The sequence below is a fragment of the Cetorhinus maximus genome, chromosome 4 (assembly GCF_964194155.1).
Source record: "Cetorhinus maximus chromosome 4, sCetMax3.hap1.1, whole genome shotgun sequence".
NCBI lineage: Eukaryota > Metazoa > Chordata > Chondrichthyes > Lamniformes > Cetorhinidae > Cetorhinus > Cetorhinus maximus.
Genome location: NC_135882.1, coordinates 171,485,054 through 171,557,142, shown reverse-complemented (window position 1 = coordinate 171,557,142; position 72,089 = coordinate 171,485,054). Strand labels below are relative to the sequence as shown.

The 72,089-nt window shown below is 44.2% G+C and overlaps 1 protein-coding gene across 2 annotated transcripts; it reads right to left on the bottom strand.

Moving 5' to 3' along the window:
• Positions 1-35,651: 35,651 nt before the first annotated feature.
• On the bottom strand, positions 35,652-69,657 carry LOC144680031 (desmocollin-3-like). Of its 2 annotated transcripts, XM_078541127.1 has the most exons (17): positions 69,531-69,657; positions 59,441-59,534; positions 55,947-56,149; positions 53,202-53,330; positions 52,938-53,093; positions 50,966-51,110; positions 46,609-46,781; positions 45,684-45,818; positions 44,531-44,716; positions 43,289-43,536; positions 42,178-42,320; positions 41,490-41,723; positions 40,389-40,613; positions 38,610-38,740; positions 37,917-37,974; positions 37,543-37,826; positions 35,652-36,763 (listed from the first exon to the last, which is right to left on the bottom strand). In XM_078541127.1, exons 1-17 carry the CDS (start codon positions 69,576-69,578, stop codon positions 36,569-36,571), a joined length of 2,787 nt encoding a protein of 928 aa, XP_078397253.1. In that variant the 5' UTR covers positions 69,579-69,657; the 3' UTR covers positions 35,652-36,568. The 2 variants fall into 2 exon arrangements, with proteins under 2 accessions (XP_078397253.1, XP_078397254.1); XM_078541128.1 differs by lacking the exon at positions 52,938-53,093.
• Positions 69,658-72,089: the final 2,432 nt, after the last annotated feature.

Below are 72,089 nucleotides of genomic sequence, written 5' to 3'. Positions count from 1 at the left end.
TTCAGCGCCTGCATCAGATGATGTCTTTTGAGAAATTCTATGCGCTGTAGTAATTATCATTTTGAAAATGGCTCTTAAAGGTTTCTTACTGTAACAGAACTGAAATAACAGGCCATTTACTCACCCCTAATTTATTTCAATATAAAATGTTTACTTTGATCCCAGAATTAATGTCCGATTATGTCATCAATCGACAATGTGCTATCACATTAGTAAGACGGAATTGACTTCTAATCGACTCTCTCAACATAAAACAGATGATTACCCTTCAGTGTCAGGAAACACTGCACTGGAGGCAGCAGACAGTCTAGATTGCTTTTACTCTCCTTGCAGCCTATCTGTGTCTTCATTAGAAATCCTCAATCTTTGGAAGTGCATCTTCTGTCTCGACTTTCAACTCCTAGAAACGCTGTTCTTATTTTTGGGATGTGATTTATGCCAGCAAGGCAGTATTACACCAAGCCTTCGAAGAGCACCTACTGTGGGCCGGAGTCATATGTCAGCAAGCTTGAGTAGTTCAAATTGTGGTAGCGTAGTGGTTATGTTAGTGGGCAAAGCTGCTTGCTTGATTGGCACCCCATCCACAAACATTCACTCCCTCCGACGCACAGTAGCAGCAGTGTGTACTATCTACAAGATGCACTGCAGGAACTCACCAAGCCTCTTTAAACAGCACCTTTCAAACCCACGACCACTACACTCTAGAAGGACAAGGGCAGTAGTTGCATGGGAACACCACCATCGCCGTTCCCTCACTGAGGCTGGGTCAAAACCCTGGAACTCCCTTCCTAACAGCACTGTGGGTGTACCTACACCACATGGACTGCAGCGGTTCAAGAAGGCGGCTCACCACCACCTTCTCAAGGGCAACTGGGGATGGGCATTAAATGCTGGCCCAGCCAGCGAAGCCCACATCCCTTGAATGAATTTTTAAAAATTAGGCCTGGACTAATAATCTGGTAATGTGAGTTCAAATCCTGTCATAGTAGTTGGGGAACTTGAATTCACTTAATTAGGTAATTCTGGACTTTTTAAACAAATTTGGTCTTGGTAATGGTGACCATATAACTAACCCATTATCATAAAAACCCATCACAGAAGGAAATCTGCCATGCCTTTCTGCCCTGGTCTACATATGACTTCAGACCCATAGCAACGTGATTGCCTTGTAAAGTAGCCAAGACGCTCGGTAGCATTCAGGGAGAAGGATCTCCACCAGCTTCTCAAGGACAATGAGGGATGGGTAACAATTGCTCGCCTTGCCAGCGACACCCACATCCTATGAATGTCTAAAACAAATGTGGCATATTTTCTTCTGTGAAGGGCATTGGTGCAACAGTTGGGTCTTCCTAGGAACTTGGTGACCTCCATTTGATCTGGTGATGGTATACATATCACCGAATCTATTGAATTCACTTGTCAAACTGGGATTTGAACTCTTGATCTCTGGGTTGCTTACTCTGTGTGCATAAGTATGTTGTCATTCACTGAAACTCCAAGACCATAATTTGAGTGCATTTCCGAAGGCTTTTTAACTTCTTACTAGTAGTGAGAACAGAATATACATACGAGCATACAAATTAGGAGCAGGAGTAGGCCACTCGGCCCCTCGAGCCTGCTCTGCCATTCAATAAGATCATGGCTGATCTGAATGTAACCTCACATTCCCGCCTCCCCCCAATAACCTTTCACCCCCTTGTTAATCAACAATCTATCTAGCTCTGCCTTAAAAATATTCAAAGACTCTGCTTCCACCTCCAGTTGTGGAAGAGAATTCCAAAGACTCACAACCCTCTGACTGAAAAAAAAAATTATCCTTGTCTCTGTCCTAAATGGATGGCCCCTTATTTTTAAACAGTGGCCCCTAGTTGTAGATTCTCCCACAAGAGGAAACATCCTCTCCACATCCACCCTGTCAAGTCACCTTTTACTCTTCTAAATTCCAGTGGATACAAGCCTAACCTGTCCAACCTTTCCTCATAAAACAACCCGCCCATTCCTGGTGTTAATCCAGTAAACCTTCTCTGAACTGGTTCTAACACATTTACACCTTTCTTTAAATAAGGAGACCAGCACTGTATGCTGCCGAGCGTCTTGGCTACTTTACAAGGCAATCACGTTGCTATGGGTCTGAAGTTATATGTAGACCAGAGCAGAAAGGCATGGCAGATTTCCTTCTGTGATGGGTTTTTATGATAATGGGTTAATTATATGGTCACCATTACCAAGACCAATTTTGTTTAAAAAGTCCAGAATTACCTAATTAAGTGAATTCAAGTTCCCCAACTACTATGACAGGATTTGAACTCACATTACCAGATTATTAGTCCAGGCCTAATTTTTAAAAATTCATTCAAGGGAGGTGGGATTCACCAGTGTCCTGTACAACTGAAGCATAACCTCCCTACTTTTGTAATCAATTCCCCTCACAATAAAGGATAACATTCTATTAGCTTTCCTAATTACCTGCTGTACCTGCACACTAACCTTCTGTGATTCATGCACTAGGACACCCAGATCCCTCTGAATCTCAGAGCTCTGCAACCTCTCACCATTTAGATAATAAGCTTCTTTTTTATTCTTCCTGCCAAAATGAACAATTTCACATTTGCCCACATGGTACTCCATTTGCCAAATCTTTGCCCACTCACTTAACCTATGTCAATTTGTAGCCTCCTTACGTCCTCTTCACAATTTACTTTCCTACCTACCTTTGTGTCATCAGCAAATTTAACCACCATTCCTTCTGTCCCTTCACCCATTCTTTCATTCATTCATCATTCATTCATATATAAATTATAAAAATTGAGGCCCCAGCACTGATCCCTATGGCACACCACCTCGTCACATCCTGCCAACCAGAAGAAGACCCATTTACACCAGCTCTCTGCTTCCTGTTAACCAGCCAATCTTCTATCCATGCCAATATGTTACGCGCTACACCATGAGCTTTTATTTTGTGAAATAACCTTTGATGTGGCACTTTATCAAATGGAAATCTAAGTACAGTACATCTACCAGTTCCCCTTTATCCACGGCATATGTGACTCCTTCAAAGAACTCCAATAAATTGGTTAAACATGATTTCCCTTTCACAAAACCATGTTGACTCTGCCTTGAATTTTTCTAAATGCCCTGCTATTACATCTTTAATAATAGTTTCTAACATCTTCCCTATGACAGAGGCTAACTATAATTTCCTGCTTTCCATCTCCCTCCTTTTTTGAATAAAGGAGTTGCATTTGCTATTTTCCAATCCAACGGAGCATTCCCCGAATCTAGGGAATTTTGGAAAATTATAACCAGTGCATCAGCTATCTCACATAGCCACTTCCTTCAAGACCGTAGGGTGAAGTCCATCTGGGCCTGAGGATTTGTCAGCCCACAGCCCCAACAATTTGTTCAATACCACTTCTCTAGTGATTGTAAATTTCCCAAGTTCCTCTCTCCCTTCCATTTTCTGATTTACAGCCATCTCCAGGATGTTACTTGTGTCCTCTATAGTGAAGACCCAAGCAAAATATCTGTTTAATTCATTCACCATCTCCTTACTTTCTATTATCAATTCCTCAGATGCACACTCAAAGGACCAACGCTCATTTTGATAACTTTTCTTATTTAAATATCTATAGAAACTCTTACTATCTGTCTTTATATTACTAGCTCGCTTTCTCTCATAGTCTAGTTTTTCCCTCCTTATTAATCTTTTAGTCATTCTTTGCTGTTCTTTGTATTTTTTCCAATCTTCTGACCTGCCACCTGTCTTTGCGTAATTATGTGCTTTTTCTTTAGGTTTGATACTGTCTTTAACTTTTTCAGTAAACCACGGATGGTGGGCCCTCACCTTGGGATTTTTCTTTCTCATTGGAATGTATATGTTCTGTATATTCTGAAATATCCCTTTCATTGTCTGCCACTGAACGTCTATTGACATATTCCTTAACCTCATTTGCCAATCCTCTGCTTTCATGCCCTCATAATTGCCCTTATTTAAGTTTAAAATACTAGCCTTTATTGCATTTGTTTCTCTCTCAAAATGAATGTAAAATTCAATCACGTTATGATCGCATTGGTAAATATATGTGTTAACTATCAGGAAGATTTGGAAGAAGAAGAGTCACACAGACTCGAAACATTAGCTCTGTTTCTCTCTCCACAGAATGCTGTTAGACCCGCTGAGCTTTTCCAGCACTTTCTGTTTTTGTTTGAGAAAGGTTTGGAAATTGGCCTTCGGGTCTGGCAATCTAAATATCCATTCCACTAAATCTGAAAACGTTTGGATCATTTCATCCGTGGTCAACATCTTTCCTGATTTTGTCTTGAGGCCGAGTGTAAAGACTGAACTTGCAATTAAAAACACCCTTCACGGCCTCCAGAGGCCACAGGCTTAACAGCCAATGAAGTACTTCTGAGGTTCCCTAGTACTGCAACACATTAATGTGGTGTTCACCACTGGAGGTCCTCCATGAGCTTTGGAAGCTCCTGTTCCAGAAAACTGAGGAATCGTGGTTCAAATGTAGGAAATGTAGCAGCTACATTGCGCACAGCAGGATCCCACAAAGCAGCAATGTGATAAATAACCAGATATTCTGTTTTTTTCAGTGATTTTGGTTTCGGGGTAAATCTTGGCCAGGAACACGGGGAGAACACCCCTTCTTTTCTTCAAAATCGCATCCACCTGAGGGGGTAGACAGATCCCCTGTTTAAAGACTAATCTGAAGGACGGCACCGCCAACAGTGCAGCACACCATCAGCACTGAACTGTCGGCATAAATTATGGCTTCAATTCTCCAGAGGGGGAATTGAACCCACAATCTTCTGACCTTCATATAGGAGAGAATGTAGTCCAGTCAGCTACAGCCAACAACATGCCCTCGTTAGACTCAGAAGGCTCCCTGAAACTGGAGACACATGATGCAGAAAAAGCACACGGTTACCATTGACCAGAAACTGTCCAACCATATAAACACTGTGGGCAGCATAAGCTAAGCAATCCTGATTGTGCTTAGAATCCCACTGACAACCAGTTTCAGATTATCAGTCAGACTCACAGTGTGGCTCACTTATATGTGCTAGAAGCTACATATATTCACATACAGGGCCCTGTTCCTTGCAGACAGAAGGAGCATGTCCACGCATTGTGCCTTTTTCAACTAAACAATAGCTTAGGAGACAGCCATTCCTTGGTTCTCTGGGCAATGCATTGTCCAATCAGAGTCGACCCACCTGGTTTGGATTTAAATAAAAGCTTGGCAGTTAACTTTTCCCTGGTGCATTCTCCATGGTAATGCTTCTACCAATCAGAGTCCACTTGCCAACAATCAGCACTCTCTTCTCGTGCAGTATAAATTGTTGTTCCCTTTAGATTTGGTATTCTTGTGAGTCTGTCCTGAGGGGTGTAAGATGAAAAGCTTTGACAGAATGTCTCTTTTCTCAGCAATACTCAAGTTCTGCACTACCAAACAACTGAATGTCTATTTCTTACATCCCCAATGTAATTGCAACATCACCCATGCAGACCCCAACACACATACTCACACACACGCACACACACACACACAGTCCAATAAGCTAATATTACTCTTGTCTGTCAGGATGAAAGCTGGAAACGTTGCAATCCTGAGGGTTTCCTTTTGGTTCACCGAAGAAAATGAAGGGGGAAAGTTTTTGGCGACGAATTTACACTTGCAACTGCAAGTTTCTGGCTTTTCTCCAGTTGAAGTTGTAATTGAGGCCCCATATGAAGATTTGACTTGGTTCTGAAAACCTGTAGGTGAAAGAGTAGCCCCACTGCTCTATCTGTTAGTGGATTCAAGGCAGGGTTCTTCCTTCGCTGGGTGTAATCTCTTCGCTCTATGGTCTCTTTGCCCCCCAGACTCACTGGCATCTGAGGCTGCACCCCAGATGTGTATTAATAAATGTTTCTTATCACAAGCTTGTTTCTGTCAGGTGACCACAGTATCATTGTTCCTATTGTCCATACAAATGGGTTGACAACCTTTGGTTGGGGTTAGCATCTCAGTCATTAGGATCTCTTTGTGTTAGAATGTCTTTTTCTTCCACAGCTATTGCACATCAGCTTCTCTAGGCATTTAGACAACAGTATCTGTTAAATCTACAGGAGAGATCTGTTGCATTTTAATGTCTTCTCAAAGAAATGTTCCAAAAGTTCATTTACATTTTAGTGTCCTGGCAGGACAAGCAAACGACTTCCAGCCTTGGGCAGCTACCTATATATTGGCAGGCAAGGAGGGAGGTCACCCGACCCCTTTGACTCCATCTTGTCCAGGCTGTCCAGAATGGAGAACCCGTGTTGTTTCGAAGAAACTATAGTGTTCATTTTTCCACGCATCTGCAGGTACAGCAGCACCGGCATGACAAGCGATAGGAAGAAACAAGGGACTGTGGAGGAATTTGAAAACAAGGATGAGAATTTTAAAATCAAGATGTTGCTTGACTAGGAGCCAATTTAGTTCAGCGAGCACAGGGGCAATAGTAAAAGTATAGATCTCACATGCAAGATTAATTTGAAAAAAATATTTCAGTTAATTTTCCCCTTTGTATAATTATTTCCCTTAAAATAAATTTGGACTATGCATGTTCTCGTTAACTGCCTATATTTTCTGGAGCTGCAAAAAAATTACAGTGATCTTATTGAAAAGTATAAAATTCTTCGAGGGTTTGACAGGTTAGATGCTGAGATGCTGACTGTCTGTCTCCCGTGGCTGGAGTGTTTAGAAATGGGGGTCACTGTCTCAGGGTAATGTAGTGGCCAAGTAGTCCTGCAATATGGTGACATTTCTTCACTCAAAGGGTTGTGAATATTTGAAATCCTAACCCCATAGAGCTGTGGGTGCTCAGTCATTAAGTATATACAAGACTGAGATCAATAAGCTTATGGGCATTAAGAGGTTAAATAATGTGGGGTGGAAATTGGAGTTGAGGTTAAGGTCAGTCATGATCTTCCTGAATCACGGAGCTACTCAAAGGGGCCGTGTGGTCTACTCCTGCTCCTATTCCTTATGTTCTTTTGTAACTGTTAGTTAGGCCGGACCAGACCATTCACAATTGCTGCCACACTTGACCCTGAGATATGCTTCCGACCACATATCTGCAAAAGCACTAAAACTGCCTGCTTTGCAACTCTGTTACATTACCCGGCTCCTCCCCAGCCTCATTGTATCTGCAGATGAAATCCTCCTTCATGTCTTTGTTACCTCTAGTCTTACTATTCTGATGCACTCCTGGCTGGCCTCCTTCATTCAGCTCTCCGTAAACGTGAGGTTACCTCAAACTCTGCTGCAGAAGTCCTGTTCACCTACCACCTCTGTGCCCACGGAGCTACATCGACTCCCAGTCATGAAATGCCTCGATTTTAAGATTATCGTCCCTATTTTCAAATCCGTCCATTGCCTCGCCCCTCCCTATCTCTGCAATCTCCTCCAGCCCCACAACCCTCCGAGATATCTACTAATTCTAGGCTTCGGGCATCACTGAATTTAACCGCTCCATCACTGGCGGCCGTGCATTCAACTGCCTGGGCCCCAAGCTCTGGAATTCCCTCCCTAAACCTCTCCACCTCGCTACCTCTCCTTCCTGCTTAAAACCTACTTCTTTGGCCAAGCGTTTGGTCTTCTGGCCTAATATCTCCTTGTGTGAATCGGTATCATGTTTTGCTCAATAGTGCTCCTGTGGAAGTCCATTGGGCATTTTATTATGTTAAAGGTGCTATATAAATGCAAGCTGTTGTTGTTTCACATAGCCACGTCTGGTGGCAACTGAAATTGACAATCCAAATGAGTCTGCAGGGAGGCCCATTGGAAAGACTGCAACACACAAGGTTTTTGGTTGGCAAGGGTGTTAAAGGTTACAGAACCAAGACGGGTAAATGGCGGCGAAGAGCAGTGGGAAACCAGGGGATTGGGAAGCCTACAAAGACCAACAGAGGACAACCAAAAAAGAAATAAAGAGGGAGAAGATTAAATATGAGGGTAAACTAGCCAGTAATATAAAAGAAGATTGCAAGAGTTTTTTGGATATATGAAGGGTAATAGAGAGGCAAAAGTGGACATTGGGCCGCTGGAAAATGACCTTGGAGAAGTAGTAGTGGGGAACAAAGAAATGGCGGAGGAACTGAATAGGTACTTTGCTTCAGTCTTCATAGTGGAAGACACGAGTAACATCCCCAAAGTTCAAGAGAGTCAGGGGGCAGAGGTGAGTATGGTGGCCATTACCTAGGAGAAGGTGCTAGAAAAACTGAAAGGTCTGAAGGTGGATAAATCACCTGGACCAGATGGATTACACCCCAGAGTTCTGGAGGAGATAGCTGAAGATATAGTGGAGGCGTTAGTGGCGATCTTTCAGGAATCACTGGAGTCAAGGAGGGTCCCAGAGGACTGGAAAATTGCTAATGAAACCCCCCTGTTTAAGAAGGGAGTGAGGCAAAAGACGGGAAATTACAGGCCGATTAACCTGACCTCGGTCGTTGGTGAGATTTTAGAGTCCATTATTAAGGATGAGATTTCAGAATACTTGGAAGTGCATGGTAAAATCGGGCAAAGTCAGCATGGTTTCATCAAGGGGAGATCATGCCTGACAAATCTGTTAGAATTCTTTGAGGAGGTAACAAGTAGGTTAGACAAAGGAGAGCCAATGGATGTTATCTACTTGGACTTCCAGAAGGTCTTTGACAAGGTGCCGCACAAGAGGCTGCTCAGTAAGATAAGAGCCCATGGTGTTAGAGGCAAGGTACTAGCATGGATAGAAGATTGGCTGTCTGGCAGGAGGCAGCGAGTGGGGATAAGGGGGTCCTTCTCAGGATGGCGGCCGGTGACTAGTGGAGTTCCACAGGGGTCAGTGTTGGGACCACAACTTTTCACTTTATATATTAATGATCTAGATGAAGGAACTGAGGGCATCCTGGCTAAGTTTGCAGATGATACAAAGATAGGTGGAGGGTGGGGAGGCTTCAGAAGGATTTGGACAGGTTAGGAGAATGGGCAAAGAAATGGCAGATGGAATACAACATGGGCAAGTGTGAGGTCATGCACTTTGGTAGGAAGAATAGAGGCATAGACTATTTCCTAAATGGGGAGAGAATTCAGAAATCTGGAGTGCAAAGGGACTTGGGAGTCCTAGTCCAGGATTCTCTTAAGGTTAACTTGCAGGTTGAGTGGGTAGTTAGGAAGGCAAATGCAATGTTGGCAGTTATTTCCAGAGGACTAGAATATAAAAGCAGGGATGTGCTGCTGAGGCTTTATAAGGCTGTGGTCAGACCACATTTAGAATATTGTGAGCAATTTTGGGCCCTGTATCTCAGGAAGTATGTGCTGGCCCTGGAGAGGGTCCAGAGGAGGTTCATGAGAACGATCCCAGGAATGAAAGGCTTAACATATGAGGAACATTTGAGGACTCTGGGTCTATACTCGATGGAGTTTAGAAGGATGAGAGGGGATCTGATCGAAACTTACAGAATACTGAAAGGCCTGGATAGAATGGACGTGGGAAAGATGTTTCCATTAGCAGGAGAGACCAGGACCCAAGGGCACAGCCTCAGAGTAAAGGGAAGACCTTTTAGAACAGAGATGAGGAGAAACTTCTTTAGCCAGAGAGTGGTGAATCTATGGAATTCATTGCCACAGAAGGCTGTGGAGGCCAGGTCATTGAGTGTATTTAAGACCGAGATAGATAGGCTCTTGATTGGTAAGGGGATCAATGGTTACGGGGAGAAGGCGGGAGAATGGGGTTGAGAAACTTATCAGCCATGATTGAATGGAGGAGCAGACTCGATGGGCCGAATGGCCTAATTTCTGCTCCCATGTCTTATGGTCTTATGGTCTTGAGATGGAGATCAGCCATGTTCTAATTGAATGGCTGTGCAGGCTTGATGGGCTGAATGGTCTCCTCCTGTCCCTATCTCCCCATCAGCTGCACTGCTGAAATAGAGTAGAATAATAAATTCTGGCAGGGAGTTTTGAAGAATTTGAGGCTTTGCATTGACTTTAGGCGTAATGAGGCTAGAATGGACTTTGCTGTGCGGCTTATAATTTGAGACTGGTATACATGGCGGCACTTTTGAGTTGGGGAATCAATTATAAGTTTGATCCTGTGAGTCTCATTGAAAACCATTTATTATAAAGAGAGAAGTTCCTATTTGAAAGAAAGAGTGTTGGTTAGCTCAGTCGGCTAGACGGCTAGCTCATCATTCAGAATAACGCCAACAGCAAGGTGGGCCTGGGACCTGCTATCCCCGGACTTCCCTGAGAGTGGGTGGAAATGGCAAACCACCATTAACAAAGCTGCCAAGAACAACAGCTCAGGGTGAAGCATCAACAGGCCAAGGACCTGCCTTCAGGCAGAGCGCACGTGAATGCGTTCCTATATTGGTCTTCTATTTTCCCTCACCGTTCCTCATCGGAAAACAGGGTTTGCCAATGTTAATAAAAACAGAAGGTGCTGGAAAAACTCAGCAGGTCTGGCAGCATCTGGGGAGCGAGAAACAGAGTTGACGTTTCGAGTCCATTATGACCCATCTTTGGAACTGAAGAGAGGTAGAAATGTGATGGGTTCTATGCATTGAAAAGGGGGGTAGGGGCAGGTGGAGCAAAGTTGGCGGGGTGGGGTGGGACAGTCAGGGGTATGTTACAGGATGCGGGGGAAGATTAAATGACAAAGATGTCATGAAACAAACGGTGAAGAGAGTGTGAATGGTCGTAACGAAAGAACAAAATATTGGTCCAGAGTAGGTGTTAATAGCCAAATAAAGGCCAATGTTATATTGTTTAAAGGATGGTTTCATTAATTCAAGGGTTGAGCTGAGGCCATATTTCCTGATGGCCTGGGTGCTGAGAAGGAATTGGTGGACATTAGCCTTGAACCAACGGTGGCATTTAATGTCACATGACAGTCTGATAGACCACTTCAGAGGGGAGTTAAGAGTCAACCACTTTGGCATGGGATTGGAGTCACATAGAGACTGGGTTTGCTTCTCTAAAGGACATTAGTGAACCTGTTAGGGTTTTTTTTTGACAAGGCTGACCAGCTCCCACATTTCCTTCAAACATAACTGAAATCCTCAAACTGCCATGCTGGGATTGGATCTCATCACTTTGTTTATTAATCAGATCTCTTGGTAACCTTTGCAGTAACATCACTCCCAGTTTTGATGAGAAATGGTTTCAGCCTCCAATGTCCCACGCCTTTATATGACTCACAGGTTTCACTCTCCATACTTTAACCTTTTGTTTATTTAGGTAGATCGGAAATGGATTCTTGCGCAATGTGTGACTGCCTCAGTGTCTCTTGCAGGAAAGGCCTTATCTGGCTGCAGCGTCTATAATGTGCTGAGAAAAAATGTTGCAAAAGCAGATTTTATGACCTAAGGACACTACAAAGCACTTCACAATCAATTGCTCTGCAAAGTGTTGCTGTGTAAGCAACTGTGCCATGCACCTTGCTCAAAACAAAGGCTCCTTTAAAGCATCCTCAGACCCACGAACTCTACCACCTAGAAGGACAAGGGCAGCAGATGCATGGGAACACCGCCAGCTGGAAGTTCCCCTCCAAAAGTAACAAAGGAAATACTATCCTGTCTTAGAAATCACCTGCTGTTTGTTCACTGTCGCTGGGTCAAAATCCTGGATGCCTCCCAAACACCCACACGGACTGCAGTAGTTCATGAACAATTTGGGATGTTCATCAAGTGCTGGCCCTGCCAGGGAAGCACACATCCTATGAACATGGCTCCTCAATGCCACACTCAGGGCAGCCACTCTGACCTCACCTCTGGAGTTCAGCTCTTTAGTCCATGATTGGGACCAAGCCTGTCATGAGGCTCTGGTACCGAGTAGTCCTTGCACAGCTAAAGCTGAGGCGGCGGGGTGGGGGTAAATGGTAAACAGCGGGAGGGTTCCTTACCAATGAGCACTCACTGGCTCTGGAGTCAATGTTGAAGAGTACGAGGGGCATTCCCTCCCTACTGGAAACCAGTGTGCCAACCACCACTTATCTTCAACGTAGGACAGGAGAGCTCTCCCTGGTTTTTTTTTGCCAATATTTATTCCTCAACCAATGCTGCATTGCTGTTTGTGGGAGCTTGCTGTGTACTATGTATCATGTCTCCTATATTACAACACTGGTACACTTCAAAAGTATTCCAATGGCACTTTAGAACATCCCAAGATTATGGAAAGTGCTATAAAATGCAAGTTCTGTCTTTCTATGATGCCACTGGAATTCTCTCCACTTCTCTGAAAAATACTATAGGATCTTTTATGTTCAACAGGGCTTCACATTAATGCCTGATCCAGAAGATGACACCTCTGCTGTGTCTCACTCACTCACTCACTCACTCACTCCGTGATATACTGGTATGTTAGTCCAGATTTATGTTTCAGCTCTATAGTGGGGCCTCAAAGCCCAGCTTATTGAGTCAGAAACGAATGCCACCAGTTGAGCCACGCTGAGACTCTCTGGGTTTACAGGTAGCTGCCACGTTTAAGAGCCATTCTACTTCTGAGCTGTGAGCCGATGGGTCGGAACACGCAGTGGTTCTGTATGAGCAGTGCATTGTGAGCAAAAACAGGCTCTGGCTTGAACAAAAGACAAAGGAGCAAAATGACTAGACAACATTATAGATCAAGCCTGTAACTAGTAGAGTTGATGAGGGGGAGCCAGTGGATGTGGTTTATTTGGACTTTCAGAAGGCTTTTGACAAAGTCCCACATAAGAGATTAGTGTATTGAGATGGATAGAAAACTGGTTGGCAGACAGGAAACAAAGGGTAGGAATAAATGGGTCTTTTTCTGAATGGCAGGCAGTGACTAGTGGGGTACCGCAGGGATCGGTGCTGGTCCGAAGGAACTGAGAGAATGGGATGGAATCCTTACAGGAAGCGGGGTATGAGGAGCTGTAGTCGAGATAGCTGTGGGAGTCGGTAGGCTTGAAATGAATATTGGTGGATAGTCTATCACCAGAAATTGAGACAGAGAGGTCAAGGAAGGGAAGGGAAGTGTCAGTGATGGACCATGTGAAAATGATGGAGGGGTGGAAATTGGAAGCAAAATTAATAAATTTTCCAGGTCCAGACGAGAGCATGAAGCAGCACCGAAGCAGTTATCATTGTATCAGAGAAAGTGTTGTGGGAGGGGGCCTGAGTAGGACTGGAACAAGGAATGTTCCACATACCCCATAAAGAGACAGGTATAACTGGGGCCCATGCGGGTACCCATAGCCACATCTTTTATTTGGAGGAATTGAGACGAGTTTAAGGAGAAATTGTTCAGTGAGAGAACAAGTTCAGCCAGACGGAGGAGAGTGGTGGTGGATGGGGATTGTTCGGGCCTCTGTCCAAAGAAGAAGCGGAGAGCCATCAGACCATCCCGGTGGGGGATGGAGATGTAGAGGGATTGGGCGTCCGTGGTGAAGAGAAGGCGGTTGGGGCCAGGGAACTGGAAATTGTTGATATGATGTAGGGCGTGAGAGGAATCACAGATATAGGTGGGAAGAGACTGGCCAAGGGGAGAGAGAATGGAGTCAAGACAGCAAGAAATGAGTTCCATGGGGCAGGAACAGGCTGACACGATCGGTCTGCCGGGACAGTCCTGTTTGTGGATTTTGGGTAGGAGGAAGAAGCGGGCCGTCCGAGGTTGGGAGACGATCAGGTTGGAAGCTGTGGAGGGAAGATCTCCAGAGGAGATGAGGTCAGTGACAGTCCTGGAAACAATGGCTTGATGTTCAGCAGTGGGGCCATGGTCCAGGGGGAGGTAGGAGGAAGTGTCTGAGAGTTGGCGCTCAGCCACTGCGAGGTAGAGGTCAGTGCGCCAGACAACAACAGCAGCACCCTTGTCGGCTGGTTTGATGACAAAGTCAGGGTTGGATCTGAGAGAACGGAGTGTGGCAAGTTCAGAACGAGACAGGCTAGAGTGGGTGGGAGGAGCAGAGAAATTGAGATGACTGATGTCACACCGACAGTTCTCATTGAAAAGATCAGAGAGCAGGTAAGAATCCAGAGGGAGGAGTCCAGGTGGAGGGAGAATATTGGCGGTGGGTGAAAGTATCCATTGAACGGGGAGAGGACTCCTGCCCAAAGAAGTGAGCACAGAGATAAAGGCGGCGGAAGAAGAGTTCAGCATCATGCCGAGCCCGGAATTCATTGAGGTGAGGGCGTAAGGGTATGAAACTGAGTCCTTTGCTGAGTACTGAACGTTCAGCATCAGAGAGGGGAAGGTCAGGGGGTGTGGTGAATACACGTCAGGGCTGAGATTAGAAGACAGGATGGGGTCAGGGGGAGGGGCAGGGGTGGAGGTTCCTGGATGGGCGTTGGTGTCGATGAGTTGTTGGAACTTGCGTTCCTTTGTACCTGGAAGAAAGAGATAAAGTTTCTTGTTAAGGCATCGGATGAGACGAAGAATAAAATGAAACTGGGGGCAAGGACAGCTTAGAGATAGGGTGAGTCGGTGCTGCTGGAGGGAGAGAATCTCATCTTCCGACTAGGCACTTTACAGCCTTCCGGACTTAACATTGAGTTCAACAACTTCAGATCATGAACTCTCTCCTCCATCCTCACTCCCTTTTTGATCCCCTTTTTTCTAATAATTATTATATATTTTTTTATATACATAGTTTTCTTTTCCCACCTATTTCTATTATTATTTTTAAAATTTATTTCCATCCATTGTTTTATCTCCACCTTTTAACCTATTTCAATCCCTTTCCCCCACCCCATCCCCACTAGGGCTATCTGTCACTTGCTCGTCCTGTATTTTACCCTTAATGTCACCATTAGCACATCCTTTGGCTAATATCGCCACCATCAACACCCCTTTGTCCTTTTGTTTATGACATCTTTGGCAATCTCTCCTTTGCCCCCACCTATCACTGGCCCTCCATCCAGCTCCACCTGGCCCACCCCCCTTAAACAGCTTATATTTCATCACATTTCTATTTCTCTTTAGTTCTGATGAAGAGTCATACGGACTCGAAACGTTAACTCTGTCTTCCTCTCCAGATACTTTTGTGTATTTTTCAGATTTCCAGCATCCGCAGTATTTTGCTTTTATCTGAGGGAGATTTTAAGGACCATCTCAAAGGGAGAGAGGGAAAAGTGGAGAGTATGGAGAGGGGGATTTCCAGAGTTTGGGATTCGGTAGATTAAGGCAGGGCTATCAGTGGCACAGTGATAATCTCAGGTGCTTATGAAATTCAGAAGTGAATTACTGAGATTTTGGAAGGTTGAGGGGCTAGGGGGGATTACAGTGAGAGGGAGGGGAAACCCATGGAGGGATTTGAAAACAAAGATGGGAATTTTAAAGTCCAGGCCTTGCAAGACTGGGACCCAATGCAGATCAGTGAGCACATGGGTAGTGGGTGAAGGGAACGTAGTGAGAGTCAGGAAGCAGACAGCAGAGTTTAGTTAACACTGTAAAAAAATACTCCAATATATTTCATGGGAGCATTATTCTCAGACAAAATTTGACACTGTGTGACAAAAGAGGGCATTAGTACAGGCAATCAATAACTTGGTCAAAAAGGAGGAAAGAGAGGTAGCAAGGCAATGAGGTTTAGGGAGGGAATTCCAAAGCTAAGGGCCCAGGCAGCTGAAGGCACGGCCGCCAATGGTGGAGCGATTAAAACCAGGAATGAGCCAATGAATTAATTTTTTTAAGTGTTTTTGTTGCTGTATGCAGGAGCCAATGATTATAAAAAGGCATTGAGATGAACACTTTCGGTCTGTCCGCAAGAATGACCCAGACCTCCCTGTCGCTTGCCATTTTAACACTCCACCCTGCTCTCTTGCCCACATGTCTGTCCTTGGCTTGCTGCATTGTTCCAGTGAAGTTCAACGCAAACTGGAGGAACAGCACCTCATCTTCCGACCAGGCACTTTACAGCCTTCCGGACTGAATATTGAGTTCAACAACTTTAGATCTTGAACTCCCTCCTCCATCCCCACCCCCTTTCCATTTCTTCCCCCTCCCTTTTGTTTTTTCCAATAATTTATATAGATTTTTCTTTTCCCACCTATTTCCATTATTTTTAAATCTATACCTTTTATGCCCTTTTAGTCTTATTTCACCCCACCCCCACTACAGCTATCTGTGCCTTGCGTGTCCTGCCATCCATTCTTAATTAGCACATTCTTATAGATAATATCACCACCTTCAACACCTCTTTGTTCTTTTGTCTGTGACATCTTTTGATTATTTGCTCCTATCACTGCTTGCTTGTCCCTACAACCTCCCCCATCACTTCTCTCCCCCCACCTCCCACCTTAAACCAGTTTATATTTCACCCCTCTCCTATTTTTACTTAGTTCTGTTGAAGGGTCATGAGGACTCGAAACGTCAACTTTGTTCTTCTCCGCTGATGCTGCCCGACCTGCTGAGTTTTTCCAGGTATTTCTGTTTTTGATTGTGATGTCAGGCACTGGAGAAAGTCTTTTTTTCTGTAAACCACAGATACAGATAGTGATGTCCTTATAAAATTCTGTGGTGGTGCTGTGTTACAGTTCACGCAAGGAGTCTGGGTTACTGTGGCAACATGCACTTTTACATGCGCGTTGTAGTCTGGAGCTATGGACAGTGATGGTAGGGGCTCCAATGGTTTTTTCCATCACGTGGCTGACCAGGAATCTCTCCCGCTCTTACTGCCTGCTATTGGCGGATTTACAAGTGTATAATCAACCTGTTTTGCCACATTATGAACACACCTTCCTTGGTCATGAAGTCCTGGAGTGGGACTTGAACACAGAGAGGCAGGGACGTTACCCATTGTGCCACAAGACCTCAATAGAATTCCATATATTTACTTAAATATTTATATATTTACTAGATATTTAAGACTTGATAACAGAACTAGAGAACATGAAGGCAGTATTAACACCTAGACCAGAAATGCATTTCAGGGGAAGCTAGACAAGCCCGTGAGGGAGAAAGGAATAGAAGGATATATTGATGGGGTGAGAGGAAGAGGTGTTGGGAAGTGACTCCTGTGGAGCATAAACACCAAGGTGGACAAAGTGGGCTGAATGGCATGTGTCAGAGCTATGGATTTGCAGGTAATTCAATGTAATTAGGCCTGTCTCTGCAGCTCCACAGTTTTTCAGCAGCATTATACATATGTAATTGGATGTAGGCATGGTTGCCCAACTGTCTTTCATGCTATATCCTCACTCAGATTAGTTAGGTTCCTGCTTCAGCAAACACACGTGCAAAAAGGAACCCGGATCTCGCACAATTTGGATTCAATGTCACACAAGAACATAAGAAATAAGAACAGGAGTAGACCATTCGGCCCCTCGAGCCTGTGCTGCCATTCAATAAGATCATGGCTGATCCTGTTTATCGAGTTCCACATTCCCGTCTAACCCCGGTAACCTTTTACTCCCTTGCCTAACAAGAATCTATCTACCTCCGCCTTAAAAATATTCAGTGATCCCGCCTCCACCACCTTCTGAGGCAGAGAGTTCCAAAGTCGCACAACCCTCTGAGAGAAAAAAATTCTCCTCATCTCTGTCCTAAAAGGGCGACCCCTAATTTCAAAACAGGGTCCCCCTAGTTCTGGACTCACCCACAAGAGGAAACATCCTTTCCACGTCCACCTTGTCAAGGCCTTTCAGGATCTCATACACTTCAATCAAATCACCCCTCACTCTTCTAAACTCCAGTGGAAACAAGCCCAGTTTGTCCAACCTTTCCTCATAAGACAACCCACTCATTCCAGGTATCAATCTAGTAAACCTCCTTTGAACTGCCTCCAATGCATTTACATCCTCCCTTAAATAAGGAGACCAAAACTGCACACATCATTCGAGGTGCGGTCTCACCAATGCCTTGTATAACTCAAGCATAACATCCTTCCTTTTATGTTCAATCCCTCTCATAATAAAGGATAGCATTCCATTTGCCTTATTAATTACTCGCTGTACCTGCAGACTAACTTTTTGTGACTCATGCACTAGAACACCTGGGGCAGAATTTTCCCCACACGGACGGGCGCTCACCCCGACCTGAACGGGAGGAAAATAGTGCGCGATGACATTGGCTGAGTGTCCTGACACGGTCATGCACACACGCCATATTTCTCCCGACTCCCGCGCGCGCCCACCGACAATTAAGAGGGCCGTTAAGCCCATTAATTGATTCACTAAATTGATTTTTTTTTACCTGCCCATCCAACTTTCCGGTTGGTGGGCGGGTGATTAGGCCAAAGCGACCTTCGCATTTCTTGCGAAACCTCACCCACGGGCGGGATGAGGTTTCGACCCGTGATTAAAAATAGAAAAACAGTTTTAAAACTCATTTTTAACATGTCCCTGCTCATGTGACAGAGTTGCATGAGGGGGACGTGTTTTTTTCTTATTTTTCAATCGTTTATTTTTAATGTTAAAAACCTTCGGCTCCCTGAGGCAGATCTGTGCCTTCAGGGAGCTTTCGGTGTATGTGCTGACTTCCACGCTGGCCCTTCTCCCCCACCCCCCGCCCCCCCAGGCAGCGCTGAGTGTTTCAGCGCGCGATTCACTGCCATCAATTGACCGGCCAGCATGAAATCGCGGGCGGCAGTCGGTTTCGGGATTGCACCTGAGCCCGCCCACCCAGTGAGGTAAGAAACCTGGCCCTAGATCCCTCTGCACCTCGGAATTATGCAGCCGTTCTCCATTTAAGTAACACTCAGCCTTTTTGTTCTTCCTGCCAAAGTGAACAACTTCACATTTTCCCACATTAAACTCCATTTGCCAGATCTTTGCCCACTCACTCAGCCTATCTATATCCATCTTCAACCTCCTCATGTCCTCTTCACAACATACTTTCCTGCCTATCTTTGTGTCATCTGCAAATTTAGCTGCCATGTCTTCGCTCCCCTCATCTAAGTCATTGATGTAAATCATAAAAAGTTGAGGCCCCAGCACAGACCCCTGCGGGACTCCACTCGTCACATCCTGCCAGTCAGAAAAAGACCCATTTATGCGTACTCTCTGTTTTCTGCCATCCAGCCGATCTTCTACCCATGTTAATATGTTACCCGCTACACCTTGCGCTTTGATGTGGCGCCTTATCAAATGCCTTCTGGAAATCCAAGTGCAGTACGTCTACAGGCTCCCCTTTATCCATTTCGCATGTTACTCCTTCAAAAAATCCCAATAAATTGGTGAAACATGATTTTCCTTTCATAAAACCATGCTGACTTTTCCCGATTGCCTTGAGCTCTTCTAAGTGCCCAGCTATAACCTCCTTAATGATCAATTCTAATAACTTCCCCACGATAGACATCAGGCTAACTGGCCTATAGTTTCCTGTTTTCTGCCTCCCTCCCTTCTTGAATAGAGGGGTTATATTTACTACTTTCCAGTCTGATGGAACCTTTCCAGAATCTAGCGAATTGTGGAAAATTAACACCAGCGCATTGACTACCTCATTAACCACCTCTTTTAAGACCCTAGGATGTAGTCCACTGGGGCCTGGAGGAGATTTGCCAGCCCGCAGCTCCATCAATTTGCTCAGTATCGTTTCTCCGGTGATAGTAATTTCACCAAGTTCCTTGTTCCTTTTCACCTCCTGATTTGCAGCTATTACTGGAATGTTTTTTGCATCCACTGTAGCGAACACAGAAGCAAAATATTTGTTCATTTCTTCCACGGTTTCCTTATTCTCACGTGATGAACCACTCCCACTGTCATATCCAGAATAGCTATGCATCAGCGCACAAAATGGGCCCTTAACTGACTTGTTGGTCTCATGGTCTTGTTTCAAACTAAGCTCCAATCATAATTTTTTATTTATTCATTCACAGGATGTGAGCTTCACTGGCTGGGTCAGCATTTATTGCCCTAATTTCCCTTGAGAAGGTGGTGGTGAGCTGCCTTCTTGAGCCACTGCAGTCCATGTGGTGTAGGTACACCCACAGTGCTGTTAGGGAGGGAGTTCCAGGATTTTGATCCAGCGACAATGAAGGAACGGCCGATATATTTCCAAGTCAGGAAGGTGAGTGACTTGGAGGGGAACTTGCAGGTGGTGGTGTTCCCATCTATCTGCTGCCCTTGTCCTTCTAGAAGGTAGCGGTCGTGGGTTTGGAAGGTGCTGGTTAAGGAGCCTTGGTGAATTCCTGCAGTGTAGCTTGTAGGTGGTACACACTGCTGCTACTGTGCATCATCGGTGGTGGAGGGATTGAATGTTTGTGGATGGGATGCCAATCAAGTGGGCTGCTTTGTCCGGGATGGTGTCAAATGTCAAGTGGAGAGTATTCCACCACACACCTGGCTTGTCCCTTGTAGATGGTGGACAGGTTTGTGGAGTCAGGAGGTGCAGGATTCCCAGTCTCTGACCTTCTCATGAGGCCACATTATCTATGTGGCTAGTCCAGTTCAGTTTCTGGTCAATGGTAATTCCCAAAATGTTGATAGCAGAGGATTTAGTGATGGTAATGCCATTGAATGTCAAAGTCCAATAGCTAGATTCTCTTGTTGGAGATGGTCATTGTCTGACACTTGTGTGGCGCGAATGTTACTTGCCACTTGTCAGCCCAAGCCTGGATATTGTCCAGGTCTTGCTGCATTTGGACATGGATTGCTTCAGTATCTGAGGAGTTGCGAATGGTGCTGAACATTGTGCAATCATCAGCAAATATCCCCACTTCTGACCTCATGATGGAAGGAAGGTCATTGATTAAGCAGCTGAAGATGGTTGGGCTGAGGACACTACCCTGAGGAACTCCTGCAGAGATGTTCTGGAGCTGAGATGATTGACCTCCGACAACCACAACAATCTTCCTTAATGCTAGGTATGACCCCAACCAGTGGAGAGTTTTGCCCCTGATTCCCATTGACTCCAGTTTTGCTAAGGCTCCTTGATGCCACACTCAGTCAAATGCTGCCTTGATGTCAATGCCAGTTGCTCTCACCTCACCTCTTGTTTGAGGTGAGGTGAGTCTATGTTTGAACCAAGGCTGTAATGATGTCAGGAGCTGAGTGGCCCTGGTGGAACCCAAACTGGGCATCAGTGAGCAGGTTATTGCTAAGCAAGTGCCACATGATAGCACTGTTGGTGATCCCTTCCATTACTTTACTGATGATGGAGAGTAGACTGATGGGGCGGTAATTGGCTGCATTGGATTTGTCCTGCTTTTTGTGTACAGGACATACCTGGGCAATTTTCCACATAGCCGGGTAGATGCCAGTGTTGTAGCTGTACTGGAACAGCTTGGCTAGGGGCGCAGCACATTCTGGAGCACAAGTCTTCAGTCCAATTGCTGGAATATTGTCAGGGCCCATAGCCTTTGCAGTATCCAGTGCCTTCAGCCGTTTCTTAATATCACGTGGAGTGAATCAAATTGGCTGAAGACTGACATCTGTGATATTGGGGACCTCTGGAGGAGGCCGAAATGGATCATCGACTCGGCACTTCTGGCTGAAGATTGTCGCAAATGCTTCAGCCTTATCTTTTGTACTGCTGTGCTGGGTTCCCCCATCATTGAGGATGGGGATATTTGTGGAGCCTCCTCCTCCATTGAGTTGTTTAATTGTCCACCACCATTCACAACTGGATGTGGCAGGATTGCAGAGCTTAGATCTGACCCGATGGTTGTGGGATTGCTTAGCTCTGTCTATCACTTGCTGCTTAAGCTGTTTGGTGCACAAGTAGTCCTGTGTTATAGCTTCACCAGGTTGACACCTCATTTGTAGGTATGCCTGGTGCTGCTCCTGGCATGCCCTCCTGCACTCTTCATTGAGCCAGGATTGATCCCCTGGCTTGATGGTAATGGTAGAGTCAGGGATATGCCGGGCCATGAGGTTACAGATTGTGTTTGAGTACAATTCTGCTGCTGCTGATGGCCCACAGCGCCTCATGGATGCCCAGTCTTGAGTTGCTAGATCCGTTCGAAATCTGTCCCATTTAGCACGGTGGTAGTGCCACACAACACGATGGAGGGTATCCTCAATGTGAAGGCGGGACTCTGGATTGCTAGTCTGGTGACAATACTCCTAAACCACCACCTCCCCTATGGGAGGAGCTATGTCTTTCACCAGTGCGATCAGTTTGTTGCTGTGCCCTCTTCCAGACCCACAACTTTCCGTGAACTCTGAACTCCTCTGATTCTGGCCTTTTGTGCATCTCCAAAAGACAGCCAGGCCTTTAGCTGCTCAGGCCCTAAGCTCTGGACATCCCTCCCTAAACACCTCCACCTCTCTCTCACTCTTGCTCTCTATCTCTCTCCTTTCATTCCTGAAATATAAAAGGTTCAGGGTGTGTGGCAATCTGAGGTGTAATACACCTTTAAGAGACTGTGAGCAGATTGACCACGTGACTGTAAGACCCAATAGCTGGGTAGGGCGGGCAACAATGTTCATGTTAGTCTAGAATAGGGTCTAGCCTGGAGAAGCACACATCACGTTAGTGCTCTGTTATTAGTGTAAATAAATGGCATGTGCTTCATTGCATATTGATCTCTGCGTCTGCCGTAAGTTGCAATCAACTCACACGCTGACAGATAAGCATGCAACTCGTTCACGAGCAAAGTGACCCTGTAGCAAAACATAACAGGGGGTTATTTGGTTGAGGGTTGTAAGATCTTTAAAAGGATTGATAGAGTGGATAGGATGTTTTTCTCCTGGTCGGCCAGCCTAGGACAACAGGGGTCATAAACTTAAACTCAGAGCCAGGCCTTTCAGGAGAAGCAGCTGGGAAACATTTCTTCACCCAGAGGGTATGCAGAGCTCTCTCCCGCACAAAGCAACAGATGCTAGCTCAATTAATAACGTAAAACCTGAGACTGATCTACGGTGGCCAAGGGTTACCGAACTAAGGCCAGGGTTGGCGGAGTCGGGGTGCGGATCAGCCGTGATCTCATTGAATCACCGAATCACAAGAGCGTTAACGGTGCAGAAGAAGGGCCATTCAGCCCATCGCGCCTGCACCGGCTCTCAAAATGAGCACCGCGGGGCAGAATCTTTCGCCCCACGGGCGGCCGTGTGTGCCCGACCCGAACGGGAATGAAACAGTGCGCGGTGGGGGGGGGGTGTGGGCGAGCGTCCCCGAGGTCATGGCGCACTCTGGCGATCTTTGGGTCGGCGGGCGCAGCAGCGAGAGGCAGCAGCGCGCCCGCCGACCGTTAAAGAGGCACGCTACGGCCCTTAAACAAGCGATCCATTTGTATTGTTCACTGCCCGCTCAGCCATTCAGTTGGCGGGCGGGCGAATGGGCCAGGCGACCTTTGCACTTTTTAACGAAACCCCATCCACGGGCGGGATCAGGTTTCCAACGGGGTTTACTACAAAAATAAATTTTTTTTTAATTTTAACATCATTCTTAACATGTCCCTCTTCATGTGACTGAGTCACACGTGGGGATACGTTTATATTATTTGTTAAATATTTATTTTTCCTTTTAAAATTCTTCGGCTCCCTGAGGCGGCTCTGTGCCTTCCGGGAGCTGTCAGTGCACGTTCCCCCCTCGCACACGCGCAGACTTCAGCGCTCGCGCTCCTCCCGCCCCCTACACACCAGCAGCGCCAAGGCTGTTCGCGCGCATTTCCCGCCAGCCGGCCGGCCTTTAATTGGTCAGCCAACCGTGAAATCTCGGTCGGAGCCCGATCGCGGGCAGCTGTCCCTCTCTCGTGGCTGTTGCCGGGCAGACGTGCCCGGCTAGGGGAAGATCCTGCCCTATGGCTGAGTGCCATTCTCCTGCCTTTTCCTTTTCCCCGTACTGTTATGACTGGGATAGATAGGTTCTTGATTGGTAAGGGGATCAAAGGTTACGGGGAGAAGGTGGGAGAATGGGGTTGAGAAACTTATCAGCCATGATTGACTGGCGGGGCAGACCCAATGGGCCGAATGGCCTAATTTCTGCTCCTATGTCTTATGGTCTTATGGGATGGGAGGAGTGCATGAATTATCAAGCCCCACTACTCCACAGGCCATTTAACCTTTAACTTAAATGTTTAATTTGCTCAGCGCAATGGCCAATTGTTTACCTATACCCCTAGCACCCAGAGGGAAAGAGACTCTAACCAGGCTTCTTTCAAAAACTCAGAACGATTAATTTATTATACAACAAAACTCCTTCTCAAGTACCCTGTAGGTCAGGTGATGGCTTGGAAGCGGCCTGCTTGTTGACAGTTCCAAGGTCAACTCATGACCTTCTTTAAAACAAAATCCCAGGTTAGCATCCAGATCATGCCAGGTCTTTCCATTTTGTAAAAGGAAACTTCAGCCTTGAGAGATATGATTCTGATGGCACCCCTGCACATTGTTTCCATTTAAATAATCATCCAATGCCCTCTTGAATGCCCCGATTGAACCTGCCTCCACCACACTTCCAGGCAGTGCATCCCAGACCCGAACCACTCGCTGTGTGAAAAAGTTCTTTCTCACGTCACACTTCCTTCTTTTGCAAATCACTTTAAATCTGTGCCCTCTCGTTACTGATCCTTTCACGAGTGGGAACAGTTTCTCCCTATCTACTCTGTCCAGCCCCCTTATGATTTTGAACATCTCTATTAAATCTATTAGCCTTCTCCTCTCCAAAGAGAACAGTCCCAACCTGGTCAATCTATCTTCAACTGAAGTTTCTCATCCCTGGAGCCATACTTGTAAACCTCTTCTGCACTCTCTCCAATGTGTTCACATCCTTCCTATCGTGAGGCACCCAGAACTGTACACAATACTCCAGCTGAGATCTAACAAGTGTCTTAATTAAATTCAGCATAACTTCCTTGCTCTTGTACTCTAGGCCCCTATTAATAAAGCCCAGGATACTGTATGTTTTATTAATTGTTCTCTCCACTTGTCCTGCCACCTTCAATGGTCTATGCACATACACACCCAGGTCCCGCTGCTCCTGCACACCCTTAAGAATTGTACCCCTTACTTCATATTGTCTCTCCATGTTCATCTACCAAAATGCATCACCTCACATTTCACATTGAACTTCATCTGTCACCCATCTGTCCACTCCACCAACTTGTCTATGTCCTTTTGAAGTTCTACACTGTCCTCCTCACAGTTTATAATGCTTCCAAGTTTCGTATCATCTGCATGGTGGAATGGTGGAATAGGCTAGAGGGCCTGAATGGCCTCTTCCTACTCCTATGTTCCTCCTTATAAGGCACTCCTTAAGACCTGTCTTTGACAAAGCTTTCGTCCACCTGCGCAGAGCTCTGGTTAGATCCCTTCTGGGGTACTGCAGTCAGTTCTGGGAACCACACCTCAGCCAAGATATACTGGCCATGGAGAGGGTGCAGGGCAGATTCACTAGAATGACAGCAGGGATAAGATAGAAAGTGTGTGCAGGCAAGGAAATCAAGTTTCATAGGCTAGCCTCGCATATAGAAGGTTGAGCGCTGATTTGAGGTGTTTAAGATAATGAAAGGATTTAGTAAGGTAGATAAACTATTTAGTCTGGTGTGAGGATTCCAGAGCAAGGGGCAAAGCCTTAAAATGAGAGTCAGGCCACTCAGCGGCGTTGTCAGGAAGAACCTCTTCATCAAAGGGTCGTGGAAACCTGGAAATCTCTCCTCAAAAAAGTTGTTGAAGGTGGAAGTCAACCGAAATTTTCAAAACTGAGATTGATAAGTTTTGTTCAGTCAGTGTTCAAGGTTTGCAGAATCGGGGCAGATAAATGGACCGATGGTGCAGATCAGCCATGATCTAACCTACAGGCTGAGGGACAGAGGCCATGTTCCTAATTACTTTTCCATTTGCAGAGTTTATCAAGTGGGAATGTTTTCTGGTGCTTTTACACATTTCTATTTTTGGAATGTTGAACGCAAAGTAAATAATACAGCTCCATTTGATTGTCAGACACTTCATTCTAGGGCATGGGCTCAACATCACCAACAACAATGAAGTCTTTCATGCATGGTATCAGATGGTAGGATCTAATTATTGTTGACAATGTAAAGCAAAAGGAGCCACACCCTAGTATGTGTTATTTGTGGTTTTGAGGAATGTATCAGTGTGCCCTCAGCGGAATAACAAGCAGTGACTCATGCCTGTGACTCCACCGTGTGCCTATCAGAGAGAGGGCAGAACTTTACCAGCCTCGGAGAAACAGTTTGGAAATTTAGAGGACAAAAGCATTGGGCTGGCTCCCTCACGTGTTCCCCACTTCCTCGTGCTTTTCCCACAGGTGGCTTCAGGGAGAGGGCGGCTCTACCCCTCTCTCCCCCCCCCACACACCACCCCACCGACGCCCGAGGCACGTTAGCAGCCATTTTTAGAAGGGGTTTGAATATAGCCAGTAGCGTTCCCCCCCCCACCCCGCTTTATGTGCAGCTCGTCGCTTCACAGAAGGCGAGAGCACAGCAGGAGGTCAGAGCACCATAAGATTCATGTTCCCACGTTCACTCCGGAGGACCACTTTGGCAATCTGCAGCCTGCAAAGGTGCACAAATCTCTGTGATCCACCTGTAGATGGATCCACTGGATAGTACTGAGCGTGAGGGATTGGCTGATGCTCCCATCTTCAGTATCACACCTCTATCTTGTGTCATCCAGAGTACAATGTGTGGTTTTCACCACCTTACTTAAGGAGGGGCATGCTTGCATTGGTGACGGTGCACCTAGAGTACTGTGTGCAGTTTTGATCTCCTTACTTAAGTCCTTGCATTGAAGGCAGGTCCACTAGGGTGATCTCTGGGGTGAAGGGGTTGCCTTATGGGGAGAGGTTGAGCAGGTTGGGCCTGCACTCATTGGAGTTTAAAAGAATGAGTGGCGACCTTACTGAAACATATAAGATTCTGAAAGTCTTGATAAGGTAGATACGGTCTTGTGGGGGAATCTAGGACTAGGGAGCACAGTTTCAAAATAAAGGTCAAATCAGCCATGATCTTATTGAATGGCAGAGCAGGCTTGAGGGGCCGAATGGCCTACTCCTGCTCTTCAGCCTTCACAGTGGAGCTGTCAGCTGTGCTTCACTTCGGGCACTCGGGTTGACCCTCCGGCATCACTGGGCTGCCTGAGCACGGAGGAACATTACACTGCCTGCTCTAAAATTAAGCCAGCGGGCGTTCTATGATGCTGTGGTCTCAATGTTGATGCTCTCGATTTTGGCAAAGAAACAGAGATCCCCTGCAAAGCTTTCTCCTTACACTTATAATTCAGCTTTGTTTCTGATAAGGTTAGCATTAGGGAGTTCATTGCTAACGCAACTCTGTTCTACTCTGGGAGAGTGTTTCCCATATTTTTAATAACATGCGCATACCCAGCGAAACACTTCCACACAGCAGAATCCCAGCAGACGGCTCATAATATATTGCAACAGGAAATTAGATGAATTATCCCAGCATCAGCAAAATGTCCTAAAAAACATAAAAAGACTAAAACTAACCATAAAAATGCAACCAGGTCCTTAAGAAAATGAGTGTTTTCCACATTTAGTAGAGATTACACATTTTCATTGGTTAAGGAATACAACAGTTATCGTTTTGCAGGAACAGCAGTTACATATAGTGAGGGCCTCAAGGAACTGTGTGTGTTTACTTACCTTGAATCATTTTAATTGAAACGTAATAACTCTGTTATTGTGGGCTTTTGGCTTCTCACTCTAGAAGGAATCCTGCCAGAGGCAAGTGTTCAAAAACACTTATTTACATCTTGCTATGGTACAGCAGTTTGTAAAGGCTGAGTTATTTAAAACCCCCCAGAGAGAAACTTTAAACAACTGTCATAACCTCTATTTTCAGTTGGTATGTTTCAAGTTGCAGCTCTAAATTCAGGAATAAGACCACCAGTCCTCAAGAGGTTTTTATATCAAACTAAATGAGATATTTATTAATTTGCAACAAATTAAACACATACACGTGGCTACAAATTACTACTATCATAACTTTTAATAAATTCCCAAATTAATCTCCACTAAGGCAACAATAACCAATAGACCAACAGGCAAAGCATTTTTCACCTTGCAAATTAAAAATGAGGCTCCTTTCAATTTGGTCCTTCGCAGACACAGTGGTAGGGCTTACAGGCTTAGATCTCTCATGCCTCTGACCTGCACACACACACACAAACTCCTTTCTGTTAGACCCAGCCTTTCTCTTTGAATATAAATTTTCGTTGCATCACCAGACCCTTTGAATCCCTTTCATGGTGTCAATTTTATTAGTAATATAAACATTGCTTGGTGTCTCCTAGCTAGGTACAAGATTTCACCCCCAGCCTTTGAATGGTTTATTCAACAAAATGAAAATGCACCCTTTACCTTACTGTTTACATCTCAAAACTACCATTCATTGAAGCACCTAGGCTAAATGGCTTTAATCCAATTAACACACATACAGACTAAACTTCTATTTTAAAAAAATAATTTCCAATAACATTATATATATTAATATCTCTTCCTGACATATGCTCACTATTTACAAACATTAAATAAGACCAAGGCATAGCTGGAGGTACTCGCTTGAGATTATGCACATGCTCAGTAGCTATCATTAGAGTTAACTCTACTTCTTTACTCTACAATAATAGGACTAGAGAATACGGACACAGCATTAACAGCTAAGGCAGAGGTGCATTTAAGGGCAAGCGAGATAAACACATGAAAGAGAAGGGGATTGAAGGATATGTTGATGGGGTGAGATGAATTAGAGTGGGAGGAGGATTGTGTGGGGCATAAACACAGCTGAACTGAATGGCCTGTTTCTGTAGAGTAGACTCAATGCAATTGGGCATGACCCATTTCTGCACGCCCGTAGTTTTCCAAGCATTAAGATTAATGAACAGAAAATTAGGCCTGTGAGTTGGCTGTCTGGCTGATTTTGCTCTGGAAATGTTTGAGTAATTGACAGTTGTATGTGGTTAGTTTAAGTGACTGACCTATGGAAACCACACATTTGCGTGGATTGGAACTTTTCTATTTTGTTATCAACTGAATTTCCTGAGAGACATTACAATGGTGTTATAAATGTTTGATACAGACGTTCATCAAAATATTGCCATTCTTCTCAGAAGGAATTGCAAATATTCTGGTTGACCCTGTTTGTCTTGTAAAGTCTACGTTGTGAGTCAACCCAGCCTGCGCCTCAGTGTTCTTTTTTATTCATTCATGGGATGTGGGCTTGGCTGGCTGGGCCAGCATTTATTGGCCATCCTGAGTTGCCCTTGAGAAGGTGGTGGTGAGCTGTCTTCTTGAACCGCTGCAGCCCATGTGGTGTAGATACAACCACAGTGCTGTTAGGGAGGGAGTTGCAGGATTTTGACCCAGCGACAGTGGAGGAACAGCGATATATTTCCAAGTCAGGATGGTGGGTGGCTCGGAGGGGAACTTCCAGGTGGTGGTGTTCCCATATATCTGCTGCCCTTGTCCCTCTAGATGGTAGTGGTCGCGGGTTTGGAAGGTGCTGTCTAAGGGGCCTTGGTGAATTCCTGCAGTGCATCTTGTAGTTGACATACACTGCTGCTACTGTGCGTCAGTGGTGGAGGGAGCGAATATTTGTGGATGTGGTACCAATCAAATGGACTGCTTTGTCCTAGATGGTGTCAAGCTTCTTGAGTGTTGTGGGTACTGCACTCATCCAGGCAAGTGGGAAATATTCCATCACACTCCTGACTTGTGCCTTGCAGATGGTGGACAGGCTTGGGGGAGTCAGATGAGTTACTTGTCACAGGATTCCTAGCCTCTGACCTGCTCTTGTAGCCACAGTATTAATATGGCTAGTCCATTTCAGTTCAGTTTCTGGTCAGTGGTAACCCCAGGATGTTAATAGTGGGGGATTCAACGATGGTAATGCCATTGAACGTCAAGGGGCGCTAGTTAGATTATCTCTTTTTGGAGATAGTCATGGCCTGGCACTTGTGTAGCATGAATGTTACTTGCCACTTGTCAGCCCAAGTTGGGATATTGTCCAGGTCTTGCTGCATTTTGTCATGGACTGCTTCAGTATCTGAGTCATCACACATGGTGCTGAACATTGACTCTATGATTGCATATAGACATTTACAGCACAAGGAGGCCATTCAGCCCATCATAGCCCATCACCGAACATCTCCACTTCTGACCTTATGATGGAAGGAAGGTCATTGATGAAACAGCTGAAGAAGATTGGTCAGAGGACACTGTCCTGAAAAACTCCTGCAGTGATGTCCTGGAGCTGAGATAACTGACCTCCAACAACCACAACCATCTTCCTTTGTGCTGGGTATGACTCCAACCAGCAGAGAGTTTTCCCCCTGATTCCCATTGACCCCAGTTTTACTAGAGCTCCTTGATGCCACACTCGGTCAAATGCAGCCTTGATGTCGAGGGCAGTCACTCTCACCTCACTTCAGGAGTTCATCTCTTTTTGCCATGTTTGAACCAAGGCTTTAATGAGGTCTACCCCTCTACTTTAGTGAGACCTGGACAACGCATGCTAGGCAAGAGAAAAGGCCGACTGTTCCACCTTCACTGTCTCAGACGTTATCATTGGCATCTCTTGGCAGGACAAGGTCACCAACTCAGAGGCCCTGGAGCATGCTAATTCCATTCACATACACTCATTGCTAAGCCCATGATGCCTGTGTTGGCTCAGCCACATTCATTGGGTGGATGACGGCTGTATACCCAAAGATGTTCCATACAGTGAACTAGCCACTGGGTCATACATACATACATATGAATTAGGAGCAGGAGTAGGCCATTCAGCCCCTCAAGCCAGCTCTGCCATTCAATATGTCTGATCTGACTGTGGCCTCAACTCCACATTCTCACCTACCCTCGATAACCTTTGACTCCCTTTTCAGTCAAGAATCTATCTATCTCTGCCTTAAAAATATTCACTGACCCGGCCTCCACCACTCTCTGCGAGAGTTCCAGAGTTTCATGACCCTCAAAGAGAAAATTTATTTTCATCTCCCTCTTAAATGGTAGACCTCTTATTTTTAAATTGTCTTATAAAGTCAGAAGTGAGGCTGTCTGTTGATGATTGCCAAAATGAGATCAGCCATGAGCATATTGAATGGCGGGGCAGGCTTAAGGGGCTGAATTGCCCACTCCTGCTCCTAGTTCTTATGTTCTTATCTAGTTCTAGTCCCTCCCACAACCACCCTTTCAGCATCAACCTTGTCAAGTCTCCTCAGGATCTTTTATGTTTTAATAAAATCACACCTCGTCCTTCTAAACGCAAATGGATACTGGCCCAGCCTGTGCAACCTTTTCTCATAAGTTAGCCCCTCCATCCAGTGAATCAGTCAAGTGAACCTTCTTTGAGCTGCTTCTAAAGTATTTATATCCTTTCTTGAATAAGGAGGCCAAAATTGTATACAGTACCCTAGATTTTCTAAATATCTAAAAAGGGACATGCAAGGATGTGGGGAGGTTGGGGAGTGGTCGCTTGTCATTTTCTCCTTCAGGGAGCTAGCACAGACATGATGAGCTGAATGGGCACCTTCTGTCCTGTTGCTTCTACATGGCCTCAGCAATGCCCTGTACATAACACCTGCTGGATGCTCACCTCCACAACAAGGACAGTGCAAAATATGAAGATGGTGGACAATGATACTAACAACTGACTGCCATGGCCTCTGGAGGGCGACTGTTTGGAACAGGCCAAGTGAAACAGAACATAGAAAATAGGAGGAGGTCATTCAGCCCTTCGAGCCTGCTCCACCATTCAATATGATTATGGCTGATCCTCTATCTCAACGCCGTACTCCAGTGGTGGTCAAGAGCAAAAAGGGGAAGATGGTTATTGATTATTATGCGTTAGCTGCGCTAGTTTTATTGTTGATGTTAAGTGGTTTTGGATGTGCATCATAAACAGCCAGAGATGATAGTTTCCTGGAGTCCAGGGTCAGCCTAAGAGCTTCAAAGGCCACATTCTTGGGGACTTCCAATTCTGACCTCTTGTGCATCCCATATTTTGATCATTCCACCATTGCTGTCCAGGTCCAAAACTCCAGAATTCCTCCCTAAACCTCTCAGCCTCTCTCCCTTTTAAAAATACTCTTTAAAAGAACCTACCTCTTGGACCAAGCTTTTGACCACCTTTTCTATTATGTGCTAATGCGGCTCAATGTCAAACTGTTTGTGAAGTGCCTCGAGACATGTTACCATGTTGAAGCTGTTATACAAATACAGGTAGTTGCTTACTAAATTACAAAGTTCAGTATAATTGTGATTACTCTTATACTCTCATCCCTTTTCTTATCTCAATTGGTTGCCGCACCTGGATGTTAAATGTTGTATTTCGTGTTCGAGAGACCCAGATCCCCCCAAATACCAACATTTCTCAGTCTCAACATTTAAAAAATATTTTTCCTACCAAAATAGAAAATTTCACATTCTCCCACATTATATCCCATCTGACACATTCTTGGCTATTCGTTTAACCTGTCTACACTCCTTTGCAGCCTCCTCTCAGTTTACTTACCCAGCTAACTTCGTACCATCAGCAAACTTGGGTACATTATACTTGATCCCTTACCCAAGTCATTGATGAAGATTGTAAATAGCTCAGGCTCAAATATTGATTCTTATGGCATCCCACTTGTCATCCAACCCAATTAGAAGCTGACTCATTTATTTCTACACTGTTTGAATAATAGATTTGAGATTTGCTTTTCAAGTTTGCCTTATAAGTCTAAGTATCAACTAACTGCAGCCACTTGGGGTGTGCAGTTGTAGAAAATTATTTCAAAGGAGAAATTATGGTTTAGTTGATTTTCGTGGAATTAGGCCTGGTGGTTAGTTTTAGACTAACTTCACCATTTTTATATTGCACCCATGGGGGAGAATTTTGCCGTCGGCGAGCAGGGGGCGGGGCCCGCTCGCCGACGCATAAAATGACGGGGGATGACATCGGGCGGAGCCCCCGATGCCATCCCGCCCCATTTAAATTTTCAGGAAGGCGGGGGCGCAGCAAAATCATCTGCAGGCCCGCCGACCTGTCAATGGCCAATTGAGGCCATTGACAGGATCATTTAAACAATTAGAAGGACCTGCCCGTCCAACCTTAAGGTTGGCGGGCAGGCCAGGAGCCCCGGCGGCCAATAGAGAAAACATGAAGCCTCATCCAGCGGCAGGATGAGGCTTCATGCAGGGTTTTAAAAATTTTAATAAAGTTATGTAAATCATGAACATGTCCCATCTCATGTGACATTGTCACATGAGGTGGAGATGTTAGGGGATTTTTTTTTCTCTACTTTTAATATTTTTCAATGTGGAAGCGATCTCCCTGAGGCTGCACTTAGCCTCAAGGAGATGTGCGCTCTTTAGTGTGCATGCGCGAAAGAGCGCACTCTCGCTTTTAGGGATTCCCCCCACCCGCACATAGCACTTCCCACTGGACATCACGCTGGGCGGGCCTTAATTGGCCCACCCATGTAAAATAGCGTTGTGGCCCGCTTCTCTGGCGGGGGTCGGGCCCACCCGCCCGGTAGGCAGAAAATTCTGCCCATTGTAACAACTAACAAGGTCAAGGAAACCATTTTGACACAAGCAGAGCCAAAGAAACCACTTAGTATTCATCAAATTACTGCATTCAGATGGTCAGCAGTCAGAAACAGATGATTGAACAAGTAGTAATTCGTAATTGAGTTACAATTAATGAATCTATAGTGAATTAATAATAATTTTAGTAAGGCTGGATTTTTATTTTTGAAAGTTTAAACGCAGTTCGTGTGTCGGTATGAGAAAGCCAGGTTCAGATAGGCTGTGCTAGCAGTGAAACCTTCAAACTCTGATAAGCAAAGTGCACTGTGGCCTTTAAAGAATTGGGCTTTATGACATACTTATTGAAACTTTAAGAAGAATAGTGAAATTGTGCAAGATCGGATAGAAGGATGGAGTGATATAACCCCATTGTTTTCTCGACTGAGATAATGAGCACAGGTGGCGGTAGTAATTGGGAACCAATTCAATTAGCAACAGCAAGGAGCGATTATTAAATTGAATGTAGCCTGACTGACACAAGGTGATGGTCAGTCAAGGGTTAAAAGCAGAGGTTCCAAGAGGCTCCTTTGCTCGCTAAATACTGAAGATTCCAAGAAGTTGTCTCAAAGGAGTTCCTTGTGGGTTATGTTATGTTATGTTTCAAATGGACTGAACACCCAGAAGTTGCAAAGTGTCATTATCTTAAAGTGTACCTTTTTTCCCTTTCATAAACTTCTGTAAAATTTACTGTTCAAAGAGTCCTGCTTTTGAGTTAATTGGTTCAGTCTTGTCCGAATCAAAGTAAATTTATTAGTGTGGCTGAAAATTAATTAAGTTGCAGATAGCAGGAACAGAAAAAAAAACAAAGTTAATTATGCATATGGTCAATCCTGAAAATATTGTATAGCATTAAAATTAGTTTGGCTTCGTATATTTAAAAATTTGTGTAAAAATACACTCCATCAAATTCAACATGCTCTTCCAAACAAACACGTAGTCTCATCCCTTTCTGTACAACATCAATTTTATTTTACACTGACAGATATATAAAAAAAAAGTCAGACATCTCCTATTACATCACAATAATCTCCATTCTGAGCGAACGTAGCATTGGGGTAACTCATTGTTAAATCCAGAGCTCCCAGAGGAAGTTTGACAGTTTGTGAAATACCTAGCAATTTAGTACAACTTTGGTTCAATACCTGCGAAAATTATGACACTACAAAAGACATCACAAAATGTAATATTACCTAAAAGGACAGGATAACTTTACAGCATTTAAAATTACTTGTGGATATTTACACCAATATAGCCATGGAAGGCCACATTCTCTTATTCCTGTAGGTTAACAATAATACACAAATACACTTGAAGCATTACAGTAAATGAAACATAAATGGGTAAGTTTTGACACTGCACCCCACCGCAGATATTATTTATAGCTACAGTAGAAATCCACAAGATGTCTATAACTTAAATCTGCATCCTTTAAGGGAGCATTGCAATAGAATCTGAAGACCCATTTCTGCCTACTCGCCCTTGTTGGAGCATGGGAGCTCACTAAATTTACCAAAACCTGATGAAGCTAAGCCTCAGGGAGAGGTTTCTCTCAAAAGGAAGACAAGATTCTGCACATTTCCATACGCAATGAAGATAAGTTGACAGCTCCTCCCAATCAAGCCACAGCTCTTATTGAATATTACCCAAACACTGAGGGAATGCACACTGTTCAGTGATTAAGTATCATGCTATTCAAAGCACTCGTTTTATTTAGGTGGCAAGTCTCCTGTTGGTTGTTGAACCTCAATTACAACAACTAGCATTTATATAGCACCTCTTAACATAGTAAAATGGTCCTAGGTGCTTCAGCGGGGAATATAACCAAACAAATTTTAGCACCACTTCACGAGGAGATGTTAGGCCAGATGCCCAAAAGCTTGATCAAAGAGGTAGGTTTTAACGGGTGTCTTGAAGAAAGGGAAGTGAAATAAAATAAAGTGGGAAGAGAGGTTTGGTTGTACCATTCCTGAGAAATTAAAGTACAACTACCAAACTTCCATGAAAAGAAAAACTTAAACATAAAAGTGACAAAGCATCGCAATACCAAACATGAATATGTTTTACAAGCCAGAGACAAGGGTCTACCTGGATCCTGCTAGTACAAAACTATGGCAGCAGTTCAAGGTGGCAGCCCAGCACCACCTTCTTAGAGCAACCAATGATGGGCTTGGTGCCCCCCACATGCCAAGAAGTAAAAAGGCAGGCAGGCCAGGTATATGTTACACAAAGTCCTACAGGTAGAACAGGAAGCAGCATTAAATTCCCATAAATTCCACCCCCATCAAAAAAGTTCCAGCTCATCCGGACATGCTCCCACATGCTCTGTAGCCCTTGGATACTTTATTCAAGTTCTCATTCCAATCTTCTGATGCGTTTAGACGGGGAGCCTCAGGAGCTCGTTGAATATAGAGTCTAACTGTGCTATACCCTCACTCAGCATTTATACGCACAATTTTCCAGCAAGGCTTGATAGTGATCTATCAGGAGCAGAAATCCCTTGCTGATCCAGTTTCGCCCTCACCCTCTCCACAACTAGAGAATTGTACTGGAATTCAGGCCAAGTTTGGCTAACTTTGCTAAGTTGTTCCTAACTTCTGTTGATAGAACGTGCACAAAAAAAAATAATAATAATTGGGGTGACAAACTAGTTAAAATCATTTGGGTGATTTAAAACCGGTATAACATGGGAAGTGTTAAACTACCAGCATTAAGGACACAGCAGGACCTGTAATTTCAGAAATGTACCTGTTTTGAGTGTAGCCAACTCAAGTCCAGGTTTAAAGCTCCAATTGGCAAGGATGGCAAGGTAATGCTATTTGTATTTCACCTCGTATACATATCCCAACCAAGAATCAATAGGAACATTTTAAAACAGTTTAATAGCTTTTAAGAAGTATATATATTTTTAAAAAATATATTCAAGTTAAATGTAACCAGCATCTTAATGAATCATTCAACCATAAAATCAAAGGGTGTTCGTTGGAAGATTTATACTATCTGGGCAGTCTGATATCTGCTGAATGCAGTTAAGGCATGAGAAAGAGGGCAAGTCAACAACTGCCTTTGAAACTTTCCAAATGAAACATTGCACCTTTGCAGAATTTCCAAAATACCTTCCACAAGATATTAAAAAAAAGGTGGTTTTTGAAGCTCGGTCATGGTTGTTATCTATTTAACGAAATGTTAGTCAAGGTCCCATGTTTGGGTCCCAAACTGCTGTAGTGCTCCAATCCCATATTTTCTCTCACATCACTGCAGCAGCCAACAGACCCATTAACTGACTCAACTCCCTCATATCGACAGTCGTACACATAATCACTGGGGATCACCTGGTCTTGCAGATCCTCTTCTTCATACACCTTAAGCAAATCAAATGTCAAGTTAGAAATCCGTAAGCCTTTCAGCATCAACAGCAAAACACATTCATTTCAACTTCAAACTGAAAGCACCTTTCTGTTTTGGAGTGCCTAAATGATATCATTTTTCGCAGATTGAAGAAACAAGCATTACTTACCAAGTAAACAAAGAACAAAGAAAAAGTACAGCACAGGAACAGGCCCTTCGGCCCTCCAAGCCTGCGCCGATCATATTGCCCGTCAACTAAAATATTTTTTGCACTTCCGGGGTCCGTATCCCTCTATTCCCATCCTATTCACGTATTTGTCAAGCTGCCTCTTAAACCTCATTTTCTAAAAGGTAATTAGTGAAATAAAAAGAACCAGATGGGAGACGAGGAGGAATTTTTACTTCACACAGTGATTTGTGGTGATCTGGAATAGATTCAACCACAATTTTTTAAAGAGGGGAATTGGATAAATAGCGAAGGGGAGAATACTTGCAGGGCTACGGGGAAAGTGGTGGTGGAATTGTGGGGGGTTGGGGGGGTGGGTTGGAGGGGGGGAGGAGAATGGGACCAACTGGGTTGTCCTTTCAAAGAACCTGCACAGGCGCCAAGGATCAAAAACGGCCTCCCTCCATGCTGCATCCTTCCACGATTCATTCTAGATCACTTCAAACTTTCTCCCCCACTCCATTAAAAACATGCATGTATTGCTTCAAATACCTTGGATTTAATCCCTTGAAAAAGTTACAGGCACAAAGCGTTACAGCTCAATTTCAAAGCAAGACCAACATTTACCTGATCAACACGTGATCGCAGGAGGTCCATCAGGCTGTGACTGTTTCTGCAACTCAGCGTATTATCTTCTACCATGATCAAGTTTGCATTCCCCATGCTGCTCTGGGAAAGCAGTGTATGATGCACATTCATTGTTTCGCTATAATTCCCTCCACCGTTTAAATTCATCAGTTCATCAGTTGTCATCATTGTCCCACTATTCATTCCTTTCACTCCGTCTGCATAACTGACAGAGGGATAATGTCCTCTTCCAAAGTTTGTTTCTTGGTTGCTGAGATGCTGGTTGCTGAGATGCTGGTTGCTGAGATGCTGGTTGCTGAGATGCAGGTTGCTGAGATGCTGGTTGCTGAGATGCTGGTTGCTGAGATGCTGGTCGCTTAGAGATGCAAAGTTTTCTTTCTGAGACAGCGGGATATCCAGGGCATCAAGGTTCTGGGAAAATGGGAGCACAGCAATTAAGGAACTGCGTCAATAAAAATCCATGAATCACCTTGATTAAGTAATAACAACCAACTGCACTTCACATTATAAATATAAGTGACACTGAACCAAAGACAGGTAAATATGGCTGTTGGAATGCCACATAGCTGGGAGGGTTCCTCTATGGAACCTGGATCCGCAGCATTCAAACAACTGGGAAAAAAAGTTGAAGTGCAAGAAAACTGTAATCCCATTGGGGTGGATCTCGGCACTGGGGCCATAGCGGGTCAGCAGCTCCCCTGCTACATCTCGCCTTAATTTTATTCCCATTTTAGCTACAGCACAGTTAAGGTCTGAGAATTCCAAGAGAGTACTTGCATTTATGTACAGCGCTATTAAAGCCCTCAAGGAATCCCAGGGTGCTTTAAGCCAACAAGCCTAGTAACTGTTTATAACGTAGGATACGCAGCGGCAGCCAATTTGTATACAGGAAGCTTCCGCAAACACCAATGTGATGAATGGCCAAGTCAGTCTCTGGTTTTGAACCACAATCTTCTGCCAAAAGAGGCGAGATTTCTACCTACTGAGCTAATGCTGTAGTTCACGAGAGATGCAGAGAGCAGAAGCCCAGATCTGAGGTAACCCACCTTATCTTTTTGACCACCACCCTCTTCGTTAGAGACAATGAGGCTTTGGTGATATTGAGTATCGGGATGTAACGGAGGTTTCTTCTTTTGGTCACCTCCACAATACAACACAACTCCTGCCAGGAGTAAGCCTGTTGAGAACATGAGACAAGGTTATTATGCACTTGAACATGTTGAACTTTGCCAGCCAAACAATTTAACGGAGGATTATAAAAGCTGAATATTTTGTCAAGTGCATGAAGTTCGTTAAACCAAAAGTTGGCAGCATGCTTGAATTAACTATAGATCCACTAATTCTGATGAAAGGAGAGAGAGAGACACACAGAGTTAACCTGAAATGTTAATTCTGTCTCTCTCCACAGAGGTGCTGTCTGACCTGCTGAATCGTTTGAGCATTTTCTGTTTTTATTTTGGATCTCCAACATCCACAGTATTCTGCTTTTGCACAAAGTCACGAAGCTCATCCTATCTGAACTTATTGAAGATTTATGGTGCTTTATACAATACGAGAAGAGGGAATGAACAACCCATTGATAATACAAATCTGGGACCACAGCTCTACACAATTTGAACTTGGGAATTGGCAGTTCAATTTCTAAAATTTGCAGACGACACCAAATTGGGAGCTGCTTATAAAATAAAATGCAACAAAAGACAGGAAGACATTAATAAACATAGAATGGGAGTATAATTGGCTAAGGTAATGGACACAAATATAAATAGCAGAGAAGAGGAAAAATATTCACAGGGCTATACCAAAACAGAGGAGTATACTCATCACAAATGTCAGTCATTTGGTGGAAGGGTAATCTGATAGAGGTTAAGATTATGGAAGAAAGTTTTACAGCAGTGATGAGGGATAATATTTCGACGTGTGGGAGAGACCAGAACTCAGGACCATAAATATAAGGCTGAAATGAAAATCAAACAGTGAATTCAGTAGAAGCCCAGGGAGCAGTGAGAGTGTGGAACTTGCTATGACATGGAGAAGTTGAGGCAAATAGCATAGATGCATTTCAGGCGATTCTAGACAAGTACTGAGGAAGAAATGAATAGAAGGAGGTGATGATACAGCAAGATGCTCATGAGAAACATAAACACCAGCATAGACGAAGTGAGGCCTTGTGTGCTGTAGGTTCGATGAAACAGATGTGTAGATAAACCAACACTACAAAGTATTTTTTCTCATTCTTTCATGGGATGTGGGCACTGCTGGCAAGGCCAGCATTTGTTGCCCATCCCTAGTTGCCCTTGAACTGAGTGACTTGGTCATTTCAGAGGGACAGTTAAGAATTAATCATATTTGGCTGTGGGTCTGGAGTCACATGTAGGCCAGGTCGTGTAAGGACGGCAGATTTCCTTTCCTAAAAGGGCATCAGTGAACCAGATGGGTTTTTACGACAATCAATGGTAGTTTCATGGCACCATTACTGAGACTAGCTTTCATTCCAGATTTTTTATTAATCAATTAAATTTATCAATTGAATTCAAATTCCACCAGCTGCCATGGTGGGATTTGAACCCATGTCCCCAGGGTAGTAGCCTGGGTCAATGGATTACTAGCCCAGTGACATCATCACTGTGCTACCACCTCTCATTGTTGACTCAACTCAAAAACCTTAACAGTTATTCTGTGCGTACAACCTTAAGTAGTTATACTGTCACTGAACAAAAATCAGGAAACTTGTATTTCCGCCCCCCCCCACCCCCCACCCCACCTCCTTAGCTCTATGAGCTTTTACTATTGGAACTTTTAAAACAGAAGATCACGAAACTTACAAAGCAGTAACAACACAGCCAACGACAATACAAGGATTCCCAATCCACCAAGGACAGCCCTTCCAGATGCAAGTCTTCCTGCACAATTTACATTGTTCGGGCAGTCGCAGATCATAACCTTCAAGGTTTGTTCTTTTCCCTGGTGCTGCTGATCCTGAACCATGATGGGAACCTCATAATAACCAGGAGGAAGTTTATCGACTGGTTTTATATAGGCGTAGGATCCTAGAAGACAGGATATTGTGATGAGCTGGGGGGGGGTGGGTAGCAAATCAAACTTACATTTTAATGTAATAGGCAGTGAAACAATCCAATTTCTTCCAGGCTGCAAACGTAGAGTACAACGCTGTGCTTTTATGTCTTTCAAGAGTCATTTAAAAAATTTTTTACGTAGAACTCCTGATACACTATATAATATACTAGGAACTAAAATATGAAAACAAAAACAGAATTAAGGGTCATGAGGACTCGAAATGTCGGCTTTGTTCTTCTCCGCCGATGCTGTCAGACCTGCTGAGTTTTCCCAGGTAATTTTGTTTTTGTTTTGGATTTCCAGCATCCGCAGTTTTTTGTTTTTAACTAAAATAGGAAGCCCACTAAAGTATGCAGATTTTTAAAAAGGTGCAAAATCACTCATAATGAATGCCGTGTGAACAGCACTCAACACAAGCAGAAAAAGTTGTGTTCAACTGTCAACCTGGAGTTTTGCTTCACATGATCTATTGATCCTCTACCTTGCAAACTAAGGCCAATTTGTTCATCAGCCACCACATCCAAATGCACTGAGCTTTCAAAAGAGACAAGATTGGTAAAGGCAAGTTCTAAATAACAACTACAAAAAAAATCCGTCCACCTCATACTCACAACTTGTATGTACATCAACACTATCCAGAACTTATCAGTAACTATGGCATTATTGATTCTGTGGCCTCTCACGTCAAGTATCATATCAAAAGAACATGAGATTCACAGATCTTCCTTCGATGCGTAATTGCGCAAAGTGGCATTTGTTGATGTCCACGGTTCACATAACCGAGATATCAAACTCTACAGAAGTATACAACCAAAGTAATGAAGATTTATTTTTTTTAAAAACTATACCCATTTGCTTGGAGATCGACCATTTTCTTTTAATATCTGGTGGGTTATCTGGTAGTAGAAACCTAAACGGCGCTGAATTAGGTGTTACATCAAGATCCTCGGCGGACACATTCACAAATTGGCGGAATCCATTCTCACAAATGTAGAAGTGATCATTGCTAATTATCGGAATATTGTCATTGACGTCGTCCAGGTTTATGACCACAGTTCCAGTTCCCGTCTTTGCAGGGACTCCTTATGAAACAGAACAAAAAAAAACAGACCAAAATGACACCGTATTGCAAAAAAAAACTTTAAATTACTTAGAAAATCTCAAATGTTTTGGAGTTGCACGAAACGAAGAAGATGATCATTTTCACACATCACCAGGCACGCGCGAGAGAGGGCACGTGAGAGAGAGAGAGAGAGAGAGGGGGCGCGTGACTGCACTATTTAATGCCTGTGCACCCTGACCCAGCCTTGGTGGTGTCGAGTCTGAGAAACATACAGTGAGTGGGCTGTGTGTACAGTTAAAAAAAAGGAGCAAAGTATTCGCCCTTCTGGTGGAGAGGTGCCGCTGAGCACATAGGCAATCAGCTTCTCGCCTGCCTCTTATTTATTTCAGAAAATGCAAACAAATCTATCCAGTCCGCATATTATTTTTCAGTCTATGAATTACAGATTTTAAAAAATGCAAATTTGTACTTACTGTCTTCTATGGCCAGCACTGTAACATTGTACTTATTATTTTTTACAAATTCAGATTCTCTGTCCATCACAGCAGTATTCTTGATCCTGCCAGTTTTTGGATCAATGGAAACCCAATCCGCCGGATCACTTAGCTCCCTGTAGCTGGATAGTCAAACAAGAAATATAATAATTTCAGAAGTTAGCTTCTTGCCTTCATAATCCAGGTCATGAGGGATGTTCAGTTAAAAGCGTACTGTCCCATTTGAATGGGCATCTATGATTTTACTACACCACCTGTGGCAGTGAGGTCCACGTTCTAACCACCCTCTGGTTAAAGAAGTTCCTCCCGAATTCCCTTCCTCAGATTTATTAGTGACTATCTTATATTTACGGCCCTTGCCTCACCTGGAAGTGGAAACATCTTCTCTGTGTCTACCCTAACAAACTCTTTTCATAACCTTGAACATAGAAGGGTTGAGAGTTTGAGGACATCGCCATTTACCTTATGCCAGAGCGATACGAGGAAGAAAAAAAAACATGTTTTTAAAAAACAAAACAAGTGATTAGAATCTGGAACGCACTGCTTGAGGAGGTGGTGGAGGCAAATTCAATCGTGGATTTTAAAGAAGGATTTGGATAAACACCTAAAAGGCAAAAGGCAAAAAAAAACAAACTCGTGGCTACAAGGAAAGGACTGGGGAGTGGGACTAGCTGATTTCCTCATGCAAAGTGTCTACATGGACATGATAGGCCAAATGGCCTCTTTCTGTGCTTTTAACTATCCTATAACCTCTTATCAGGTCAACCTGCAGTCTTCACTTTCCCAGAGAAGAGTTTCAGCCTATTCGAATCTTTCCTGATGTATAACGCCTTTTTTTTTTTGCATCATTCTGGTGACCTAAACAAGATGCCTTCTGTCTATGAGTACACTTCCATATTGCCGTTCGTGGGAGCTTGCTGTGTACAAATTGGCTGTTACATTTCCTATTACGTAACAACATGACTACGCTGGAAAGAATTACTGCATTGACTGCAAAGTGCTTTGGGGCATCCAGAGTTCTTGCAAGGCACTATATGTTATTTTTGCACAAGTGCTTTCTTCTTCTACTTGAAATAAGCGATGGTCCTACCTGATGCCGTGGCTGCTCTTGGTCTCGGGGTCTCGTGCCGTATAAGACCCCAGAACCGTCCCGATGTCCACGTTCTCCTTCGTCCAGAGCTGTTTGACGGCCGGATCAAATTCTGGACCTTCATCTATGTCCTGCACGTTAATTATTACCAAAGCAGTTTGCCTTGTGCCGGAATTCCCGGTCAGTGGGACCTCATTCTGCACCGTAATTTCTAACGGGATTGACGATGTTGCCTCAGCGTCCAGTGGCTACAGAACGGGCGCAAGAGAGATTACATTAAACTCTCGATTCACCTCGGTATTCAAGCAATCCTGCAAGCCTACCTCAAAATGGATCACTGAATACTCCTAGGGCCACTGCCGGTGATAGCACAGATATATTTATTATCTTAAAAGGCACTATGTAAATTAAAGTGCAGTTTCTACACCTACTACCCACCCACCACCCCCACCCCACCCCACCCCCCCATAATAGCCACCCCACCTTTTATTTTGGCCAAAACTAATCATTTTCATTCTGATAGGAAATGATTTTAACGTTTGATTTAAAGATTGCAACATTTCAGGGATCCGTTTTAGAATAAAATTGCGTATCCTGTTATGCATAGAACACGATAAAACCAAGTGAGACAAACCACGAAGGCTGTACAATCAACTGTGTCAAAGGCTCACTCACGGGTTCAGGAGTTATACCGCACCAGAGCCAGTCACAGCTGTTTAGTGACTTTGGTTGGGGCCGGTTTTGGAGGTGTGAAATTGAATGGAAGGATTGGCAGTGGAGTTACAGGCCCTGGCCTAGCCTGAAAAATCCACAAGTTAAGTAAAATAACTCGAACCCTAAAATTAACCAAAAGGCCAAAATATGCAGACGAGAGAGCGTAACACGGACGCTGGAAAATGGGAAATAAACACAGAAAATGCTGGAAAAGCTCAGCAGGTCTGACAGCGTCCGTGGAGCGGGAAAGGGTTAAGGCTTCAGGTCCACGTGACCCTTCTTCAGCTCTGAAGGGCCACACGGGCTCGAAACGTCAACTCTGTTTCTCTCTCTCTCTCTCTCCGCGGACGCTGACAGAGTTTTTCTCCAGCATTTTCTGTTTTTATTTCAGACCATAATATGGCCTCGTTTTTCATTCAATGCCTTGCAAAACTTGTAAAGAAAAGAAATAAGTGAGTGTTTCATTAAAAGCCTCGCCAATACCGTTTTCTGAAAAATCTTTAGAACCAAACACCATCATTTGTTTACCTTTACAACATACAAGAGACCATCATTTGTTTTGGCGTCAGTTAGGATTTTGAAATTTTCGTCACCGTTCCCCTTGGTGATAGTGAACACAGCCCTTGTAGCAGGCGTGTCCACCAGGTCTTTATCCTCTACGGGCATTCGGAGGATCATTATGTCGCTTACGGTCTCGTTAACAGAAATGATATACTGAAGCAAAACAAATGTTCACGTTAGAAATTGTCTTATTGGTTTCTTTTTTTTTAAAAAAGTCAATGCAGTCACGATTAAAGTTCCTTAAGCTTAATAAACGGAGAGAATTTGATTAATGACGCAGTACGGTTGTTATAGATGTGAGAGAGGTCATGAAGATTTGTGTAATGATGATAATCATGCAAGTGCAAATTCCTTCTGCTATTTGGCTGCAACTGAACAGGTTTAAATGGTCTAAATCCTTTCATAAAGTAATGAACATTACGCACTTTTTATAGCGTCGTCACTGCTTTAGTCTTGGGTCCAACCCCACTTTCCAATAGTTGATATTTGGTATGCAAATTTAATTAAAAAAAAGGAAGGTTTCATGGTCATGTCAAATAAGGAGGCAATTCATGATAAAATGTAGAGCCAACATGTTTTCTCACCTTCTAGCAGCAAAAATCATAAACCATTTCTGGGATTGTTCCCCTTCAAGCAGAGGTTAAGATTTAATAGCAGGATTCTAAATCACCAAGGGACTTTGATGGAGTAAATAAAATTAAACTGTCTTCACTAGCGGGAGGGTCGGTAACCAGAGAGCACAAATGGCATAGCGGGTGGGGGCGGGGTGGAAAAGAGAGGGTGTTGGGGGAAAGAGATGAAGAGAATTGAGTTTTCCGTTAAGATCTGGAAAATGCAGCCAGAAAAAAAGGTAGAAGTAGATCCAATAATACAACTTTCGATAGGGAATTGGATAAATATTTGAGGATAGAAAACTGTAGGGTTTTGAAGGCAAAACAAGGGGGGGGGGAATGGAACTAGTTGAATAACTCTCCCCAAAGGGGCAGCCCAGGAATGATGAACTGACTGTGCTTCTTAAATGCTACAAGTTTCTATGATTCTTAAATCAAGCACAGAAGGATGACCATGATTTTTCAACAAAAAAAAACCCAGATTTTTTTGTAGATGTCAGCAAACTTACTTTGGAGGTCTTAAACGTTGGACGATTGTCATTCACATCAGTGACATGAACAACAACAGTTGCTGTCGAAAAACGTCCATCACTTTCTCCTTCCATGTCTCTAACCTCAACTGTCAGGGTGTAAGTGTCCTGCTCCTGAAAATATTTGAGATGTGAAGATGAAACAGCGCATGTAACGTCAAATGACAAATCTTAAAATCACAAGTGCACTTAGTGCTTGGAGGAACCGGAGTAAACCATTTGGTTCCATCGCACCCGCCCTGCCATTCAACAAATTATGGCTGATCTTTTCTCTCAACTCCACCTTCCTGCCCTATTTCCTTAATGCCCAAAAATCTATCAACTTCTGTCTTGAATATACTCAAGGACGGAATATCCCTCTAAAATGAAGAGATTTTTCATCCCAGTACTAAATGGTTGACCCCTTATTCTGAGACAGTGACCCCATGCTCTAGATTCCCCAACCAGGCCAATTGATTCCTCAGGTGTGTGCGCGCGTGTGCTAAACTGAATTTGATCATCCCAACTCTCACTCCTGCAATACAAGATAACTAGAATGAACATGTTTGTGGAAAATGAAATAATTCAGCACATATGGATAGTCTGACACATGATACGTGGTAAAGCATAACATGATTGGGAGAAGCCAGTATATTTGGGCATATGGTTCTCAAAGTTCTCCATCACTGGGGGCTTTCCTGGTCTCATGCCTGAGTCTACTGAAGGCCAATAGGTTGTAATTCAGAATGGCTTTCTCAATGGAAAAGGGAAATGAGCCATCTGCAGTCAACAGCTCACATGTCACCCAGCACTCTCTCTCACGTGTCACTTGACTGGCTGCGCATTTCAAACTTCACTTTTGTCTTTTTAGGTCCTCAAACTACCAAAAATGGTATTACACTTTGGAATGCGAAAGGAGGCTTACCTCTCGGTCTAGTTTATCACTCCTAGTTTCGATTTCACCCGTGAGCTTATTAATAGAGAATAGCAGGTCGAATTTCGAGGCCGGCTCCTGTTTTAGAATCTTGTAGCGCAGCGATGTATGTTTGGTGTTGGGTTCATCACGGTCAGTGGCATTAAGCTTCAGGAAGATTGTACCTGAAAGAATAAAGTTAATTGTTACTTCCCGCGAAACTTACGTCGACACAGTTTACTGCACAAAAAGACGAAACCTGCCAATTTCAGGCAGGTTCTTTTCCCAACCTGCTCGGACGAGCAAAGTGAGGATGGATGACAACAGGTACCAATCAGGATGTCGGCAGTTTAAGTTCATGCCAACTACCTACTTGCCCCCATTTCTGTTTAGGCTGTTGGGAGTTAAAATTGAGCCCAAGGTGCCTAATGGAAATTCGCTGGGCTGTTTTTATGCCTCACTTGGAATGCAGAGAAAGTGGAAGTGAAACCTGGGGGGTTTAAACTAGATTTGCAGGGGGAGGGGAACCAGAGTGTTAGAGTAGATAGTGAGGTGGAGGAGGATAAAGGTCAAGCAAGGAATGCACGTATAGACAGAAATCAAAGATCTGTACATGATAGAAATGTTCTCAGGTGCATCTATTTCAATGCAAGGAGTATTGTCGGAAAGGCAGATGAGCTTAGGGCATGGATTGGCACGTGGGATTATGACATTATTGCTATTAGTGAGACTTGGTTGCAGGAGGGGCAGGACTGGCAGCTCAAAGTTCCGGGGTTCCGTTGTTTCAGACGTGATAGAGGGGGAGGGATGAAAGGGGGAGGAGTGGCATTACTAGTCAAGGAAAATATCACAGCTGTGCGTAGACAGGACAGCCCGGAGGGCTCGTCTACAGAGGCCATATGGGTGGAGCTGAGGAATGGGAAAGGTGTGACCACACTAATAGGGTTGTATTATAGACCGCTCAATTGTCAAAGAGAATTGGAGGAGCAAATCTGTAGAGAGATAGCAGACCGATGTAAGAAACAGAAAGTTGTGATAGTAGGAGATTTTAACTTTCCACATATTGACTGGGACTCCCATACTGTAAAAGGGCTCGGAGTTTGTCAAATGTGTTCAGGAAAGTTTTCTAAATCAATATATAGAGGTACCAACGAGAGAGGATGCAATACTTGATCTCCTATTAGGGAACCAGACAAGTCAGGTGACAGACGTATGTGTAAGCGAACATTTTGGGTCCAGTGACCACAATGTCATTAGTTTTAAGTTAATTATGGATAAGGATAGGTCTGGTCCTGGAGTTGAGATTCTAAATTGGAGAAAGGCCAATTTTGTGGAAATGAGAAAGGATCTGGGAAGAGTGGATTGGGATAAGTTGTTTTCTGGCAAGGATGTGTTCAGTAAGTGGAAGGCATTCAAAGGCGAAATTTTGAGAGTGCAGAGTTTGCATGTTAAAGGCAAAGTTAACAGGCATGGGGAACCTTGGTTTTCAAGGCATATTGGCGATTTGGTTAAGAAGAAGAGAGAGGTGTGTAGTAGGAATAGGCAACAAGGTGCAAATGAGGTACTTGTAGAGTATAGAAAATGTAAGAAAATACTAAAGAAGGAAATCAGGAAGGCAAAAAGAAGACATGAGGTTGCTTTGGCAGATAATGTGAAGATAAACCCGAAGGGTTTCTACAAGTATATTAAGAGTAAAAGGATAGTAAGGGACACAATTGATCCCCTTGAAGATAAGAGTGGACGTCTGTGTGTGGAGCCTCACGAGATGGGGGAGATCTTAAACAGTTTTTTTGCATCAGTATTTACTCAGGAAACTGGCATAGTGTATAAGGAAGGAAGGGAAACAAGCAGTAGTGTCATGGAACATATAGAGATTAAAGAGGAGGAGGTGCTTGCTGCCTTACAGCGAATAAAAGGTAGATAAATCCCCCGGGCCTGACATGATATTCCCTCGGGCCTTGAGGGAGACTAGTGTAGAAATTGCAGGGGCCCTGGCAGAAATATTTAAAATGTCCTTAGCCACGGGTGAGGTGCCGGAGAGTTGGAGGGTAGCTCATGTTGTTCCGTTGTTTAAAAAGGCTCCAAAAGTAAACCAGGTAATTACAGGCCAGTGAGCCTGATGTCAGTAGTAGGTAAATTATTGGAAGGTGTTCTGAAAGATCAGATATACAATTAGTTGGACAGCTAAGGGCTGTTTAAGGATAGTCAGCATGGCTTTGTGCGTGGTAGGTCGTGTTTAATGAACCTTGTAGAGTTTTTCGAGGTGGTTACCAAGAAAGTCAATGAAGGAAAGGCTGTGGATGTTGTCTACATGGACTTTAGTAAGGCCTTTGACAAGGTCCCACATGGGAGGTTAGTTAAGAAGGTTCAGACACTTAGTATCCATGGAGAGGTTGTAAACTGGATTCGAAATTGGCTGTGTGGGAGAAGACAGAGTGGTAGTGAATGATTGCTTCTCAGACTGGAGGCCTGTGACTAGTGGTGTGCCTCAGAGATCTGTGCTGGGACCATTGTTGTTTGTTGTCTATATCAATGATCTGGATGATAATGTGGTAAATTGGATCAGCAAGTTTGCTGATGACACTAAGATTGGGGGCGTTGTGGACAGCGAGGAAGGCTTTCAAAGCTTGAAAGAGGGATCTGGACCAACTGAAAAAATGGGCCAGAAAATGGCAGATGGAATTTAATGCAGAAAAGTGAGAGGTGTTGCATTTTGGAAAGACAAACCAAGGTAGGACATACGCAGTAAATGGTAGGGCACTGAGGAGTGCAGAGGAACAAAGGGATCTGGGAGTTCAGATACATAATTCCCTGAAAGTGGCGTCACAGGTAGACAGGGTGGTAAAGAAAGCTTTTGGCATACTGGCCTTCATAAATCAAAGTATTGAGTATAGGAGTTGGGATGTTATGGTGAGGTTGTATAAGACATTGGTGAGGCCAACTTTGGAGTATTGTGTGCAGTTCTGGTCGCCTAACTACAGGAAGGGTATCAGTAAGATTGAAAGAGTGCAGAGAAGATTTACTAGGATGTTGCCGGGTCTTAAGGAGTTGAGTTACAGAGAAAGATTAAACAGGTTAGGACTTTATTCCTTGGAGCGTAGAAGAATGAGAGGAGATTTGATAGAAGTTTACAAAATTATGAGGGGTATAGACAGAATAAATGCGAGTAGGCTCTTTCCACTTAGATTAGGAGAAATAAACACAAGAGGACATGGCTTTAGGGTGAAAGGGGAAAGGTTTAGGGGGAACATTAGGGGGAACTTCTTCACTCAGAGAGTGTTGAGAGTGTGGAACGAGCTACCATCTGACGTGGTAAATGCGGGCTCACTCTTAAGTTTTAAGAATAAATTGGATAGATACATGGATGGGAGAGGTCTGGAGGGTTATGGACTGGGTGCAGGTCAATGGGACTAGGGGAATAATATTTTGGCACAGACTAGAAGGGCCGAATGGCCTGTTTTTCTGTGCTGTAGTGTTCTATAGTTCTAAAGTATTTAAAAATTATGAGATAGGCATCTGGAAGAGATTCAATAAGTTACCTAGATATTACACCCAGGGCAGGGCAGATCAATTAAAAACAAAACCGAAACGCTGATAGCTAAAATTCAGAAGCTGTTGTTTTACGCAGGAATTACGGCACAGAAACAGGCCATTCGGCCTAACTGGTCAATGCTGATATTTCTACTCCACATGAGCCTCCTCCCACTCTATTGGCTTATCCTTCTGTTCCCTTATCTAGTCTCCAGTTGGTTACCAAAAAGAACACAGGACTAGTAGATGCAGGAAGGATGTTCCCGATGGTGGGGGGAGTCCAGAACCAGGGGTCACAGTCTGAGGATACGGGGTAGACCATTTAGGACTGAGATGAGGAGAAATTTCTTCACCCAGAGAGTGGTGAGCCTGTGGAATTCGCTACCACGGAAAGTAGTTGAGGCCAAAACAGTGTGTGCTTTCCAGAAGGAGTTAGATATAGCTCTTGGGGCGAAAGGGATCAAAGGACACGGGGAGAAAGCGGGAGCAGGCTATTGAGTTGGATCATCAGCTACGATCATGATGAATGGCGGAGCAGGCTCGAAGGGCCAAATGGCCTACTCCTGCTCCTAGTTTCTATGTTTAGTAGTCTCCAATATCTACAATTATGATATCGATAACTGCAATTAATGCCTTTCAATTATAAAAGTCTTAAGTCAATGCGCCCTTACAACTGTGGAGAGAAAAAGAGTTAATGTTTCAGGTCGACAGGCCGTTAAAGCCAAAATGTTAACACTTTCTCTCCGCAGGTGCTGCCTGATCCCTGCTGTGCTTTAAGCTTTTGTCGCTCTTGTTTCAGATTTCCAGCAACTGCAATTTTCAGCTTTTGTATCCTTACCAACTGATGAACCTTCAGCTACATACGCACTGAACTCCTGTTCAGTGAACTCAGGGGTATTATCGTTGACATCAATAACTTTCACAGTCAGGGGAAGAGGATCTTCAGGTAAAAATCCCTCCCTGGTTTTTGCCCTTGCAATCAGCTGAGGAATGGAAAATGAGAAGCTGTTACAACTTGTCTGCAATAAACGTTATTCTTTTTTCACAAGTGCATCCAAAACAAGTTGCGTAGGGGAGGTAAATTTACTAAAAAGGACATCACCTGAACTCTTAAGTCGTCGTAGGGTTTTGCTCCCTAGCACTTAAAATAAGAGCAACGTTGACAGAATATATCAGGAGAACTAATCGAACTATAGAAAGTTGCAGCACAGGAGGTGGCCATTTGGCCCATCATGTCTACACTCGCCCTTTGTTTCAGCAATCCAATGCCCATCTCTCCTCATAGCCCAGTAACTTGTAATACTTATTCAAAGCTATCTTAAAACATGCCTTTACCTGTGAAAAAGCATTCCATACACCAACAGCTCACCAAGAAAGATTCTCCAAGCTCCCTCATTTAAAATGATTATTTTTTATTCATGTCCTCATCTCTCCATATATATCTGCAATTACTCTTACTGATCAGTGTAGTACACTCTCCTTTTGAATACCCAAAACGGTACACACTGTGGTCTAAACAATGTTTTGTTCCTTTGTAAAAATTAATCATTAACCTTGGACTTTATGCTGCTATTTAAAATGCCTAAAATTCCCTTCGCCATTTTTATAGTTTTATCTGCACTTTCAGGGGATAACACGTTTAAACCCATAGGCCTCTGTTCATCCACACCCTTCAGTATTTTTCCATTGAATGTATATTCCTGCTCCTCAAAAATTCCTCAAGGGGTATAACTTTGTGCTTAACCACGCTAAACTACTTCTGCCACCTGCCTGCCCATTCCACTAGCCTCTCTAGGTTTTTCCTGAAATCTTTTCTCTGCGCCCTGCATTTATCAAACCTACTTTTCGGTTATCCGGTTTCAAAACTATTCACCCCCAACCTGGCTCTTTGAAACAGCGTCATCGCATCTTCTACGTTCACCAAGTCAGGTTCAGCCTCGGATTAACGGCCCACCCTAAGGATGGAACCTCTAGATTATTTGAAGTCCATGGAGGAGGAGCTTTGAGACCACAACCTCCTGACTCAAGGGAAAACATGTTACCTACTAAACCACAGCTGACACCCATTATAAAAATAATAATTATTAAATCTATTAAACTGTCATAATATGCGAGATAGCAGGATGATATTACTAGAAGGGAAGTGTGTCATGTGATCCAGTCTCAGTTTCACTTTGGCCTGTGAGCAGAGCACAGCACACAGCTTCGTTGGCACCTTCAAGCTTTCTACCTTTGTATAAATGTTATGTGCCTAGTCCAAACAAATGAGCCCACAACCTGTTTCCCCAAATCCCTCGTGAGTGATTGGAATCATTATATAAAAAAAACACACTAACACGACTTGGCTTTAACAAACGAGTGCCGTCTGTCCTTGATTAACAAATGCATTTGTAAACATTCACTAATTGAATTATGGATTCTAGAAGAGCCTAAAACTGTGGCTTGATTTAAGGGATGATAGTTCTATCTATTCTATTCTACTCTTCTCTCTCAGTAAAAGATAATGGCCCGGATTTTGTGTTAATAACAGCAACGAGACTATGCAGCAAATCGAACAGCAATTTCTGGGGTCCATGTTCAGCTCAGCATGGAAATCTGGGCATTGCTGTTGGCGAGAAGCAGCTGCACAAGTGGTGAGCACCACTCCTTCAGCATTGAGCGCAAAAGTCAGGCCACCACTTTTACTAATCTCAAGCCGCGACATAACTCTTGCATTTGAGGATCTTCAGCTAAAGAAAAGGGAGCACATCTTCCTGGATGAATCACTTTTTGCGAGTGCAGAAAAAAAAAGGGCCATCAGAGATGCTTACACGAAACACGGGGTATTCTTCGCGATCCACAGGCTTCAAAACGTATATTTTACCAGTGTTGGGTTGGATCTCGAAAATACCTTTTGGAGCTTCATTTACTCCTTCACCACTTAATTCGTAGATCAGTGTATAATTTTGCTGATACTCTGAATTTATCTGAAAAGATATGAAGAATTGAGAGCCAATTAAAGTTTAACACAATTTACATTTTTGTCCTTCATTTAACTGAGGTCAGTTTGATTTTAACAAACGATGGCAACTTACAGTTTGAACATACTTGGGGAAAGGTCCCGGGGAATTCTCGGTGATAGAAAATGGAGGTGGTCTCCATCGCCTTTTCTGACGCCGCAGTATAGCTGTGCGGCGGACTCGAGCAAGCTGTCCTACTATTGACTGAAAAATATCAAGCACAACACAGGCAACGTTAATTCGATTCATCTATCGTCTCTTTCACAGCCAATGAAGTATTTTCTGAAGGAAAGGCAATGCTGTAATGGGGGAAGATCATGACATAGCTGTAATGTCACTGGACTAGTAATCCAGAGGCCCAGGTTAATTATTTTTTTTAATTCATTTCCAGGACGTAGATCTCGCTAGCTAGGCCAGCATTTATTGCCCATTCCCCAATTGCCCTTGAGAAGGTGGTGGTGGTGAGCTGCTTTCCTGAACTGCTGCACTCCCTGTGGTGCAGTTAGGGTGCTGTTAGGAAGAAAGGGAGTTCCAGGATTTTGGCCAAGCGACAGTGAAGGAACGGCGATATAGTTCCAAGTCAGGGTGGTGAGTGTCTCGAAGAGGAGCTTCCAGGTGGTGGCGTTCCCATCTATCTGCTGCCCTTGTCCTTCTAGATGATAGCGGTCGTGGGTTTGGAAGATGCTGCCTAAGCAGCCTTGATGGGTTTCTGTAGTTCATCTTGTAGATGGTACACATTGTTGCCACTGTTTGTTGGTGGTGGAGGGAGTGGGTGCGTGTCAATCAAGTGGCTGCTTTGTCCTGGATGGTGTCAAGCTTCTTGAGTGTTATTGGAGCTGCACTCATCCAGGCAAGTGGGGAGTATTCCATCACACTCCTGACTTGTGCCTTGTAGATCGTGGACAGGCTTTGGGGAGTCAGGAGGTGAGTTACTCGTCACAGGATTCCTAGCCTCTGACCTGCTCTTGTAGCCACAGTATTTGTATGGCTAGTCCAGTTCAGTTTCTGGTCAATGGTAACCCTCAGGGTGTTGATAGTGGGGGATTCAGTAACGGTAATGCCATTGAATATGAAGGGGTAATGGTTAGATTCTCTCTTGTTGGAGATGGTCATTAGCTGGCATTTGTATGGCATGAATGTTACTTGCCACTTGTCAGCCCAAGCCTGGATATTGTCCAGGTCTTGCTGCATTTGGACATGGATTGATTCAGTGTCTGAGGAGTCGCGAATGGTGCTGAACATTGTGCAATCACCAGCGAACATTCCCACTTCTGACCTTATGATGGAAGGATAGTCATTGATGAAGCAGCTGAAGATGGTTGGGCCTAGGACACTACCCTGAGGAACTCCTGCAGTGATGTCCTGGAACTGAGATGACTGACCTCCAACAACCACAACCATCTTCCTTTGTGCTAGGTATGACTCCAACTAGTAGAGAGTTTTTCCCCTGATTCCCACTGACTCCAGTTTTGCTAGGGCTCCTCGATTCCACAAATGCTCTGGGGACAAGGGTTCAAATCCCACCACAGCAGCTGGTGGAATTTAAATTCAGTCAATAAAATCTGGGATTGAAGCTAGTCTCAGTTTCACGGGCATCATGGCTATCATCAACTGTGTAAAAACCCACCTTGACTCACTAATGCCCTTTAGGGAAAGAAATCTGCCATCCTTGCCTGGTCTGGCCTACATGTGACTCCAGATCCACAATAATGTAGTTGACTATTAACTGCCCTCTGAAATGGCCTAGCAAGCCACTCAGTTCAAGGGCAATTAGGGATGGGCAACAAAGGCTGGCCTTATCAGCAATGCCCACATCCAATTAAAGAGTAAAGAAAAGTGCAGGAAATACAGCTACCAATTTTCACACAGCTAAAGCCACACATCCCACAGCATTGAATTAATTTTTTCTTTCCCTCCCATAAACAAATTGGTGTCAGTTGAGGGGACATGCATTGACAAGGACACCAGAGAGAACTCTTTTATCCTACAGGTGTGTACCATGAGGTCTTTTATACCCACCCGAGGGGGCAGATGGAATTTCGGTTTAACGTTTCATCTGAATGACAGTACCTCAGACAGTGTGGCACTCCCTCAGTTCTACCCTGGAGAGCCAGCCTGTGGACTAGACTCCAGAGAACTCCTGACTCAGAGGCAAGAGCACCACCCACTAAGCAACAGATGACACGACATGTTTATGACTCAGATATGAAAAATATCAACACAGAATTATTGCAGTATTAGCCCTGGGAGCGAAGACGAGAGTTTCAGTCTCTTGAAATCTAGTGGGGAGTGTGCGTCAGACGGGTAGAGTGGTGTAATCTCTCCCTCCTCCTCCCCCCTCCCATTGCAATCCAGCCTCTTAAATCCTGGGCTGTCTAGTGCAATATCCACATTCAATGGAAGTGGAATGATCCATGGCCGTTGCATCTAGACAGCCCTGCTAGCGTACAGTGGTCAGGTTAATGCCCTGGCCACCTAAATAGGGACTGTTTTGCAAACAACCCAGAGCCCAGTCCACTGGATGCAGAAGCAGTGTTCCTTTCTCATACAACCAACATGGTCGAGGAAGAAAATAGCTAAAAAGCATCGCCTCCTGTTGAGCTTAGCCGCGTTAAAATCTTGCTAAATGTTTTGAGTTATTTAAACATTTCTGAATTCTGGGATTGAGGTTACATTCAGATCAGCCATGATCTTACTGAATGTGGAGCAGGTTCGAGGGGCCGAGTGGCCTACTCCTGCTCCTGGTGCGTATGCTTGTATGAGCTTGTATTGACTGACCGGAATCATGGTGGCAGGGGTTGAAAGGAGGAAGTTGCTCACCTGTGGATCCGGTTGGAACAGCAATCGGACATGAATGGTGCACTGCACGGGTGTCACTGGACCTTGCAGTTCAATGTCAAAGGTCCGTTGTTGACCAATGTGGAGATCGTGAGTTGCATATAAGGAGCCATCAAGCTTCACAGCAAAATCTGGGTCATCAGTGCTGATTTGTAATGTGTCTTTTTGACAACATTCTAAATCCACTGTATAAAAAAAACATTTAGGACAGAAAAAAATGGTCATTTTTAATTCAGTATTTCATTGTTTATGATGCATCTAAAGGCTATTCCTTGAAGTATCTTCCACCACAGTGTGCAATGTAGTTAAACAGTAACAATACCAAATCTAACTTACAGCTAAAAAGGTGAAAGGCATAGAGTGAGATTGGGATCAATGGACACATTTTCAAAATTACTGGGACAGTAACTAAAAAATTAGGGAAAACAGAAGTCTTCAAATCATTTCATGTGTGTACAGCTGAGTTAGGGTATATTCCTCAAGTAAAATAGATAATGGGTAGGGAAAGCATGAAGAAGAGAGGACAGGCAAAGAGGCAAAGTTAATTATGCCTTCAGCTGGTGTGTGGATGACAAGCAATAGTCATGGGTGATGAACATGGAACATGACCCCATGTTCCTCCAACTCAAGAGGTGCGCATGCTACCCACTGAGCCTTGGGAGTCTTAAAGATTCACACAGCTGGATTTTATACTCCCCCACTGGCAGGTTTGAAGGTGATTGCAGGGGTCACTTCGAAAATCCAGCAAATGGCCTTCCCACGACCTGACTGAAAGTTTAGACGACCAGGCAGGTGGTCTGCCCAGCCTTGGGCCAACTGAGGTCTTCAATGGACGCTTAAGGGTCTCATCTCAACACCAGTATTTTACCCGCTGCAAAGGGGAGGCCCACACCACACAGGTGCCCAGGCAGCTCAGACTGGTGTCAAAACAAGAGAGGGGGGCCTCCATTGGCCATATTGGAGAGCTCCCCCAAAGTGTCAAACCCCCTTTAATCTTCACCCCTGGCCTCTTGAACTCGGTCCACACAGCCTCCACCACTGTCACCCCCACCCGCCACTCACCGAGACTCCCACCCCCCCGGACTTATCTGGGCTTCTCAGAGTGGTGGGACTGCCCGTCATCCCCTCCCAGCTGGGATTGCAGAGTCGTCAGCCATCCGATTGCTTGGCAGCTCTCATGGGTGGGATTTCCTCCCAAAGTAGGGGGCAGAAGCCTCACCTTAAAGCAATTAACACCGTTCCCAGGAGAGACAGGGACTGCAACACCCCATACAATTCAGCCAATGCGTATACATAACGTTAATCTTGCTGAATCATTGCTTTAAAAGTCCCATGAGCAGAGACGAGAGTTCAAGCCTCCACATGCTGGCTTGGCATCCGATGGGGTATTCGTGTCAGACCAGAGCAAAGCAAATTCATCCCCACCCCTCCCAATGCAACCCCACAGCGCAGAAAGTCAAAGCTACACCTTTTGAATGCTGGGCTGGCAGCAAGTTGGATACTTATGTCCAATGGGAGTGGACTGGCTGACGCCCATTATATCCAGAGAATCCTGCCTTTAAGAAGATAGCTTTCTTACCTACAGTCACTATTTAGAGTCACACAAATCAGTCAACAGCTTACGCCCATATATTGTCTTTAACATAAAACATCATAAGGCTCTTCACAGGGGCATTACAGAACAAATGTTGCTACCAAGCCTCATAAGGAGGTAAACGGACAGATGACCAAAAATTTTGTCAAAGAGGTAGGTTTTAAGGAGGGTCTTAAAATGTGGAGAGTGAGGTAGAGGGGGAATTACAGACCTCAGGGCCCAGGCCACTGAAGGTGCAGCCGCTAATGGTGCAGTGATTAAAATCGGGGATGCTCAAGAGGCCAGAATTAAATATGTGCAGATATCTTAAGAGGGTTGTTGGGCTGGAGGAGATTAGAGTTGGTGGGGGGGAGCCGAAGGATGAATTTGAAAATAAGAATGAGGTAAGTAGGATCAAGGCAAGACCTCGAACGCTTAGCGTCCACGGTTTCGCACAACTGCACAGGTCAGCCCTTTCAGAAGGAAAGAAGGGGAAATGATTAAATTGACATTGAAAAAGTAACCACACTGGATTTCCAGAATGTTTGCTAATTCATGATGGGACTGCCCGAGTGGTAACTGTCGAATTTCTACTGACTCTTTCCCCGCGAAAACAAAATTCTCAGCTCGAGAATATGCTCAGGCAAAAAGCAAGCTGAACTCAACAAGGTTTTTTTCGTTACTTTTGGACCCAAGAAGGAATTTTTAACCCAGCCCATCTTTCCTGTTGAATCAAATCCCGAAATTTTGCACGTCACAGTAAAAGCGTTTCATTGGGTTAGTCGAGTTAAGCTTCCTCGAATTACAATACTTCTTTCCCGGACTCTTTTTTTTTTTAAAAAAAAAAAGAGGATTGTTGTTGTTTAAAAAAAAGGTGGTGCTCGGAAAGGCCCGGGCGCCATTTCAATTCACGTGGTAATTTGGCTTTGGCAGGCGGTTTTCCAACCGGGATGTCCCCTCTTGTGGCAAGCCCTCCCTACTTATCCAGGCTGGGGGCACCCGTAATGCTGGCTTCCCTGCACCAGCGGCATGTGTTGGGTGACAAGAAAGGACAAAGGTCAAGAACCAGCACATCAGAGGGGTCAGTGAGAACTGTGGGACCATCGAAGAAAAAGCAGCCGCCAAGAATTCGAAACGGCACGGTCATCTGCTGCGGGGTGGGGCGGGGTAAACGATGACACGCGGTGAAGCGAGTGATGGAGCTGGGACTGCCAGGAACATGGGTTGGGGGGGAGGGGGGGGGAAAGGGCTACGTGGACTGCAGCGATTCAAGAGGGCAGCTCACAGCCGCCTTCTCAAGGGGGTAATTAGGGATGGGCAATAAAATGCTGGCCTAGCTCGGCGACACCCACATCCCGTGAAAGGATTTTTAAAAAGAAAGGAAGGCCACGCCCAAATGGTGCGGCAAGAGACTTAAACCTGGCGGGGTTGGAAAAGGAGTGGGTGACTGACAAGAGGAGATGGGGGAAAGATGATCAACCATCATTGTGGCAACCCCCACCCCCCCGGAGTAAAATGGAAGAAGCAGGAAGAGAACAACAATGACTCAGGAGAGACCTGGGGAGTTTCAAATTCCACCAAACTAATTTCCCCATTTCCATCCTCGCCACCACAACAACAACAATTTGCGGTTACAAAGCACCCTTTTAACACAGCAAACCACCCCATGGGGGCTTCACCGGAGCAGTGTTATTAAACTAAATCTGACGCCGAGACACATAAGGGGATATTACGATAAGGTGACCGAAAGCTCAGTCAACGAGGGTGGGTTTTTAAAAAGGAGGACAGATCGAGGGGCGGAGGGGTTTAAAGGAGGTAATTCCAGATCTTAGGGCTGCTGAAAGCACAGCTGGAAGGGACTGAGCGATGAAAAAACAGATGTGCAAGAAGTCAGTTGCGTTACCTTTCGAAATCACTTGATTTTTTTTAATCTCCTGACTCGGTACATTTACGTCAATAGATTTGCTGATACAAGTATCTCCAAAGCTTGCGAGAGTCTAGAAAAAAAAAAATATAATTTATAATCCAATGAAATTAAATTTAGTTTCAAAATTTACTTAAGCGCTCTCAAGTGCTGCATTGGGAAACAGGGAAATAAAATACAAGGATCAATGCACCATCATTTTTACATGGATTAAACATTTGATATCATATTTTTAAAAAGTGAACAAAGACAGAAATGCTGGAAATGAAACAGAAAGAGAAAATTCTGAAGACACGGTGTCTGGTCAGCATCTGTAAACTGAAAAGATGAATTAACATTACAGAAGTGACCCTTCATTTAAAATAACTGGGGAGTAAAAGAACCCCTTCATGGGACTGAACATGTCACTTTGATTTATCTAGCCTCACAGTCATGATCCTAAGATCCTTCCTTAACAAACCCAACATGATGCAGAGGCTCCTTTTTGTTCAGGAGACGCCCCTTTGCATCGCCATCCTTCTTGGACCCTCCTGTACCCCATTCCCCTGTTTTGCCCAGCAGATGTCTCCTCCAAAGCTGATGATGCAACATCAGCCACCTTAGTTTCTTCACTCCCCTTACTTTACCTTTTGCGCAGAAAATGTAAAAGCACCAAATCCCTCAATTCCAATCCCAACATTTGCAAACCCGCCGGAGTTGATACAATGGTCACAGCAGAGGGACCTCAACATAGCAAAGGCTGAACACCAACTATATTATTCATCCTCTTGCCTCTCTATGGATCCTTGGCACATGTGGATCACTACCCATTTCCCAGACTTGTCAGCCCAAGACCTTGCCTCCCCAGACATCATCCCATTTTAGTTACTCAACATCATACCCTTCACTGTCGATGGGTCAAAATCCTGCAACTCCCTCCCTCACAGCACTGTGGGTGTACCTGCACCACACGGACTGCAGCGGTTCAAGAAGGCAGCTCACCACCACCTTCTCAAGGGCAATTAAGGATGGACAATAAATGTTCACCTAGCCAGTGACGCCCACATCCCATGAATGAATAAAAAAAAACCCTCGTCCCAAAATTCAGATACAAACTACCCTGGTAGGCATTTGAACATTTGCTTCAGTCCCTCCAAACTACTAAGTTCACAGATTTCCACAACTAATTACATTATGCTGCATGCCACACTACTTTATGTAAAGGCTCCATTTTCCTCCCCTGTCCTGATGACTACTTCTGAAGCAGAACTTCTAAAACGTCATTTTTCCTCAGCCAATATTTCCACCACCCGCCTCCACCTCAGCTGTGCCAGACAGGGCCCTTATTGTGTCTATCCCATTTCTTATGACTACACACTCACTCACTCAAAAGGCTTTCACCCTCCAGACCATTTCCCACCTTTTCCAAAAGTAACATATCTACGTCACCCTCTTTCTTTTTCCTTTCGGGAGTGGGAGGGGTGAATCACATGATACCCTTATCTACTATGTCACCATTTCAACCTCCAGCCACCCGTACCGGGCATATTACATTGCAACCATAGCTGATGCAATTTCTGGTCATTGACCTCGTCCTACTTTGCTGCCCAGAACTCAAGCAAACAAACACTCTTTCTGCAAGAGATGACAATTTACATTGCCTTTCTTCCAAATTACTCACATTCCAGGGTAGGAGTTATGAAGTGTGAGCTGAGGCTTGCCACATTAACTCTACTCCAGGGATTTCCAAACTGTGGGTCATGACCTCCAGTGGGGTCACCAAAACAGATTTTGGGATCACGAGCTGAAGGCAGCAATGGAGCTCGGACTGAGTTTTGACCTTTGGCTTCCCACACTGACCAACCAAGTTCACCACAGGCCACAAAACAGTATTTAAAATCTTCCTCCTAGGTGCTCTGCAGCCCCTTTGTATAAACACAGAATTAAAAACCTCAGATTTTAAGCTCCTCTATTTTCTTTGGAGTGGGGATGCAAGGAGGGTCCACCTGCACATGGGAGGTTACACAGGAACAGGAGTAGGCCATTCAGCTCCTCCAGCCTGGTCTGCAAGGGAGGCATTACATTACAGCACAGAAACTGTCTGCAGTAGTTTTTTGTTTTTACTCAGGTCCATGCCTGTGTTTATGCTTCACAAGAGCCTCCTCCTCCCACCCTATCAGAATATCTTTCAATTCCTCTCTCCCTAATATGTTTATATAGCTTTAACTGCACCTATGCGCGTCACCTCAACCACTCCCTGCGGCAATGAGTTTCACATTCTCACCACTCTCTGGGCAAAGATGTCTCTCCTGAATTCCCAGCTAGATGTATTAGTGACTACGTTATATTATTGGCCCCGAGTTATGGTCTCTCGTGCAAATGCAAGCATCTCCTCTACATCTAACCTATCCAGCTCTTTCATTATCACCTCCATTGAGTCACTCCTCAGATGGATACATATGTTTTTGCCATGTGGATTCATCATCATAAATAGCCTGCATTTTTCCTCATCAGGCATCTGTGCACACGTCTGGAATTTTTTGTTTTATTTCATATTACCTGCACTCCCAAGTCTTACCTCTTTAAATGCTTGCACCTTTCATTACCATGGGCTAATTTCACAACATTTTGTTTTATTTAAATTGTTTTAATTACTTTGGGAAAATATTCTTTCTATCTCACCATCCCACCCAGCAGTTTTTACAATACAGGATCGAAAGACTTTTTTTAAAAAATTTGTTCATGAGGTTGGGCTGTCACTGACTAGGCCAGCATTTATTGCCCATCCTCTGAACAAGGACAATTAAGAGTCAACCACATTGCTGTGGGTCTGGAGTCACATGTAGGCCAAGCCTGGTAAGGGTGGCAGATTTCCTTCCCTAAAAGGACATTAGTGAACCAGATGGGTTTTTACAACAGTTAGCAATGGTTTCATGGTCATCATCAGACTTTTTATTCCAGATTTTTATTGGATTCAAATTTCACCATCTGCTGTGGCAGGATTCGAACCCAGAGAATTACCCTGGGTCTCCGGACTAGCCCAGTGCTAATACCACTAATCCACCACCTCTTCCCTTCACTGAAGGGCCTTCTCTTTCCCCACTATTGCAAAATGATTAGAGGTGCATCAGAGTTGGCAACACTTTATTGTCTTATCTCGCTCTCCATCTTTCCCCACCCCAGCCCTTGTCTTTTCTTGAGCCATATTAAAGGGTGCCTCATCTTCAGCTCTGATGAGCTCATACTCAAAACACTAATCTAATTTTTCTACAAGAGTATTGCCGAAAAAAGGAGAGACATGCTATCAAAAGTTCTTTGTCTTGCACTCATCAGGACAGCCCTCAAGGAAAACCAACAGTAAAGGGACCAACAATTTATACTGCATGAGAAGAGTGCTGACTGGTTGGCAAGCTACTGAATATAGTTTCAACCTAAATGCTACAATTTGTTCTTTTTTGGGAGATTAACGAGAGATATATTGTTCTGCTGAATGTGCCACAGGTTTGCTCCTGATTTGTGCATCCGTGATTAAAGCTGGAATTTTTGGTTTTAAATAAACTTTTATTAAGGAATACCTGGCAAATTTAAAAAGATTCCAACGTCCAAACAGTGACTGATTGTTTAAGTAAGCCTAATCTTTCCTTTTTTTATATTAGTTATAGCCTTCAAGCAGACTTTTGGACTATTGTTGAGTCACCTCACCCCTCACAGCCCCAAAGCTTCAGATTCAAGTTGGTGCATTGACCAACCTTCAGCGAATCCAGTCAAAATGTTTTCACAATCTTACAATTATGGTTTAACTATGTTCTCCCATGTTTAAAGAGTGAGAGAATTTTATGACCAATTTCAAGTGCCAAGGGATGGGGAAAGCCAGAGAGTGTACCATTTCAAAGTTAATGTGCTGACTACTGCCCAGGAATAATACAACGCGTGCAGATCTTGCTGAGGATAGCAGAGCAAAGCGTACAACACAATTTTTAATTTGCGCTGATTACATACCAGTTTGTAGGTAAATTATAAATGAGAATATTGCGGTGCAGATGGACATAAATCACCAAAGGCTAGTACAAACAGTAAACTCCCCAAAAGGCCAACTGAATGTTAGCTTTTACCTCAAGGTGCCTGGATTACAGACGTGAGGAAGTATTTTGTTTTCTTCATTCACAGGGCGTGGGCATTGCTGGTTATGCCAACATTTACTGCCCTCCGCTGATTACCCGAGAAGCAGCAGCCTATAGATACATGGATGGGAGAGGTCTGGAGGGTTATGGACTAGGTGCAGGTCAATGGGACTAGCGGAATAATATTTTGGCACAGACTAGAAGGGCCGAATGGCCTGTTTTCTGTGCTGTAGTGTTCTATGGTTCTAAGTGAAGGTACGCGCACAGTGCTGTGAGGGAATGGGCTTCCACGATTTCGACCGAACAAGTGATTTTATTCTATTTTTTTTTAAATCAGGATGGTGTGCGATCTGAAGTGTCGTGTGGTGGTGCTAATGTTCCAGTGGCCTGCTGCCCTTGCTGTTTCATGTTCCTCTGGTCAGGTCCAGTCAAGGTACTATGTTCAATTCTGGGCACAGACTCAAAGATGTGCTAGCCTCAAGTGGAGTACAGCACAGTCTTGCAAGAATGATACCAGGGCTTAAAAAAGGTTACGTTAAGACCAGTTGCACAAACTTAGCGTGCATTCCCAAGATTATGGAAGATTTTATTTTTGGCAGGGGTGGGGTGATGATCTAATGATCCAATAACATCAAGGAAATTTTCAACAGAGTAAATATAAAGAAGTATTTCCTCAGATGTGTCAATCTATAATTATAGTTTGAAAACAAAAAGCTAAAAGCTACTGCGGATGCTGGAAATCCAAAACAAAAACAGAATTACCTGGAAAAACTCAGCAGGTCTGGCAGCATCGGCGGAGAAGAAATCAGTTAACGTTTCAAGCCTTCATGGCCCTTCGGCCAGTTCTGCCGAAGGGCCATGAAGGCTCGAAACGTTAACTGATTTCTTCTCCGCCGATGCTGCCAGACCTGCTGAGTTTTTCCAGGTAATTCTGTTTTTGTTTATAATTATAGTTTGTTGTTACGAACGTGAGGCTTTATATCACAGTTATGTTTTAACCTGTCTCTTTTAATTTAAGTTAAAACAGAATGCCCTGGAACGGTGAGAGGGAAATGGTGTGAAGTTGGGCTGTACTCATCCCAGCAATAAGCCTGTGAGACCGAAAGTTTCTTTCATGGGTTGTGGTTGTCACTGGCAAGGCCAGCATTTCTTGCCCACCTCTAATTGCCCTTGAACTGAGTGGCTTGCCAGGCCATTTCAGAGGACAGCCAAGAGTCAACCACATTGCTGTGGGTCTGGAGTCACACATAGGCCAGGCCAAGTAAGGGCAGCAGATTTCCTTCCCTAAAGGGCCATTAGTGAACCAGATGGGTTTTTACAACAATTGACCATGGTTTCATGGTCATCATTACTGAGGCTAGCCAGGTTATTAATTGAATTTAAATTCAGATTCTGCCAGCTGCCATGGTGGGATTTGAACTCTGGGCCCCTGGATTAACAGAGCGACATTGCCACCGCACCACCATCTCCCTGAACCTAGTTGCCGTGGGGTCGGGGGGGGTGCCAGGCCAAACCTTATTCAAAGTCGGGAGCAAGCTTTAACACACGGATACAAAGACTGACGACAGCTGGCCTTACTGCTACACTCTCACTGACTCAGTCAGTCAGGCGAAGGAGTTGGAAACAGATAACCGACAATAGGCTCAGCAAGGCTCCTTCGACAGCACCTTCCAAACCCACAACCACTACCATCTAGAAGGACAAGGGCAGCAGATAGATGGGAAAACCACCACCTGGAAGTTCCCCTCCAAGTCACTTATCATCCTGACTTGGAAATATATCGCCGTTCCTTCACTGTCACTGGGTCAAAATCCTGGAACTGTGGGTGTACCTACACCACATGGGCTGCAGCAATTCAAGAAGGCAGCTCACCTCCACCTTCTCAAGGGCAAACTAGGGATGGACAATAAATGCTGGCCCAGCCAGCGAAGCCCACATCCCGTGAATGAATTTTTTTTAAAAAGGTGCCGCTCTGCCAAGCAAAAGAATTGGGCTGCTTTTGGGTTAACCATCCAGCGAGGGCTGGCGAGGGTCGAACCCATCTTCGAGGAAACAAGGATGGTGAAGAGTTAGAGCCTACGGAATCATCAGACAGAACAGTACAATGGAGAGTCCATTTTCATTTAATACTCCAAGGGCTGTGTGAAGAGAACTTGCTTTAAAAGGGACACTGCGAGATTGGACTTGGCAAAGCAGGGAGGAGGGATCCTGTTAACCCCAGGAGGAACTGGCCTTTAAACTGAAGAGTACATGTCCACAGAGAGTGCAGTATGATGCGTGTGGGGTGTGGGTTTTTCTGTTATGTTAGTAAGTTCAAGGAGGATACCTTTTCTGTCGTTTATTTTGTAAGCAACTGATACATTAATGTTTAGTTGGCTTGTTACAGTAAAAGGTCTTTAAAAAAGTGAAATCTTGTGTAATTCTTGTGGGAATTTATTTCTCCTTTTAAAAGTTATCAGTCTCCACAAGGATCGTAACAATGTCCATTTAGCAGTGAATCAGAAAGTAACTTTTCCACACATTGTAAAAGGGATCGATCGGAGTGGTTGGGACTGTTTTTCTTGGAGAAAAGAAGGCTGAGAGGAGACTTGATAGAAGTGTTCGAGATCCTGAGGGGTATCTGACAGGGTAAATAGTGAGAAACTGTCCCCACTCAAGGGAACATCAAGAACTAGAGGGCACAGGTTCAAAATAATTGGCAAAGGAGTAAAAGGGGTGTGAGAAAATCTTTTTCACCCAGGGGGTGGTCGGAGTCTGGAACAGACTTGCTGAAAGGGTGGTGGTGGAGGCAGGTTCAATCGAGGCGTTCAAAAGGGAATTGGATTGCTACCTGAAAAAAAGAGAGAATGTGCAAGGTTACGGGGATAAGGCAGGGTGCGGGACTAGGCAGAATGCTCTTTCAGTGAGCCAGCGCAGACGCGATGGGCTGAATGGCCTCCTCCTGCTCTGTGAAGATACTGTGCTCCCCCAAAAGGCTGCGAACGCGGGGTCAGTTGATATTTTCAAGACAGAAATCGATCGATCGTTGTTAAAGGTACCAAGGAATATGGAGCAACAAAAAAAGAGTAATTTAGTTTGAGGGACAGATCAGCCGTGATCAAGTTGAATGATGGAACAGGTTCACGGAGTTGAAATGGCTTACTCCTGTTCCTATTTTGAGCAAACAAAGGACATCAGCAGTGTCGTCAAGGTGGCATCTTCTCAAAGGCGATTGTGACGGGGCAAGTAAACGTTCACCCACATCTCCATGAACGCAGTGCCAAGGTGGCACTGTGGTCGTACAGTGGTGAGCGCTCTGCGTTATGGCAGCACCAACCTCAATTCGAATCGGAGTAGCAGCTTACATCCCACGAATGAATAATTAAAAAACAGACACACCATAGAGAGTTTGAATATTGAAAGGGATTGTGCTGCTGCCCATCATAGCGTAGGATTGGCCTAGAATTACAGGGGCAATTTTTTAAAGAAGAAATTCAAGTATTTGCATTCAATTTAAAAAGGAGGAAATATTAGCAGCAACATCTTAAACTTAAATTGTATTTCTCAAAGAAGCAACATTTACTACCAGGAAGTTGCCTCGTCTCATCAAAATACATTTTAAAAAAATGTTAAAATATAAAACAAGATTAAATTTAAGAACAAGTAAGTTTGCAAAATAATAACGACACAAAATCAAACACTCATTTCTTCCCTAAAGGACATCAAGTGAACCAAATGGGTTTTTTTTTAAAAAAAAACAAGCAATGATAGATTCACGGTCACCCTTACTTTATATTATATCCAGGTTTTATTAGTTTAAAATTCCACCAGCTACCATGGTGAGATTTGAAACCCATTTGCCTGGGACCTCAGGGTTACAGCTCCAGTGACATTACCACGTTTGCACAAAGAATAGAAACTTAGAGAAAACGTGTTAGTATTTTTGATTGAGAAATTATTCTGACTAGAGGTTTATACAAAGTGCTGGATTATCCTGGCCCTGTAGAGATTGGGGGCAGATGGGCGGGGGGGGGGGGGTGGTAAGCCTCATCAGGATGGCTCACTAGGTGAATTTTCACCACTCGAGATGCTTCCCAGGTGGGGTGAGGGTGGTACGCTGGCATTTGCCCACCGGTGAAGCACTCATCCCACACACACCCTGCGGAGGCCACCAGCTCAACGGAGGCAGACTCCCTGCAGGAGGCCATCAGGGTCAGAGACTCTCAAGCCCCAGCAACCAGGCCACTGGCATTAAAAAGTCCGTGCGTGGCCCCCAAACAACTCCTCTGGGGGGGTGGGGTGGGGGTGGGGGGGGGGGGGGGGTGCCGGCAGCCTCCAAGGGCTGCCTCCGCAACTGAGGACACTCGTGGTGGCTGACCTGCCTCGGCAGCGCCAGCCTATACCAGCCAAGGTCTGCCAAGGCTCCAGAAACTGCGGCCAATTAGGAGTAAGACTGTGCCACCAGCCTTGCTGCCAGTAAATGCCAACTCCGGACTCCCACTCGGTCCTGATGTTGGGGTTTTTGAAACCCAAAAGAAAATCCAGCCCTTAGCATCAATACGTACAGAAAACAAAAAAAAAAAAATCGCCAAATATCAAGCAACAGGAATATCAAGGGGCCAAGATCAATCACATTATGTCAGAGACACAAAACAATTATAAACTCTAGCTGTCTATTTAAGTAGCCCCAACACTCCTATAATCAAATAAACCATATGCTTCACAGGAAAACCATATGTCTGTATTAATAGCATCCAACAATAAAATGTAGTGAATATCAAAATGCACAATATTTTACACAGCAACCAGGGCAGAAACTAAAACAAACTACAGAAAATTTCCTTGTGGTTCAGAGAATTATATCTGGATTTTTTTTTAAAATGAAGCTTTTAATTACTCTAGGGAGAAAAAAAAACAGAAAATGCTGGAAAAATGCAGCTGGTCTGACTATCTGTAGAGAGAAAAACAGAGTTAAGGTTTCGAGTCTGTCTGTCTGACCCTTCTTCAGAGCTAAGTGCTTTTATCTAATGAATCGAGTGTCCTTTCACAGGCCAAGTATAACAAAAAGCAGAAAAATACTGATATCGTGGGATATTACAACAGTTGTAAATTCTATTTTTACACAGACAAAAATTACCATCTCATGCTTGGTTTTCTTTCCAGACAGGCATCAAACAAAAACTTTATCAGGATCGCAACCTCCAACTAAATCTTAAAAACTGGGCAAAGAGTCACAGCAGATTGGCAGGCGTGTTTAATGAATGGCTTTACAAAACAAAGTAACACTGGCAGAGCAGACCAGGTGGTCAAAAAAAACTACTTCACACACATTGAAATGTACTTTGAACAATCTACATATGGGAGAATAATGCAAATGAATATTGTAAATAAAATTTGAAATTTTAAGTGAGTGGGGCACTCAAGGGTGCTACATATTCTCTTGAAAGAAATTCAACTGCACCGCCCTTTTAAGATGAATTTATGCTGTTAGGAAATGTGCTTTTGTAAATTTTAACGAATGAAGCATATTATTTTGAAAACAAAACTGGAAAACACAAGACGACAAAAAGACCACAAATAAGCAGTTACGTAAGCATGAATGCAGGGTTAAATCTCAAGTGGGAGTTTTGCTCGGTTCGGTTTTATTTTAAAAATGTATTAATCCGAAGTAACCTTAAATCAAAAAATAAACAAGACCCCGAATCATTCGCTGATTTTCACTTTAAAGAAAAAAGCCCCCTATCATTTAAAATATTAAATAAAGACAGCTGAAAACGTTAAAGAGTTACTGTCTCCCTTAAAGTTTAAACTAAACCAATCGCCCTTCGCTGGTAAATAATTTTAGATCAATAATTAATAGAATTAAGAGCGCTCGTTTACAAATTTCCAACAGTTTATAGTGAAGACAAAAAAAAACATAAACAACCCCTGAATTTGTTTTTTTTTCAATAACATCCTTTTGAGAAGAAAAAGTGAATGAAACTTCTTACCAGGAGGAAGGTGGTGAGCAGAAAGGCTGCTCTCTGAGCCGCTGCCATTTGCCTGGGATCTCGACTCCACTTGAACTGAACGGGTGGAAAGTGGCTCCTGGGTTTTTTTTATGGGAGAACACCTCCAGGGGAGGGAGGGGTGTGTGTGCTGGGTCCAAAAAAAATATTGTGTGAAGTTTCTATGTACGTGTAAAAGAAATGAGTAAAGTTTCAGTGTCTATGTAAAACTGGGTGTCCAGTTTCTGTGCTAATGTGAAGAGAGTGTAAAGTTTCAGTGTCTACCTGTAGGAAAAACAGTGTAAAAAATGTGTGAAGTTTGGGTGCACATGTGTAAAAAAAATGTATAAAGTTTGCTGTGTATGTGTTTTTAAAAAGTGTGAAATACAGGTGTAAAGTTTGTGGCAAAGAAGTTTTTATTCCTCTCTAAGTAACTTTTAAAGTAGACTACCTTTCCCTCCCCTTCTCTTATCCCTTGCTGCTTTCTCCACAGTCTGACTCCCCGTTTTCCCTCTGCCGGCTTTTAGCCTCTCTGTCTATGCAGCTCCACCCACCTTTCCCCTCTCTCTCTCTCTCTCACTCACTCACCTGGACAAGGCTCCAGGTGAGCAGCTCCGTGAGGGCGGGGCCTCAGGTGAGCAGCTCGGTGAGGGTGGGGCCTCCCCTGCCCCACCCCTCCCTCTCCCCCTGTCCTGCCCCAGCCCTCCCTCACCCCATGAGTCACCGGCAGGGCAGAGCCCAGGTGACACTCTCTGTGTATAGTCCCGTCTCCATGGTGACGATGGAACAACGGGTTTGCCTGGGTGCCTCTCGGCTATGTGAGCCAGCGAGAACAAGGTGCCAAGCAAGTTCGTCAAGGCAATTTTTTTTTTTAAAAAGTGTGCCCTAGGTCACAAGCTGCTTAGGAGAGATGAGGAATACCGTTCCACCCATCTTTAGGGATCTAACAAGATCAACCCTAAACTCACCCATTGCTGCATAGTGACCTGTGCCGCTGAGGGTGAGGGGAGCTAACGTTGCCCCCTTATTTGTTAGTCGGTGAACAATATATCTCAGAAACTAATATATCATTGTGTTCTGGGTTGCAGGCGTTTCTGTAAATCCACAAAAAGACTGCTAGCTGCAAAACCCTCTAACTTCATTGTATCATATTTACAGTTACAAGGACACCCTACCCTAGCTTCTGACCATGCTTACTGTCCTGAAGTCCAGGACAGCACGAGCGTATGTCGCTTCCTCCCATGACATCACAGGCTTTTACAGTTAACCCTTAATGGAAGACTTAGCCTAACATACTGCATTATACTACATCTCTTCCCCACCCCCCCCCCTCCCACCGCCAAGTCTCTGTTCGGACTTCAGTGTTCTCTGACATTCTGAGAAACCCTAATGCGTCAGTCTCCTATGGGGAATCCTCTTTTTGCTCTTTTAGGTAAACGCTGTTTTCTTCCTCTCTCCAAGTTCTCCCCTCTCTCTCTCTCTGTCGCCATGTTCCCCTCACATCAATAAGCTTTGTGGTGCCTTCACAAGTCTATAAGACCATAAGACATAGGAGCAGAAATTAGGCCATTCGGCCCATCGAGTCTGCCCCGCCATTCAATCATGGCTGATAAGTTTCTCAACCCCATTCTCCCACCTTCTCCCCGTAACCTTTGATCCCCTTACCAATCAAGAACCTATCTATCTCGCTCTTAAATACACTCAATGACCTGGCCTCCACAGCCTTCTGTGGCAATGAATTCCATAGATTCACCGCTCTCTGGCTAAAGAAGTTTCTCCTCATCTCTGTTCTAAAAGGTCTTCCCTTTACTCTGAGGCTGTGTCCTCGGGTCCTAGTCTCTCCTACTAATGGAAACATCTTCCCCACGTCCACTCTATCCAGGCCTTTCAGTATTCTGTAAATTTCAATCAGATCCCCCCTCATCCTTCTAAACTCCATTGAGTATAGACCCAGAGTCCTCAAACGTTCCTATCGCACCTAGTTTCCCTCGTCTTTGTAGGGGATAAGGCATTTCTCATTCTCATGTCAGCCTTCTGGACAGTGTTGAACAAAATTCGAGCTAGTAGATGGTCCAGGATCACCTGGCTCAGTGTCTCTTTTCATTTGTGATGATTGTGACCTTTCTGGCCTGCTTTTCACACTACTGCTCAATTGAAACCAAAGGGAGCAGAGTTGGAGGGCGGAGTTCCAGAGCGGTGAGTATAAAAACCTTACCTCGGGGATTCGCGGCCTAGTTCCAGGGAGCAGAGTCGGAGGGCGGAGTTCCAGAGCGGTGAGTACAAAAACCTTACCTCGGGGATTCACGGACCTCGGGTCTTAAAAAAAAATTATAAGTGGCATCACGGTAAATCTGATTGGCTGGTAGAGAATCTACACTGAATTTGAAACTAAAACATTGTTAACCTAATTAAACCAAATAAATTAATCACTTAATTAATAAGTAGAAGGTATCTAGACCAGAAGCAGGGGATTACTGTTCTTAGAATTTAGCATTTATAGTAGAAATCTAACCCTAGGGAACGTATAGTTAATAAGGAGTCAATAAGCAGTTATTAGATTTA

Bases quoted from the DNA above. Each gene is read 5' to 3' on its own strand.
- LOC144680031 (XM_078541127.1), bottom strand. From the start codon at position 69,578: ATGGCAGCGGCTCAGAGAGCAGCCTTTCTGCTCACCACCTTCCTCCTG. The intron at 53,094-53,201 runs GTAAGTTGCCAT...ATATCTTTTCAG, and splicing joins TCCCCAAGTATGTTCAAACT to ATAAATTCAGAGTATCAGCA. The intron at 42,321-43,288 runs GTAGGACCATCG...TTGACTATCCAG, and splicing joins AAGAGCAGCCACGGCATCAG to CTACAGGGAGCTAAGTGATC.